Below are 72,089 nucleotides of genomic sequence, written 5' to 3'. Positions count from 1 at the left end.
ATCACAATGATGATATGCACCCCGAAAAATTAATTTCTGGGTATACCACTGCCCTTGAGCAACAACAACAAGTAATGTCAGATTTTGATCAAATTAAATTTATGACAGAAATCTGTCCACGAAACAGTAAACTATTCAATGCAACAACGTACAATGTGTTGCAGAGCCCTAGTATTGAATTATATAATAGTCAAATGTACCTGAATCTTTAAATGAAAAATTATCATATAAGCTATGTGGTACAATATGATTAAAGTGAAAAACCAACGTAAATAAAGCACACATTTTGAAGAAAATACTACATATAGCTATTTCAAGGTTGCAATGGAGCCACTTCATCAATGCAAAAAGCTCACCAACACAACCGAAAGTCGCGAGAGAACAGTTCTCTTTCGATTGTGTTGGAGAGCTTTTTACACTGATGAAGAGGCTCCATTGTAGCCTTGAAATAGCTATATGCTGTATTTTCCTCGAAATTTTTGCTTTATTTACGTTGGTTTTTTACTTTAATCATACCTGAATTTTTGCTTTTTCAACCAGCAATATTTTATTTAGAGTTAACAAAAGCAGTGCCACTTGTAATTCAAAATATAATTACAATAATTTAAAATGCACATTCCTAATGTAATATGAGACAATAATTACTTGAAGTGTTCAAAATTTTTCTGGCTCTGGCGTTTAAAGCTAGAGCCAAAAAAAAAAAAAAAAAACACATTTACGACTACTTTTCGTAAACTGATATTTTTGACATTGATTGTCATTGCTATGCCAAAGCATTGATTCATAGAGCGTCGAGTATAAAAAATGTCGCATCGTAAAATTTCACACTTTTTCAGATTCTACTGATATTTGCAAGCATTGCGGCGGCAGCCAATAGCGCGTCAATGCGTTATGAAATGAATTTGATTGACAACAACCAAAATGCTGCTGAACTAAAGGTAAGTTTGACTTGACAAATGCATTTGCTTTTGCTGCTTAACCACTGGATTAAACTTCTAAGTACTCAGTTGCAAAATCTAAACCACAAATTCTCTACCACGTTTTCTTAAATAACAGTATTTGTGGGTGTGGATTATATTTTGTTTATTAGTTTTATTATAAAACTTATGTCAGGACTGCCTATAGTAAATACTCATATTATACAGGATATATAAGTACAGCGTTTACAGACTTTCAGGGCAAATAGAGTACACCTAGACGATGGGAAATCACATAGCAGCGCATGGTCGGAAACGCTTTCCTGCCGCGATAGTGACGACACAAATACAAGACAAGACACGAATAAGATAAGAAAACATGTTTATATTTTTTAAATACAGCAAAAACGCTGGTAAGTTTTTTTTCTGATGCACACGAAAGATGTCGTTACGTAAACCGAAGCATTAGATGACGGTGCATGCGCACAGGCGGTTTTTGTTGCCGCACTCGCTTTGACGTTCGATTTTCAATGCCAAAAATTCAAATTAATATAATTTTTTTTTCTTTTTTATTTATTTATTTCATTTATTACTATTATTTTTTTTAATCAGATAATTTATGCACCACTTTAAAAGAAATTGTTCCAAGAAAATTTTGAAACCTTTTGAGTCCAACCTTGGATTCTGAGAAAAAAATCCCGTGGGCCTCCCTGGTTATATTTACTGGCCTAGTGGATCAAATTTACTGTCACGAATTTTACCGTATGTAATGTGATAATCAATGCATGACATATGTTTATTTTTTCAACTGTTGCGGAATCAAAACTAAAAATTAGCTTTTTAAAGCTAATATTTTTTTAATTCAAAAAAATTGAGGCTAATACTTAAAACTTAGAAGTTTTCAGTTTTGGCCCACAATTATGAAATTATATTTATTTTCAGGTAATGCCTTCAACTACGGAAGGATCAGTAGGACGCAATATGCAAGAAGAAGCTGCCCAAATGAGTTTCCAGTCCAACCGCATGGACAGCATGGAAAATCCCACTGAAACCACCAAACAAAGTCAGTTCCCAACAGCGTATCCGATGGAAGACCGATATGTGACAGGTTCTCCTACAAGTCAGGATCAAACCTTTACCCCAGATGATGGTCTTTTCCAGTCCCAACAGAGAATGACGCCTTCCACTGTTTCGTCAACAAATATCCAAGCTCAAAGTCATATGAACAGTTTTGCTGCGCAACAGCAAATGTTTACTGAAAGTCATCCCCAACCAGAACAACACGGATTTTCTGCTTCAAGCCATCAATCCAATAATGTTCAGCAGCAATTCTTTTCTGAAGACAAATCCAACAACCAGGGACAAGGTCGAATGCTTGCTGGTGGCGATTACATGAGAAACCAACAAGGATATTACGCTGACAGACAACATGCCCAAGAAAACCGTCAGTTTTCTGAAAACAGACCACAAGATTTCCACGGTGCACCAGCTGAAAACAAACAAGTGTTCGGTAATGTTCAACTCTCTGCGTTCGATAACAGGGAACATCCCCTTGTTATCCCAAGATTAAGTCATCCTGGATCAGCTGTTTTCGTGTCAGGTAAGTGCAACTTTTTAAGCTGAGGAAACTTTGCTTGTTAAAAAACTCCTAATTATCTTTCTTCTTCTTCTACGCACAACACCCCCTAACTGATCTTGTCTGCTTCAACAACTCTCTCCTTGCAGTGCTTTCCATCAAAAGCGACACTTCACCAAACTTAAATTTTTAAAGTTTGGAAGTCTTTTTCAGTGACCGGCCTTCTATACTACGCTCACGGAAAAGATACAGTGCAGCTCTAGTTAGATGAGCATAACTTTGACAATGTTTACCTCTTTTTGGAGAGTTTAGGAGAAAGAGCGGCGGTTTTGAGTTAGAGTACTTTTGCAAAACTAATACGAAAATAACTCAACTCAATTCAGCGCTAATTACCCTTCCCTATTTCCCGAAAAAGAGGTAAACATTGCCAATGTAGTAGCTCAACATATCAGTGCCGTACTGTTGACCAGAAGTAGACGAACAGGTTAGAAGAAGGTTTGTCACTATACCACGTTTGGGGGGTTTTACTGGAGTTTTTTTTTTTAAAAGGGAAACCTATAGTGCTAACGTTCGACGTCTGCTTGGCACCAACTTTTTCTTGTCCAAACCAAACATGACGTCACCAAATGGCACATGGTGGTCTTCCTTTAGCTCGGGACTTCTCCGGTTTTTTGAATGGCAAGGCTGTGCTTAGTTGTTCATCATTACCGGTACTTTCGCTCAAACCCATGGCTGGTCTAGATATTTTACTGGTGGTACATAGTAATGATCAAAATCCTTAAGGAGAACACAAATTTCATCAGGAAATCAGTGGTTTAGATATCTATCCATTTTGACATCCACCGATCCAGCTTCTGTCGTATGATCCACAAGTATTTCTTTGCACTAAATCCATAATTGATTCGGATATGTTACTGGTGGTACATTACATTAATTGAAAAGCACGGAGCTGGATTGATGCAAATTTCTTCGGGCAATGGGCGGTTTGGATATCCAGTCATTTTGATATAAAGCTCTTTTCCCATGTTTTTAACAATAAGCAAATTTCAGAAGATGTTCCTTGTAATCCTGAAACGCGTGCCTGTTATTTGTGTTGTTATTTGTGCATTTTAAACATTGTTTTAATGCTTTTTACGTTTTTGCCCTACGGTAAAATGTTTCATTGTATCCAGTCATTATATGCTATTGAAACAATATTTTGATTTTCAATATTACAACTCTGAAATAATTTTGATGGTTTTACTTCTAGGTCTTAAGAATTTGCCATCCCTGCCAGCACTCGTGTACAATTCTGGAAGCTTCTCTGCTGCGCAGTCAGGGACACCTGTAACATCTTTAACTCCAGCTTATGCATTTGGCTCCAACACTTTTGCTCCAGTTCGTGCTGTGACGTCATCAGCAACTGTGTCTTCAGCTGCTTTGACTCCAGTTCATACTGCCCCATACGGATACAGTACCCTGTACCACGATGGATCTGCTTCGGGACATCATTTGTCAACTCAATATGCCTCTGTGAAGCAACACGTGCAGACCCCGTACGCATCCGTGCAGCAACATCTGAAAACCCCGTACGCATCTATCAAGCAACACTTTCAGACACCACATGTGAGATACGTGTACAGTCACTTACTGTAAGAGCCAGTCAATGACGTTTAAAGACACTCAAGGGAATTTATTCTGCATGGTATTATTAAAGGTTTCGGGCATTTAACTGATAGGTTTATGCTTTTTAAAATTTCATTAGCATATCTTTATCTAAATTAGAGAAAATGGAAAAGGACAATAGTGCTCTTTTCTATTTTCTCTGTAGAATGTGGAAAAGGTAGATTGGGTGTGTTAGGTTGCATACTAGCTCAGTTGAGGTGAATAAAGTGATAGCTTTGAAGTTTGTTTTTTTCTCTTTGCTTTTATTTATAATTTTTTTTTAATGAATCTGACATATCCCATGTGCCAGGTTGCCCAGGCGACGAAAAACTATATCTTAGTGACCAGAATATTTCAGAAAACAGAACCTTTCAAAAAGCAATGCTACACTGAATTTTCGTAACTCCAAGAAATTTGACTGGCACGCTTAAAGTTTTTTCCTTACTCTTAAGATTTTTGAAATTTTGTCGGTCTCTCTCTATACAGAATATATCATTAAAATTATAACTTTAATATGATAGAAAAAATTTACCCTTTATTGACAAAAAGAGAAAATGAAGAGGAGACCAAGATTGAAATTTTAGCAGTAATAAAAATTCCTACAGCGAAATATCTCTCATTCTAAAAAAAAAAAAAAAAAAGAAAAGTATTGTGTGTCATTGCCAATTCATTGTGTCAACAAGTCTTAGTTTCCAAGGCGTGTAATTAGACAAATAACAATATTCAAAAATACAGAATATTATTTTACACCAAAAAAGCGATAATTAATCTAGTTCCAGCTGAGAAAACTGAAGATTTATGCACAAAAGAATATTTTGCGAGAGAACGGTGACTTGCAAAGAATGATAATTACTAATCAGTCATATCAGATGAAGGACAGTAACCTTGGCAAATGTTTTTAAATATTAAAATATGGCTCTATTTTTTGGATTGAATATTTATTTATTTACAAAAATGCCTGGATTTAACACTAAGTCACTTGCTTTCTGGCTTCCTAATATTTAAATACAATAGATATGGTTAAAATTGTTATGCAGAGCGCGTGTCTGAACGGCAACTGTTGATTGCGAGTCTAGAATTGCATAGGCTGTAAGCCGGTGATTCCTTCTATCCTACTTTTAAAAGGTGGACATTGAGGCAATTGTTTTCGGTTAAAAACTGAAATAGGCAACAGCAGAATTTCCTTGAAGATCTACTACTGTGACAGACTATGTAACCCAGGGTGTGTTAGAGAAAGGTCTGGCGCACTACGCCCCATGGTGACTTAAACTAAACGGAAGAAATTTCCGATACGTCAAAAAAATCGCATTTAAATTTGACAATGGCATACAATTCAAATAAAATTAATTACATATAGTATGAATAAAAAAATAATCGTTACAATAATAAAAGAGAAACTGCTTGAAATAGATTAAGTTGTTTACGTGATAAAATAGGATGATCCACAATTGAGTTTAAGGAAATAAAGTTTGGATAAATATAAATTAACTAGTTCGGTAATGGAAGTTTTTGATGCGATTATTTTACGTCACCATTTTCAGTTATGTTTTTTTTTTTAATTATTATGTGGAGTTTTCAAATCTCTGTTTGGTATTTACTAATGGTAAATGTCAAATTAGAATTTACATTTTATAGTGGAAAAAGCTTTTCGGGATAAAATTTGAATGGTTCTTTTTCTTTCTAATTAGAATGGATTTTAGTAAATATAGAATGCCAAGATTTTACATTATTATTATCGCTTTCGAAAAAATTTCGCTCCTGTTTGATGCTAGTTACTAAACTTAAAATGCTATAAATAAAAAAAAAAATGCTGTGATAATTTTATTCTTCATGGTGTTGTGTTATTATAACTTCTTAAATAAAGAAACAATAAAAATGGTTGTTTGTGTCAATTAGAAAATAAATTAGCAAAAATAATCTGCTGTTTTGAGAGTTTATTTTGGTTCTCTAGGTTAGGAAAGATGTGGGTGACGTCACATTCAACCAAATGATAGCCGTTTTGTAAAAGCTGGTTATTTTTCAGCGGAAGACACTTTTTTTTTCTTTTTCAAAACCTGTCATGGCAGTAAATAATCTAAGAAAGAAAGGAAGAAAAAAAAAATTAATTTGAACTTTGACATATTGAATTCAAATTATGTTTTTCGCAATCACGAATGTGCGTGTGTATGTAGGCATGTGTGTTTGTGTGTGGGGGATATGTGTATGTGTGTAGGCTTGTGTTTGTGTGTAGGTAGTTGTGTGTATGTGTGTGGGGGTGTGGGGGGTATGTATGTGTGTGTAGGCATGTGTGTTTGTGTCTGTGTGCAGGCATGAGTGTTTGGGTAATTTTGTGTATGTGTAGGTGTTTGTATGTATGCGTGTGTGTGTGTGTGTGTATGTGGGTGTGTGTGTATGGACGCAACCTGGAGAGAGTTTCAGCTAGAGGAGCGTCATCGTGAGGCCGGCCGACGGTGGTGCTGAAGAGGGAGGCAGAGGGAAAATAAAATCATAGGAATTCAAAACCGTCAAGTGAGAACAATAAGCAATATGATTGTTCAAAAAAAAAAAAAAAAAAAGACATCTCAACTGGATGATTTTATCATTCTTAACTCCACCAAGAAAGAATACTGTAAGCTTAGAATGAAGACAAAATGTTTGAAACTTCAAATTGTAATTAATTTTTCTATAATACTATAAGTTAACATTTTAAAACTAAAGCCTTGCTATTCTGAACATGTTACGGGATAGATAAATACCTTTGTGCTGAAAAGTAAAGTAAGGAATAACAACATCAAAAAGCACAAATTGCAGATTACTGCAGACACGTGTTTCGGCGTTTCAAGGAACGCGTTTTTCAATGCAAAATAAATGAGCCCCAAAATACGTGTCTGCAGTAATCTGCATTTTTTTTTCTTTTTGACGTTGTTATTCCTTACTTTATGTTACGGGAGTTCAAACTCAAGTTGTCCCAACTTTTACGGTATTCTACACTACGATATCTAACTAAATACTCATTCTGCCGCCAGCAGCAAACGTAACGGATATCTTATAAAAAGACGGAATTCAACTCAATTCACTCATACTTCGTCATTAAACGCCACCTGCCACATAAAGTTGAAAACACGAACAAAAATACTCAAAAATTACTTATAACAAAACATTAAATGAGCAAACATTTACGTAATGAACAAGAAAAATTAATACGGATTTATTTTTTACTCAGCTTCACAACAGATATTAGAAATAAGACTAAGGGCTTTATACCTCTGAATAAACTGCAAAAAGGTTAATAAAATGGTGCATAGATCTCAATCTTGCAAAAATTGAATTAGTGCCCTTTACCTCATAGATAGTCACACTAATATACACTAGTGTACAAAATTAAGAGATTTTTTCACACACAAATTCTGTCACTCAATTATCTTCAGAACCACTAGATTGATTTTAATGAAATTTGATCTATACATACATTGATACAATACAAAACAAATAACCATTCAATATTTAAAATTAACTCGCATGGTTATATTTGTGTAAGGAAACCAATAGATAAATGCATCGAAATAAAGTGTAAGAAAAAAATGTTTTCCTTTGCAAATTTGGATATGAGGCAGTGAGAAGCAAAGGGATGCAAGTGAATTATTTTAAGTTTCGAGTAAAACGCGTTTAAAGATCAGATCTTAGGTAGGCTTTCATTGATTTTTTTTTCTAAATCATGCTGTATAGCAGCAACTACCAGGGCTACTAGTACCATCTCTTGCCCCAACACAGAGGAGAGGTTCACCTACCATTTGTACTGGTTATCTCCAAATTTTTAATATTCCCACTTGCATCCCTTTGCTTCTCACTGCCACACTTGAGGCAGTGAGAAGCAAAGGGATGCAAGTGGACTATTTGAAGTTTCGAGCAAAACGCGTTTAAAGATCCTAGGTAGGCTTTCATTGAATTTTTTTCCAAATCATGCTGTACCGCAGCTCTTACCAGGTCTGCTAGTTTCATCTGTTACACCAAGACAGAGGAGAGGTTCACCTATCATCTGTCTTGGTTATCTCCAAATTTTTAATTTTGCCACTTGCATCCCTTTGCTTATCACTACCTCATATATAACCACAATAAAGCATATGCGCTGCACATTGTTATTCTCTCCAAATTTAAGACTATTTAGTTACTACATGATTGATAGGGGTTACTATAAAATCATTAACGCGGTTAGTATGAAGTGATAAAAAGCTTATCCAGTAAAAAAGTAAAATCTGAAAATTAAAACAGCACTAAAGCAGCTATATATTAGCATTTTCGGGTAATCATCTTCAAATCCGGACATTAATCCGAGCGGTAGCTTCAAAACCAGATAGTCTGGACGCTTGGTAACCCTTCACCACTTTTGAGGAAAAATACCGCCCACGTTGTGAACCGCTGCTTTAAGCTTTGATCTAAATTTATTGTACCAAATGAAAAACGAGCTGATGTGTGCATCAAATGACTTCCTTTTACTCCAATTTAATGTCATTTCCAAATCTCTGGCAATTTTAATGTGATTCAATAGTCTACTCTCTAAATATCACAAACAGTGGCCAAATTGAAACAGATTTTTAAAAAAAAAGCCAAATTTATCGCCAAGTTGGCAACAAAATTTGACGACCAAAAAACTGGCGATATATCGCCAAGTGTCCGTCAAATTTTAACACCACTTGAGTTTACATCGAAATGAACAATGATTTCCCCCCAAAAAGGAGCAAAAGACCCCTTTAGAAACCCAAATGCAACCAAAACGGGAGGTGCACAATTAGACCCCGCTAGGAGTCTACGTACCAAATTTCAACTTTCTAGGACATTCCGTTCTTGAGTTATGCGACATACATACGCACATGCATACGTACATACAGAGTACAGAGGTCACGAGAAAATTCGTTGTAATTAACTCAGGAATCGTCATTGTGGATATTTCACGTGTCTATACGTTCTTAGGTACTTATCCACGTGTGGTCGAGTCGAAAAAAAGAAACTCAATATTCATTCGGGGGTGAGTAAAATGGAAATCAAGGTCGATATTTGAGTGATTTTTTTTTTTTTGCGCGAATACAATACTTCCTTTTTTGTAAAAGGAAGTAATAGAGATATAAACAAGATGAGGAGACGTGCATTAACCAGCATAAGAGGAACCAGCTTTAGTATTTTCCTCGGATCGGCGACATTTTTTTTTTTTTTTTTGCAACTTTTGTCGTTGATAACTCGCCAACAGAGTTGCCTTGTGCTATGTTTTGCCTTCACAGCTGTAAGGGATGTAAACTTTAAACGCTTTAGCACGGCTTGGCGTCACAAAATGTCGCCTAAGCTGCTCCGTTGGCGATAGTCATTCTGTAGAGAGTAGACAAGATTTTGAGTGAGGAACTTGGCGCAGGAAAACAGTGTGGTCAGGAAGATTTCGAACAAAGATTCTTCTATGTCATCGCGAAGAAAATTTGACTGTTTATCCTTGATGTGGTCACCAAACTCATTTGATTGTGATCTTTACTTATTGCATAGTTGACAACGTGGTCAAAAGAAAAAGCGATAAGACTCTCTGGAGACAATACCTGAACACAACAAGAAAAAATTCCTGTCAGTTCAGGATCTATTTTTTGAAACAATCGTTTCTCTCGTTGCGTCGGCTATAAAGGACAAACGATTCATGCTAAAAGTAGCTTCAATGAATAATTAGTATTCATAAAAAGTAATCCTACTGTTATGTTGTTTCTGAACCTGGAAGATAAAGGACACTATGTCCACTTGATTTTTAAAAAACGTAATAACTAAAAAAGCATAAAATAAAAAAAAAACTCCTATCATAACATGTTAAAAGTTAAAAGTCTAATGATTGTTTCATTTTTAACCATATAAACAATCCAGAGAACAGATAATCATGGGGGGGGGGAGTTAAACTCATTTCCTGGAGAGTTTTGTTTTTGTGACACAATGCTTACAAATTTGAAAGTTAGAACTTTATTTTAAGATTTTGCTTAACATTTTTTCACGTCCATTGTGTTAGTTGTCTGTACACAATGTTTTCATCAATAAAATACAGGGCTAATACAGGGCTGCGAAGTTGGAGGGAAAAGGACCGACTACGACTCATAGTATTTTACATACATCGACTCCGACTCCTTCACCTCAAAATCGGTTCAACTCCGCAGCCCTGGCAGAATTGTGGACTTGAACGGAAAGTGACCGATTTCAAAAATATAAAAATTCCAGGGTGGTGGAGGGGGCAAAAGGTATATATTCAATATATTTTTAGTGAAAAAAAGCAACAAAATTCGTTCAAAAATGTAAATGCATTGTTACGTTATGTTTGTGAAATTCAGGGGGAGATCGACCAAGTGAAGGGCTTGCTCCCAGCGCGCGATATTTTCTGGTGCTGCCATCTATTGCCAAGTTCGTCAGCAACCAAGTTATGCTTCATTCTGAGATTCTCGAAAGGTTCAACCATATCATAACAGAATAACAAAACAAACCAAGTCTATTTTGTTTTTTTAAGGATCATTAACTCGAAATTAAGCAATTTTTCTATTTACTGATGCATATTTTTAAATTTTAAAAGGCTCCGTGGTACGTGTTGAATAGCACAAAAACTTTGATCTCATCTTACTATGTCATCCAATAGAAGATTATAAATATAATCTTAACACTCACTAGATCAGCATTTCCCCCAAACTTTATAGTCAACGGACCCCTTCAGGGACCAATGGTCATTGCGGACTCCTGCCAATAAAGTGTTAGATATTTGTTGTTTTCAGTTAATTGAACTTAATTATGTTAATCAGTGCCAATTAGAGGAGAACAGCACTATTTAAAAACAGCAATAGATAGGTGGTTTACGATTGCTTAACTTTATTTGCAAATTCAAGATTACAAAAATCAAATTGAACAGGCAGATTAATCAACACAGGAACTAAAATTCTAAATTGAACTTCGAATTATTGAGATTAGTTAAGTAGTTATAGCTGTCACAATTTTAATTTATTGGGTTTATTTTTTATAGCAGGAGTCGAATATCGGGTTCAGCACATCTACTCTACTTAAATATTTCACTTTAAAGTAGCTGTATAGATTGAAAATACAGATTTTAATAGGTAGGGTGTGGCAAATGGGAAAACACGCTTTGCTTTTGAAGCGAACGGTTGATATTTTTTGTGTTCCAGACGAAACCAAAATGAGGATAAGTATCCTGGAAGGTTATGAGTGAGCCTGGTTTTTGTTGTTTTAAAAATTGTATTTAGTTTACTCCCGTTTCTCCACCCCCACGGAAATTTCGAAATGACAGACCTAGTTCAAATGAAAACCCCATACTTTGAATGTGAAAACTTTGGTTTTCAAATGCATTATTTAAACATGATTTAACGTTGTTCAAATTTGTTTAATTCGAAGTTTTTTTGCGAACCCCTACTAAGGGCCGGCAGACCCTCAAGGGGTCTACAGCTTGAGAAGCCTTGCACTAGATCAACATTTATTAATGAACTAGCTACGTCGCCCGGCTTTGCACGGTCCGCCTCGAAAATAAAATTTATGTCAGGTGATGCGTGTTCAACAATCAGGCTTTAAAATTTTCCGGAAGATTTCGGAAAAATAACCAAAAAGTAGACATTTTAAATCCCCCGATTACAGGAGAAGCCTTTAAAACAAAACCCATAATTTGTTTTGCTCATATTCGAGACAAAAAATGGCAACAGATTTTTCTTCTCAATGACTATCTTCACGCAACAAATTTTAATAAAAGCATTGTTGTGGAAAGTTAAGATGAAGCACTGAATAATAGTTTGAATGGAGGAAAGTCTTCGAAAAATAGGGATTTTATGTCGAAATCTAAGTGTCATAATTAATATAGTTTTTAATTGATATCTCCGCTAATTATTATCGGTGGATTATGTTAAATAGCCAAACATAAAGATAGGAAGATTACGAATCCATCGATTCCTGGTTCTATGGTCAGTTTACTGTCGTTCGGGAGAAGAAATTTGAACATAGATACATAGGTACACATATAGATACATACGCTCAGTTTTTAATTATATAAGATATCTTCATGATTTTATAGCGAGTGAAGGCAGCAGCGTAACTGCTAATTAATTAACACATTTTATTGTTATTCTTTTTTAAACTAAGACGTAGTCCATGTTACTTCCAATCGGTCCTGTGAAGGATGTCCCCTACTTTTGCCGACACCAAATTTCCATCTCCCTTGTTTTTCAATTTCAACCTTACCTTTTGATACGTTTAAAGGGGTCCGGGAGGAAATTTCGAAATTCGGCGAAAAGAAGGGTAAACTTTGTGAAGATTATTGCTGTTAAAAGAATTAAACTCCGTTAACTCGTTATAGTTGTAATTTTATGCCTGACTGTTTTTGACAGTAAATTCAACCACTAAAATATTTTATGTTATAATCTGATCATGAAATTGGACGCAGCTGTCAATCAATTATTTTGCATAAAATTAAACTACGGTCTTGAAGTTTAAAAATTTGTCAGCATGTTAGATGGATTATAATTGGACAATTGATATTTAAATGAAGAAAATAGATTATAAACAAGCTATACTCACACAGTCAACGAACGACACGTCACCCGAACACAGTACACGCAACCACGAACAACGAGAGAGAAAGAAAGCGAGAAGAGCACATGTTAGACTTTCCGTCACACAAAAAAATGGCAAATCAGAATTTCAAAGCCCTCGCATGAAGTGTTTTACATACAAATTAAAAAAAAAATAATAATCTGTAAAGCAGAATTAGTCTCAAAGAACAATCAATGTTGTGCAGATCATTTCACTGTATTAAGTTTAGGATTTTGTTACACAAAGCCTTAGGTATATAAGTTTTGTATATTTAGGATGACATTATCCTAAAATCCGTGAAATAAAATGAGAATTTCTAAAAGATAATTTCGAGAAACATATTAGAAAATAAAAAAAGTTCTCCGATTTTATATTCTTGTGAAAATCATAACTTTCGACATTAAGTGTCGCATAAAATCAAAGTACGTATCCCTACTTACACAACCGTGTGGGAAGGTAAAGCGCCGTATTTGCAATTTTTTCACTTTTATTTATTTTATTATTTTTATTTTGTTTATTTATTTATTTATTTATTTATTTATTTATTTATTTTTGCATTTTTGCCACTATTTGTTCTTTAACTTTGCTGTGAAAACTCGCTTATTTGGTTTTCCGAAGAAAACTAAGCACTAAGAAAAACATCAAATTCAAACATTTAACTATTGTTAGTACGTAATTCAAAACGGTTTTTTTTTTTTTTTTTTACAAATATCTCAAAATTTTTTATTTCTGCAGAAAAGCGCTCTACCCTCCCACGCCAGTACGGATGAGCACCTAGACGATTGCTTACTACCCGTAAAATTGTCCTACTCGACGAATTACGAAACCAAGACTAACAAAATGTAGTTCCGAAAATCATGTTGGCTTTGAAAATTTTATATTTCGGACTTTGTATAGTTTGCTTTCGTTATTTAGTATTTTCTTATTTTATATGTAAGAATGTTTTTAAAATTACCTTAAAATCATTTTTTTATACATTGTGTGTATGTATTATTAGTCCACCTTTTTAATAACTTCTCGAAAATAAATAATGGTGCCCGCCGTGCGAGCGACCAGTATTCTAGTACGTGCTTTTAGTACAAAAAGGTTGTAGACTGCTGACCTAAGCTTTTACTCTCAACTGGGTTGTTTCTGAAACTTTAAAAGTATTTTTTTCTGAAAGAGCATGCTTAAAAACGTAGGATTTTACGATTCTTGAACTCGTTTGACAAAGTTTGATATTTTTTAGCAATTATTTTAATCGGTGCACAGATTGAAGTTCATTTCTTACGCTTCTATACATGACATCACAAGAGATGAAATGCTATTCACTGACGCCACATTTAGTGCACCAATGGAGTAGCGCGCCAAAGTACATCACTTGTGACGGCATAAAGACCACGCCTTTTTTTTTTTTCTAAAATCGGGCCTTTAAAAAATTAAATAAAAAAAATAACTGTTGGAAAAATAAAAAAAAAATTAAACTCCATTTTTTTTTTTTAAATTTATTCGATCAATTTCATTGACTAAAAGTAGTACTTTCGACTGATGGAAACAACCCAATTTTGAGTTGAGCCGCACCACTGCTTGAACGTACACGGTGGGTCGCGAGTGTGCGAAATGAACTGCCTTTAAAAAATTGAAGTCATTATTCACGAAACTAATCACATCCAACATTGATTGAATGTCGGATATCTCTCGATCAATAAGTTCATTCCTTTTGCTTTCCTTGTAACGCCGAAGCAGGTGTCTGTAGTAATCTGCAAGTTGTGCTTTTTGACGTTGTTATTTCTTACTTTACTTTTCAGCACAAAGGTATTTATTTATCTTACTTATGCATTTTGTCGTATCAAAAATAAATAAATTAAAAAAAAATTAATTTGAACTTTGACATCTTGATTTCAATTTATGTTTTTCGCAATCACGAGTGTGTGTGTGGGCGTGTGTGTTTGTGTGTGTGTGTGGGGGGGTATGTTTGTTTGTGTGTGGGGGGGGGTATGTGTATGTGTGTGGGGGTATGTGTATGTGTGTGTAGGCATGTGTGTGGGTAATTTTGTGTATGTGTGGGTAGTTGTGTGTATATATGTGTAGGTGTCTGTATGCATGCATCTGTGTGTATGTGTTCGTGTGTGTAGGTGTATGTGGATGTGTAAGTGTAGGCAAGTAAGTGATGCAACCTAGAGACGGATTTCGCTATAGGAGCAGGATCGTGAGGCGGCCAACCGACGGTGGTGCTGCAGAGGGAGGCGGGGGAAAATAAAATCACATAGGAATTCAAAACTGTCAAGTGAGAACAATAAGCAATCGTAATCGCTCAGTAAATACAAAAATTATGAAAATAATTTAAATACTTAAAAAAATATTTAATTGGGAAATAGAGTTCTTAGATCAGGAAAGTGTGTGTCTATCGGTCTGTCCGTCTCCTCAAATAACCTTTTAGGTAATAGTCCGATTCGAACAAACTTTGGTTGTCTCGATAAGGACATTTATTCCCATGCTCCATTTTTTTTAATAGAACACTTTTTGTTCAATTTTGAGCAATTCAAAAAAAAAAAAGAAAAAAAAAACTTGACATTAGTGCTAACGGGGAAATTTATTGCTACAGATCCCGAAATTAAAGGCGGATTCGCTTCAAACAAACTTAGTTTAAAAAACTTTTGATAAAGAACATGAATAAAAAGGACATTTTTGTTTTGGGTATATTAATGGTAGCTTTTGAACAATTCAAAAAATTTTACCAATACGGTCTTTTAAAGTATTTAACTGAAGAAATCAAAAATACAAAAAACATTTTTTGTACCGAAAAATTGAGAAAAATGTCCAGATTCGAAATATATTCTTAATTTTTGATTGCAAGAAATGGGAAAACAGTTATTTAATAATAACAATTGAAATGCTATTTCTCGTTGGCTGAACATTGACTCAAGACAGGGATATATATTGATTGAATAAGCATGACGTGAATTCAAAGTACCGATGTTTTACTGTGAAATAACGATTGCTGATGTGATTTGTTTTTTTTTTCATTCTGATGTTTGAATGGATTTTTTTTTTACTTTTTTTTTGCAACAGAAATATAAAAGAAATGGAGTGTTATATTTTATTATGCAAATTATTTTATTTTTGATAAAAATTTCATGGTTAGAATTTATTTTGTTTTCTAGACTTTAAACTGTGTGATTTTAATTTCTGGCAACGGTCAAATAGACATCCGAGGCGTTTTATTTTTACTGGAAGAAAAGAACGGGAAACGATATTGCTTTTGAAAAAAAAAAAAAAAAAAAAAAAACGACTTCTTTAATGTTATAATTTTAACTCCTTTTTTTTCCGCAAACAACGAATTTTTTTTTTTTTTTTTTTTTTTTACAGAATAACTACTTTTGTACTGTTTAAAATTGTATTGCTGCTTTATTTGTTAGTTTGTTTATGTTTTACCTATTCCGATTCAAAATAGTACGACAATAGGGTATTTTATTATTATTATTATTATTATTATTATTAGTAGTAGTAGTAGTAGTAGTAGTAATTTTTGTCTTCCGTTGCCTTTCATGAAATTGCACGATTAAATATTGTACAAAATTGCTAAATTTAAGTGGTCCTAATGGTACCGTCTTTAACGGTTGAAATTCACTGAAAACAGAAGACTAAGGTTTTACGAAACTGAATTTGCCCTAATTTATATGTCATCAAATAGTTTTTTCTTTCATATTAAAACGCTATATTTGATATAGTTTTCAACCTTAGCTAATTGAGAGACTATTGATCTGACACTAGAAAATCAATGTTTATATACCGAAAAGTAGGCTTGTTTAGTTCTAGACGAAACTTTTGAGTTTTTATGAAATCTTTCGCTGCTTTAATAACTATTGCTCTTTATGTATCTCATTGTTACACGCCCATCTCACTCATATTCAAATTATCTAAAATGATGTTGTATTACTCGTCTCCACAAATTAACACAGCTCCATCAAACCGAACACCTTCACTCAACTCCTCAAATTTCACTAGCGCTTCGATTTCATTTTCTACGATCTCAATTACCCTTTCGAACAGACAGAGACATGATATTCGAACATATTTCAAGGTTCGTTCTACTTATTGAAAAAAGTTCAAGGACCAGTATCGAATCATCAGTCGAGAAAGTAAAGTGATTCTGTGACCGATCCTGGAAACACAATGGAGCTGATGAAGCGATAGATAATTTGTTCAGAATCTCAAGAAGAAGAAGACCTGAATTTTTTAATTATTTTTTTTCGTTTAAATATTGCTCTATATAAAGTCACAGCGTGCATTGAGCTTCGTTAAACGAAGGAAGATTTCCTCAAAGAAACACCACCATGAAAGAGATTTCGGTAAGTTCGACAAAATGTTGCCCAAACGCAGCGTTTCTTAGTTTGTTTGATGAGAGGAACCTATTTTAATGTCTATTTTTCTTTCCCCGGAGCCCTGGCTTGTCTTCAATTGTGTAGTTAGAATGCAACTCTCAAAAATATCTTACCTGCAATAGAAACGAAAGTAAAGTACTCAGAAATTAATTAAAAAGTAGCACAAAATTACTTAAAATATTCAAGTAGTGTTTCAAAGAGTTGTACTGACGTAGTGACAGATCTTAGATTGATAATAAACGGGTTTTTAATCCACATTTCATTTTAATGTTTTCTCTGCAGTTCATTCGGAAAATATTGACTAAAAGCTTATACCTTGTTTTATCGCATTTTAAATGACTAATTTGAATTAAAAGAAAAAATGTGTAAGCTTTTTGAGCAATTTCCGTGTAAATTTCTGTTTCAATGAGACTTCCATACTCTTGTACTGACATGTCGTATATTCAAAAGAAATTTAATTTCAATCCACGGTTCATTTTAATGTTTTCTCTGTCGTTCAATTGTAAAATACTGATTAAAAGCTTCACTTATACCTTATTTTTATCGGTTTTTAAGTGACTAATTTGAATTAAAAGAAAGAACACAAGCTTAACGGAACCCTTGAACGATCTCCGTGAAACCCCTAGCGTTCATGGAAGCAAAATTTAAGAAGCGCTGTCCCTAATGCATTCCACGAAAATTGTTATTTTACTTTTTCTTTTATTTAATTTCTTCCTCAAAATTCATTAAAATTGTTGACTTTTAATTATTGGTAGTTATTTAGAGTAGCTTTGAACAGTTCCCGTTAACTGGAAAGAATTTAGGAATTTTATTTTGCTGCATTAAACTTACACTATACTATTACTATACTATTGTTAAAATTCTTTCGTTTGCATCCCATTTATGGCGTGGTTCAAAGTGTCCTTAAATGGCAGGACGGTTTAAAAATCAAATAAAAAATTCCTTTTATATGTGTTTGATAAATACTATTTTTAAATTTTGGATAACCGTACTGTAGTTCAAGAGCATTTCTTCCGTTTTATAATCTTTACTAATAATAAAGCTGAAAGTCTCTCTGTCAGGATCTCTGTGATGCGCATAGCGCCTAGACCGTTCTGCCGATTTTCATGAAATTTGGCACAGAATTAGTGTGCACCTTGAAGCGATTTTTTGAAAATTCTATTTTTTTCTTTTTCTTTTCCAATTTTAAGAACATTTTTCCGAGCAAAATTATCATAAGATGAACGAGTAAATTACAAAGTTATCATAACGTGGAACCGTAACATGGGCAAGCCAATTGGCGAGAAATTTGTCATACATTATTTGTAAATATACAGGCGAACCAAAAGACTTTTTAATTTTCTACTACGGGCAAAGCCGTGCGGGTGCCACTAGTAACAAAAACAGTAAAACTGCTAACTTTTGAATGACAGTTTAAAATAGAGAAATTGCAGGTCTAAGTTACCAAGAATGACTCACTTGTGTTATGAACTATTGAAATTGAGAGGAATATTTATTTCGAATAATTACCTATTTACTGCGAATATCGAATGTAAGATGGAAAAGGTAATATAGTCATACAAGCAACTAGTAGCATATTTTCAAGAGTTGATCTACTTTATTTCAAGTAGTTGCTGCAAGAAAAAGAAAAAAAAATCAAGATTAAAAATTAAAATTTAATTTAAAAATTGATTTCGTTCTGTGCAAATGAATGCGATTTATCAGATATCAGCACCAATGTTGCAACTGAAGTTCTCTATTCACTCTTAATTGTAAATTAATGATTTTAGAACCAAAAGTAGCCCTTTAAAAATATATATTCAGCTTTATGCATACAATATCTTATATGTATTAGTAAAGCCAAGATTATGTAAACAGTAAAATTATCAAAATACGCATGCGAATTCGTCCTAAAATATCCTAAAATATGCATTAAAATCCAAAAAAATATGCACTAAAAATTTTTATGCTCGCAAATGAAAATTTTCAGATCTGTATAAAAATAAGCCTTTTAATTCTTGCATTTTTTATATTTTATACGATAAATTTCATTTTTTTGGAATAACACAAGAAATAGTATTCACATTAATAGTATGGAACAAAATTGTTTTTTGTAATACTTATTTTTGGTGGGAAAAAATTCTAAGGGGGGAAAAATCTAAAAAAAGTAAGTGAAAAACGCAGTAACATGCTGTTATTTTGAAATTTTGCAGTTTATATGCATTAACGTGAAAAGAAGTAAAAATATGCAACTTGATATGTGTTTGCCTATAATCTGAGTTCTATTTTTTAGTTCCAAATTTCGGCCAAACTGATTCCTAAGATTAGTTTTCATTATAGAGAATATGTATATGCAGTAAAACCAGTAATTTTGACCACCCTTGTAATTTGGCCGCCTAAGTTGACCGCTATTTTCAGGCACAGAATAAGATTTTATCATAGAATTCAACAACTATAAGTTGACCACCTGTTTAAGTTGACCACTAAAGTAGTGCACCGCAAGTGGTCAACTTACACAGGTTTCTCTGTATTCCAATTTTTGTTGCCTTCCAACAAATGAAAATCATCACAATTATTGTGATGATTTTCATTTGAATGTTTTGAACACTTTTTTACAAAACAAAAATGTGTCTTACATAAGGGAAAAAAAATGTACTTTCACTTTTTATTTGTAAACCGTTCAATTGTTTCTCAGAGAAGTAATGAGAGGGGCTCGTTATCTTTTAATCACTTTCAACTTTTGAAATTATGTCACCAATTTAAAGGGTTCAATTTATTTATTTACCAAGTTTTTGGTAATAGTTTATTTCCAAGTAGACAAAAAAAATCAACGTTGTTTCGTAAAGGTTACTTTAAGTAGGACTCAAGAAAAAAAAATGCATTTGAGTCATTCCATGTCAAGTGACCTAGGGGTCCCCACTCGACCATCTCCGATTTGGATGAAATTTTATAGAGGAGTAGAGATGCCTTTGAAACTAATCGATGCATATTTTCAGCTTCCTAGATCCAAATCCTGAGGATCTAGGATCTCCGAAAAATGTGATCCAAGATGGCGGATCAGCTTTTTGTGTCGAATTGCCAAGTTTACACCAATTTTACAGGAAATTTTATTTCACTGGAAGCCTGAAATTTTAGGCGCCTAAAGTATGGCTGACCGTTAGTATATTCAAGTATTTTTGTGAATTTGAACTCGTTAGATTTTGTGTAGAATGCGCGTGAACATGTGAAAAAGCGCGATGGGAGATTGTTTTCCTAGATTTTAGGTTATCATAAAATCTGAACAAAATTAATTCAAAAGCTCGTACTGCGTGATTCCATTGTAAAAATGCTTGTTTTTAATGGGTTACAGTTACAGAGCTAAAATATCTATTTTCTGGAAGATATTGTGATTCAAAGTGGCTATCAAAACCATTCAAGTGAAAAATAGCCTATTTTCAAAGCGCTATAGCTCAAGTTTGTCACCTCGCATCTTCTTTTCGTTTATACCATTAGAAAGAACACACTTTTTCCTTTCGAAATAAGTTTTTTCTTTGATGGTGTTCTTTCGAATAAGGATAAAAATCGAGCTTGAAATTATGTCAGTCGTAACGAATTGCCATGTTCAATATCATTACGGGACATTTTATAGCACTGGAAGCGTGACATTTTAGGAGCTTAAAGTACTTTTGGTTGTCAACACGTTCTAGTATTTTTGTGAGATTGAGTTCATTAACTTTTGTGTAGCACGTATGCAAAGTCTTAACAAAACGCAGCAGAGAAACTTTTTCCTGGATTTTACAATGTCATAAATTCTGAACGAAAATTATTCAAATGCTTCAACTTTGTAATTCTATTGTCGATATGCATGTTTTTAATGGGTTATAGTTGCAGAGCGTAAATATTGATTTTCTAAGAGATATTGGCATCCACAAAGTGGCTGTCAAAATAGTTCACATGAAGAATAGCCTATTTTTAATGCCCTGTAGCTCAAGTTTGTCACCTTGCATCTTCCTTTTGTTGGTACAATGAGAAAGAACATATTTTTTCCTATAAAAATAGGTTTTCTTTTAGATGGTGTTCTTTCAGATAAACGGGAAAAAATGAGCCTGATATACTATTTGTCGTTAGCGAGAAAATCTCGTTCTTAAATAAATAAAGAATGGTGAATGCCGTGACAACCGACTTATAGGGATTTTGCAACTGTTATAAGTCAGAAATATTTTTTTATTAGTCATTTAAAAAGATACTTTGCAAATGAAATATGATGAAAAAAAGAAAATTACCTTGTTCTTTCTGGTGTATCAGTCCGCTTCCTGAACAAAATACTTTTCTGATTCTAACATATTTCATTTACAAAAGAACTTTTTAAATGATTAGTAAAAAACTATTTCTGACTTATAACAGTTGCAAAATTCCTATAAGTCAGTTGTCACGTCATTCACCATTCTTTATTTATTTAAGAACGAGAATTTCTCGCTAACGACAAATAGTATATCAGGCTCATTTTTTTCCGCTTATCTGAAAGAACACCATCGAAAAGAAAACTTATTTTTATAGGAAAAAATATTTTCTTTCTCATGATACCAACGAAAGGAAGATGCAAGGTGACAAACTTGAGCTACAGGGCATTGAAAACAGGCTATTTTTCATGTGAACTATTTTGATAGCCATTTTGGATGCCAATATCTCTTAGAAAATTAATATTTACGCTCTGCAACTATAACCCATTAAAAACATGCATATTGACAATAGAATTACAAAGTTCGAGCATTTGAATCATTTTTGTTCAGAATTTATGACATTTTAAAATCCAGGAAAAAGTTTCTCTGCTGCGTTTTGTCAAGACTTTGCATACGTGCTACACAAAAGTTAATGAACTCAAACTCACAAAAATACTAGAACGTGTTGACAACCAAAAGTACTTTAAGCTCCTAAAATTTCAGGCTTCCAGTGTTATTAAATGTCCCGTGATCTGAGATTGAACATGGCAATTCGTTACGATTGACATAATTTCAAGCTCTTTTTTTATCCTTATTCGAAAGAACACCATCGAAGAAAAAACTTATTTCGAAAGGAAAAAGTGTGTTCTTTCTAATGGTATAAACAAAAAGAAGATGCGAGGTGACAAACTTGAGCTATAGCGCTTTGAAAATAGGCTATTTTTCACTTGAATGGTTTTAAGAGCCAATTTGAATCACAATATCTTCCAGAAAATACATATTTAAGCTCTGTAACTGTAACCCATTTAAAACAAGCATTTTTTATAATGGAATCACGCAGTACGAGCTTTTGAATTATTTTTGTTAAGATTTTATGACAACTCAAAATCCAGGAAATGTTTTTCCCATCGCGCTTTTTCACGAAGTTCACGCGCATGCAACACAAAATCTAAAGAGCTCAAATTCACAAAAATACTTGAATTTACTAACGGTCAACTATACTTTAAGCGCCTAAAATTTCGAGCTTCCAGTGTAATAAAATTTCCTTTAAAATTGGTGTAACCTTGGCACTTTGACACAAAAAGTTGATCCGATATCTTGGATCACATTTTTCGGAGATTCTAGATCCTCAGGATTTGGATCTAGGAAGCTGAAAATTTGTATAGATTAGTTTCAAAGGCATCTCTACTCCTCTATAAAATTTCATCCAAATCGGAGATGGTCGAGTGGGGACGATTTGAAAAATTAGGTCAGTTGACGTGGAATGACTCATTTACATAATGGGAGTGGTTATCATTTTAGGCGTTAACAGCTTCGCGATCAATACTTAATTTTTTTTTTTATGAATTTGTTCTCTAGCAATTATGTTTCATTTACTACATATCATTTGTCTCGTGTCAAAGCTGAAATAACAATATTTATTTTCGTATTTGTATGTAATAAAGGCCCTTTAGTATCAGAAAGCAGTTTCGATAACAGCATACTTCTAAATTGCTTTTATTAAATGTGCAAGCCTTTAAGTTCTGATGTTTCGAGCTTGAAATGGCAAATTTGTGAGAAATTTTAATTTAGATAAGAAAAAATTAATAAATTAATAAAATAAAAATCATTTTGAAGTACAGAACTTTTTGTATGACTTAAGTAGCAAATTCCGGCCGGAATATATCAAATGATTCATTGGATGTACATACGGACAAACACTTCAGTGAAATGTGGATGATTCGTATTTTTACCAGCAATGTAATAAGTCCTTATTTTCAGGTATTTTTCATAGCCATGTGCTTTGTCATTGCCTGCTGCTCCGCAGCAGAGAGCGACAAAGATCAAAAGAAGGAAAAATTCACCCCATCCCCTTCTGATTTTCAAGTAAGTGATTTTGCTTAAAGTGTCATAAATTGTTTGTATGACGATGACCTCATAACAGAAATAAATATTTTTATCTTGTGAGCTGTAACCTTGAATATTGCATTATCTTGAATATTGCATTGAGTCCTAGTGACCTAACAAAAATTTCCTTATTCGGGAAATTTTGTCCGACTACTCGGCAAAAATTATCACTAGATGTATTTTGATTTCGTTTAAACATTACCATTTTGTAAGTTTTTGGGTTATTTTCCATGAGAGATTTTTTTATGCGGTCCCTATCCACCGCATTAAAAAAAAAAAAAAATTAAAACTGTGTAGCGGAAACAACTTTTTAAAGCTACTCGTGAAGTTTCGAACATTTCTTTAAGCGATTTTTTTATGCGGTCCTATTCACCGCATTAAAAAAAAAAATATTTTTTAACTGTGTAGTGAAAACAACTTTTTAAAGCTACTCGTGAAGTTTCGAAAAAAAAATTTTAAGCGATTTTTTTATGCGGTCCCTATCTACCACATAAAAACAGGTTTGGGTATATGAATTAATGCCAGTTGTATTTATTTTAATGATTAGGCTCAATTTGTAACGTAATATAATACCATACCTATGAAAAATTACAAATGCATGAACAGCAAAGAATTTCACTCATATGAGTATAAGTATATTAAATGAGTAGTATATTTGTGTTTAATTTATACGTTCTTCAAGTTCATAATTTAATTAAAAACATTGTATTTTTAAAAAATATTATGACTGGAGTGATCCGTTTGATTGAAGCACTTTTGATGGGAAATGGTATTTAATGTGTATTTTTAGATGAAATAAAAGGACAGTTTTTGAGTAAAAATTCACTGTGTTTCAAAATTTCAGCGCTTAATGGCCTCATGAGACATGAACACTTAAATAACAGGAATCCTTTTTTAGCTTAAAATTTGTAAATAAAATCTATAGAATAGTGCAGAATTTCTTTTCTTTCGTTAAAATTTATTTCGTCAAAAATGCAAAAACACAGCAACGTTTTTATTTTATTTTAAAATAACAGAATTTTAAAAAATATACTAAGCACTTTTCATAATGCGCTCAAAAGGGCAAAATATTTTTTCTGGGTTAGATAGTACAATTTAAGTATTCCTCTAGTTTCCAGTTATTCCAAGAAAATGACACCGCAAATGAAGAAAAATGCGTCTCAAGTCATGAAGAAAATTTTGTGCCATTATCTAGCTTTCAATCATAACTTTGAGTGTTGTAACATGCATATTTTTCTCATTGGAAAAGTTTGGTATGAAATGACTAGAACCGCACTTTTTGTTTATGGTGTCATGTTCTTGGAACTTTCGAAGATTATATGAATACTAGAATTGTCCTTTCTCACCCAGAAAATTTATTTTGTCCTTTTGAGTTCATTATGAAAAGTGCTTAGTATTTTTTTTAGTTCTGTTTTTTTATTCTTTTTAGTGTAAATGTATTTCAGAAATCGAATAATGTTACTATCACGAAATTTCACCTTATTTGTTCATATAAATGCTCCGCACTAAAAGGGGGAAAAAACCTATATATATGTGTCTAAAACTTTAAGCAGTTAGAACTAAAAATTATTAATCTTTGTTCCTCTCTAAGATTTATTTGTTTGCTAATTTAATTAAAACCATTTAAATATTAAAGGATTCTCAAACTAACTTATGTTTCAAAAAATATAAGTTACTCGTGATAAAGATCCTAATATCTCTCTTTACTTAGCCCCGTTATCGATTATTGGTACAGATGAGAACAATGATGGGGAATACATTTCATTCTTGCTCCGGAGAAGCCATCATTCAATTTTCATTATGATTAGTATTAATTACTGTTGTAAGGCAACGAATATTTTAAACAGTGGGTTTTATATTTAATCATTTAATGGGAAAATTAAATGAAATTTGCTGTTTTCCATCCTAACCAAAATAATAATTTTATTTTAGAATTTTAATTTTTCAACGTCAAGTTGTATCTTAATATTAAGCAAATCATTTAATGAAATCCCGAAGTCTCTAATTGGTCTAGTTGCTGAGGTATAAGCAAAAACAGGACTCAGATTTTTCCGTGACAAACATGCAAATTATAACAAAAGTGCCGAAGAAAAATACAAAACAAGATGTTAAACACGAATATGCAATGGTAGAACTAAAGGCAAAAAACTACCCTTTCAGCTCATGATTATGGGGTTAATTTAAAATTTAAATGTATTTCATGCCTTTTTGCATAGACATCATATATGTGCTCTGCAGGAGTATCTCTTGAAATATGAAAATGTGTCTATACGACTTTAATTTGTCCCAAGTCACTTGTTTTTGAATAACCCAAAAGTGTACATAAAATCATCAATCAAATTTCCTATGTGAAGGATATTTAAAAATTATCCTCAAAATTTTGTTGAGATTTTTTTTTTCGTTTTATTTACTGCTTTTATTTTCAGACGCAGAGGTCTTCAACAGTAGAAAGCACAACTACAGAAGCAATGCAAAAAGACTTACAAGCGGCTCAGCAAAAACGTCAAAGCACTCAGATGAAAGCAAACTTCAACAATCAGAGGGATAATACATTTTTATACGAAAATAGTCGTAGGAGGCCGGACTTTGCTAATCAGAACCGAGTTGCATCTAATTCACCTGTTTCTCCACGACAAAGATATCCTTCCCAACGTGTTACAACGGAGGCAGCCATAACTACTCTTTTCCCTCAAGCAAATGCAGATCAGAAAGAATTTCCAAAAAATATGCAACCTCGATTTCAATCAGATTACAAGGGAAGAATCCCCCCAAACCCAGAACAAACTTTTCCAGTGGAAGAACGAAGACAGCAAAACAGCTACAGGCAGCAAAACAGGAACGTCATGCCCGTAGAACATCAGCTTGGAATGAAGGATCAATTTTACCCCATGGCTAATCTGCCTGTTTATCCCGAAATTCAACCACTGAGGGATGAAATGTCTGTTTTTGGTAGAAGAGGTGTTTTAAATGATGGGAAAGGTAGTGAGGGCAAAATGGTAAAAGGACAAGATCAGTTCCATTTTGGAAACCAACAATTTGGAGCACACATGCCTCATTATGGAAGACAGCAAGTAGAATTGCGTCATCAATTCAATCCTTACAGACAAGATGCAAATAATCAAGAGCAGTATTATCGTGAAGAGCAACAAGTGAAGAGACCAGAACAATCTTACTACAAAGGAACTGATTTAGCAAGAAATCAACAGCAAAATTTAAACCAACAACAGCAAAGAAGGCGTACCGAGTTCAATTACGGAGGACAAGAAGAATTTAACAGACAACAAGCATTCTTAACAGGATCAGGTCCAACACAATCCTTTGATCAATTCTACAATCCACAGCAAGAAGTACGAGTACAAGGACTAAACAAACAGCAAACGTTTTCGACAGAATATGATCAACAACAACCTCAGGCCCAATACTTTAATCAACAACAGCAAATGAGAGGACAACACTTTTATTCCCAGGATCAAACCCGGTTCCCAAACGAAGAAAGATATTTGAACAGGAAAGAGAATGTTCCCGTTCAAAATTATCAGCCTGGTAGAGATGAATTCGTCCATGGTTTGGATTACAAATCAAATCAACAAAATAGTGACTCGAACAGGTTTCAAGAGGCTGGTAAAGAACAATTTCCCATTCAGCCAATTAGTCGAAGAGCATTTTTGGGTGACAATTCCCAAGATGGAACACAGCAACTATCCTCGACTAATCCTATGAGAGACGAGAGAGATATGTCCTCCATAACAGAAGAGAGTGATAAAAGGCATCAAATGCCGACAATTAAGGAGCAGGTACAAACACATCCACAATCATTTCAAGAAAACTCTCCAGAAAGCATACCAATCGACAATCAGAAAGGAAGCAATGTTTTGCCAGACAGTAGAAGTCTGTCAGAAAGTGTCTTAGTGACAGGTAAGAAAAGATTATCATAATTAATTATTAAGCCCCAAAATTATTTATCATATTAGTTTATGATTCTCTTGGAAATCAACTCAGCGCATGATTCGTATAGAAACAAACTTCATTCAAAGTTATCCTGAAAATCTACTTAGCGTTTGGTTCTTCTAAGAACCAACTTAGCATGTAAATCTCCTAAAAACCAACTTAGCTGGTGAATCTCCTGAAAACCAACAAAACTCTTCTTTCAGAAAACTAACTTAATTTCATTACATTGAAAACCAACTGGGTTTATGGTTTTGAAAACCAACTTAGTGTATGATCCTCATGAAAATGAACTTGATTTAACGTTCTCCTGAAAAAAAACAAAAAAACTTAGCTATCGATTCTCTTGAAAACCAACTCAGTTCATGAATCTCTGCATAACTTAATGGTGCAGTTCATACGTTCATGTGTTTGAGCTGTCTATTTACGGATACGTGTCAAGCACACATGCAATTTATACGTTTAAAAATAGGCTCGAGACCAGTTAATCTCCTTTCATCTTTTCCTTCCTTTGTACATTTTGTAAAACAAAACAAAAAGTACATAACTGTACATGAAGGTCTTAGAATGTACCTTCATGTGCACTTTGTTTCCGCTAAGTACTTAAAAATTATACGTTTTAGCATTATAATAAAATGTTCAAATTGTTTTAATGTATTTAAACTTTTTATGACGATGATTTAAACTCAGTTACTTCCTTTAAATTTAAAATAATTATTACTTTATTTTTTCCTTTTTCAGGAATAATTTTATTTTATTTTTGCTTATGTTTTCGTTTAGGAATTCAAAGTTTGCCTGTACATCCTGCTTTGATTTACAATACGGGAGAAATGCCATCATTGCATGCAGTAGTTGTGAGCAGTGACTCTGTCTCGTCACAAGAGGGCGCATCGGTCAGACATCATTTACAGACACCTCACATTCAGTATATTTATAGACATCCTTTGTAATTGAATACTTTTATTTAGTGATGATGAATCTCCATACCAATTGCTGGATGATGAATCTCTGTGAACTACCGGAATTGTAAAGATAATCCAGTTTTATTCATACTTTTATGGGCGGAAAAACTTTTCGAGTTATTATTGCATGGGTGTGGGTGCCAAAATCATTGCTTGTAACTCAACACAGAGGTTGAATAGAAGTTATTTTTGCTTTTTAGGTTATTGAAAGTGCCAGTCTTAATAATTGTTTCTTATGATTAAATATTTGATTTTTGAAAGAACTATTCTTATTATTAGAATTAATTTTCTTGAATATTTTCTAGAAACGAGAATTGAAATGCTTTTAAGTGTTAGTTTTGTCATTGTTTTTGTAATTAACGTCATTCAGCGCATTGAATAATAAATATTTGTGAGCTATATTTTGTACTTCTTGAATCATTTCTGATTCCCTACGTGTTAAAAAGTAAAAAAGTTTTAAACAAAGTTTAATAAGTTTTTGCTACTTCGTAATACAGTCGGACCTCAATTTAACAAATTCAACGGGACCGAAACTTTTATACATCAAATCGGGGTTATTCGTTATATCGGGGTGTGAAAAATAATTTAAAAAACTGCACTTAGCTTATCTAAAACCCCTAATAAGCAACAGCGCAAAAATATCCATAACTAGAGAGTATACACTGTTTATTCCGCTTTCCACGACTTATTGCACACTAGTTATGTAAAATTTTTAACTATTGAGTGATAGATGTTTGATAATTACCTTAATACTTGATTCGAAATACAGTTGTTACACAGTCGTTAAACAGAGAGCCAACTGTAGTTCTCTTTCGATTTTATGGAGAGAAGAAAATATTGTGCCATTTTCAGCCAGCTGCGTGAGACATGTTTTTAGTTTCCGGACCATGTAAAGCTTTATAAAAAGTTAAGTTTTAATGGGAATTTCACTTTTTTGCTTTCTGCATCAGAATCAATATTCTTTGGTTGCCCACTCGCCCGTCAAAAATTGCTAATTCCAAGAAAAGTCTTTTTCTGCTTCGGGCAATATGAATATAACATTTGGAAAACAATTCAATATTTCCGAAATTGAATTTATAAAAAAAAATTCTTCGGCTGTTGAAATAATTCGTTAATTCGGGGTATATTATTCGGTAAATAGGGGTTTTTGCCTTCATTTTAGTCAGAAAAAAAGAAAAATTCGTTAAATCGTGAAATTCGTTATATAGAGATTCGTTGAATCGGGGTCCGACTGTACCTTTATTTGCTGAGGTAAAATATCGGTATTTTCTGTATTAACTGAAAATAATAAATATAGTTTCAATTAAAGAATTTTCAATTGATTTTATGTAATATCTACTTATATTTTAAATATATGTTTCTTTTTAAATGATACAGAACCAAAATCAATCAGATTGATGCAAAAACTTGACTTCAAAAGCACAAAATAATCGAATACCATTTAACAAAAGTAGCGGAAAGATTGCAAAATAATATTGTCATTACTAGATGGGGAGCTTAATACAAATACAAATGTGACGACCAGCAACAGGCTCTTGACCCAGCTAGCTGGTCCTAGTCAATTTATTAGTCCCCAATGAAGATCAATGGCCCTCTTAAAGCTATCCACCCCTTTGCTCATTACCACCTCTTCCGGTAAGCTGTTCCGAGTGCCCACAACCCTACTAAAGTAGTAGTTTTTCCTTATTTCCAGGTTGGCCTGAGATTTGAATAGCTAAAAACAATGACCCCTCGTCCTGCTTTCCGTGAAAAAATTTAATCCATTAACATCATTCATTTTGATAAATTTAAGCAACTGAATCATGTCCCCTCTGATCCTCCTTTGCTCCAGGCTATACATATTAAGCCTGTTAAATCTAGTATCATAATCTAAATCTGAAAGTCCCCTTACTATTCTAGTTACCCTTCTTTGAACGCTTTCTAATACAGAAATATCTTTCCTCAGATAAGGCGACCAAAACTGCACAGCATACTCCAAATGGGGTCTTACCATCTTACTAAACTCTTATACAAAGGCAGAACCTTAGATTAACCACATTTTCGTCCGCTTTTGTGTACTATGTTTTTATTTTTTCCATTTCCCTGATCACTCACTCACTGTCCCTTCTTGTCGCCTCAGAGCAACAGTAGGATATCTTATTGCTATTCCTGGGATTAGATGTCTTAATGTTGCTCTTAGGTGACGTTTTGTGAAAGCTAATTTCGAGTGTAATTTTGAATGTATTTGTCTTGTAAAAAAATTAATTCCAACCATCAACTGCATTTTTTTTTATATTCGTCTCAACTGTACTAAATTTTGACAAAAACTTATTCTTGTTAGCATAACAAATTGTAATTTGTTGTCACCAGTATTGGTTGTCGTCCTGTATCGCTATTTGGCTTCATACTTAGCAAGATAATTTTTAGAAATTATGTAATGCCTTGAAAATTTGCATAAAGGTAAAGCATAATCAATTGAAACATATTTTCAGATATTTACGTAGCTATAATAGCAAAGTATTGAAAAGAAAGCGGAAACAAATAAGAGAGACTAACAAGATCATATTTAGCCAAGTGTATCGTACATTTCAAACCAAAGGGCTAAAAAAAAAGCGAACACTAATCTCTTCTGTTCAATAGAAAATAATGTGAATATTGGAAAAGTAAGGTCACTCGGAAAGAAATTAGATCGGGCTATAAATTAAAAATAATAATAATAATACACACAATGCAAACGAAATACACACACACACACACAAAGGAATTTATCAAAAAAAAAAAAAAAAAAAGAACACGCAAGAGACCAAATTATTTGAAAATGAAGGACTTCTTGACAATTAGAGGAGGTGTATCGCGAATTGTTAACAGTACCACCGACCTGCGTGAATTCAGAAAGAGTATTTTCAACTGTAGGACAGTGTTGAACAATAAAATGAGTTCCAGACCTAGACACAATGCAATGGATGAATTATTATTTAAGAAATTTCAAACATCGGTATTAATACCGGTATTCCGGTGTCACGTTTTAAAAATACCGAATACCGGTATTGAATTTCCGGTCCGGTATTTCAATCCCTTTTTGAACGAGGCTGAACTGGATCTCGTACTTAACTGTTTTACTGGTAAGAATGTAATTTTAGAAGAGTGAAGAATCGAAAAAGTATTGGAAGATTGCTTCATTTATTATCCTGTCATGATATTACGACTAACAATTTTTAAAAATAATCTGATCAGTAGATACCTTGTTATAATTCATATTAATTATTAAAACATAAAATATATAATAATTCATTGTGGTAATGATAGCTTGGTGTGTTGAAATATGAGAGCTGGAGGACCCGCATGAACTCATGGACCCAGGTTCATCATGCTTTGATCGGCACTTTGATAGCATATTTGAGTTAAAATATGTAAAAAGCAATTTTTTTAAAATTTTAATTAAAAAAGAAAGCAAACAAAAATTTAAGTGAAAATTGGTCAAATAAATAAATAAATAAAATAAAATAAAATAAAATAAAAATAAAAATAAAAAAATAAATAAATAAAAAAAATAAATAATAAATAAATTTAAAAATATAAATAAATAAATAAATTCACCCGAATATCATGTGCTTGTTATAATTAAAAGAACTAAAACAAAAATTCTTTTGAATATGAAAAAAAAAAAAATACATGTGCCGTGACCAGGATTCGAACCTGGGTTATTGCGGCCACAACGCAATGTACTAACCACTATACGATCACGGCGACGATCTGTGGGGCCTATTTAAGAACGAGTTTCAGAAACTTCTCCTTTCTTATCTCGGTCGTCCCGTGCTCCACTTTACCTTTCAACCCGTCCAATCCCCCAGGCGATAGCGCTTCGCTGCTCCGTTACGATTCAATGCAGACGGATGAATGAATCTACGCGGGAGAACTTTCATCTTCGCCAAGATTCAAACAGCGCGCTTCTGCATTTGGGATTGAATCCATTATTCCGAGCAAAAAAGCACGATGATTACATTTTTCCGTAAGCCAGAAACTTTTTTTTCATAGAAACCATAAGCAGGCTCATCACCTACACCTTTCTTTCAGGTTCAACCTCGAACATATTTTTGTTCATCCTGGTATTGATAAAATGCATTGAAACTGTATATAAGGCTTATAGAACATTTCATGAAATACATGAAATACAGTCAACTCTCCCTACAACGCGATCCGACTTACGCGAAATGGCTATAACGCAATTTTTTCACCAGTAAAGAGTTTTAGACCTAACGCGAATTCCTCACCCGCAACGCGAAAATTTTCCGATGAGAATCGTGATGTGTAAGTATCGGCTTTGTTATTATAAACTATTTTTTTTTTGTGAATAAACCTTTATTCCTTTAGCATCACTGAGAGCGAAAGTTCCCACGCCGTACTAGAGTGAACATGGCTTACATAAATAACTACATACTCCTCATTTTCCATTTATTTTTGTCATTCTAAACGCGAAAGTTGATGAAATATAATGACACCTAAGCGCTCTATTTCATCTTAAGTTTCTGAAGATAGAAAGAAAAAGAGAAAGCTTCTGACAATTAAAGAAAAGCTAAAACTTTTTGAAAAACTGAAGCTCAACTAAAAATTGCGTCGAAGATAGAATGACAATTAGGTATGAATAAATCTTCCATACAAACAATTAAAAGTCAAGAAAAGGAAATCCGTAAAAGTTCACCGAGTAGTAACTCAGTAAAATGCAAAAAAATGTGAAAATAGAAGCTGCTGTTGTATTGTGAATTAAAGAATTCAGGAAAGGGGGGTGGGAGAGTGTTGCTATAGATGGAAACGTTATAAAATAACTAGTGAAGCAACCGTATTTAAAAATATATTAGAATAACGGTTTGATCACGCAGCATAAATCATCATCCTCTTCCCTTTTTGTTACAAATGAAAGAAATGGTTTTTAACAGTTTAAGGTGGTGTTTACAAGTGTCTAAAATGATTGGTTATGTTTATAAAAGTTTTTACACATACCCTTTTCTACAACGCAAAATTTCGACTTACGCGAGAGGTGGTCTTGGAACGCATAACTCGCGTAAGTCGGGACTCGACTGTACACCGCTCAGGCATTAGTTCAGGCATTACATCCAAGAACTGCAGTTTCTTGCTTATAAGCACTCGTCAGCCCGGAATAGGAAGTGACTGAGCTGGAGATGGAAAACCTCTTAAGGAAGCCAAGAGTGCCAAACTGGTACTAGCTAATATAGAATTAGCATTGGCTAGACGAGTGACCGAAGCAATGGTTCGGTTCAGCTCGAAGATTAAAGGCAAGGCATGGTATATGATTTTTCAGTAAGTTAAATAAATGGACTTCAAATTAACTGTTTCTTGTTACTTCTGTATTTTAGAGCTAATTAAAGAACGATTTTGTACATGATTTACAGGAAATTCGTTTTGTATAAAGAAGTTCAAAAACTTGGTTTACAAAAATTTAATTTCGTTACGAAGCAAAACATAACATTAAGATAGAAAAATAAAACAATAAAAAATATTCTTATCTTCTTTTTTTTCTGTCATATTTTAATTGTTAACAATTAAATCCAAAGAACCAATTCTACACATCGTCAGTTCTGTAATAGCAAGGTATTGAAGAGCGTATTCCCTCTCACTAGTAGACATATTACCATAAGAAATTTCGCCAGTCCTGATAGCGAAAAACAGGTATAATGATTGGCCCGCTCTCATCGTCAGGGAACTGAATGTGGTAATCATCCGGCAAAGTAGTCCGGAATTTTCTTCTTGGCAACGGATGGCAATGAGATTTGAAGAGCGTCAGCAGCAGGAAAATGAGCGTAATTGTTTCCTAAAATGACAAAAACTAATTTGAATTTTTACATCTTGAATTCAAATTATGTTTTTTGCAATCACGAGTGTATGTATGTAATCGTGTGCGTTTGTATGTGTGGGTGTGCATGTGTGTGGGTATATGTGTGCGTCTGTGTGGGTGTGTGTGTGTGTGCATGTGTGTGTTGGCGTGTGTGTTTTGTGTCTGTGTGCAGGCATGTATGTGTGTGTATGTATGCGTGTGTGCGTAGGATATGGACGCTACCTGGTGACGGTTTTCGTTAGAGGAGCAGCATCGGGAGGGGCCGGTCGACGGTGGGGCTGCAGAGGGAAGGGGGGAGGGGAATAAAATCATAGGACATCAAAACCATCAAATGAGAACAATAAGCAATTTGATTGTTCAAAAAGGCTAGTTAAAAGTTATTATTTCAAAAATGGAGAAAATACATCTGTTAAATCTCTATTGCTCGTGTATTTTCCGATGCAATATCAAAATAACGGAAATCGTTGAAGACATTATTAAGTCATGAAATTAAGAAAACTAAACTGTTCTTCGAAAAAGTTTTCACAGTTAATTTGTTTCTTCTCTCTGACGAATAAGAGCTTCCATGGTTTTAAGTAGAGCCCCTTGAAAAGGACGGGCTGACTTATCCGACATTTTGGTTTCAAGACAAAATTGGATCAAACCTTGTTTGTAGTATTTATGAATATGTTATCATATTCATTAGTTGCTATGTCATAAAAGAATTGATGATAAGTTGAGTAAAATGTCACTTAAGGTGAATCTAGAAAGATAACTTAGTTCACAAATTCAACAAAAATGTATCCAGAAATGTTTACTGTAATAAACCTCATTTTCGCACCTTATTTGTTTTTAAGTTGTGTTAATTAAATCGCCTTCATCTACAGAATAAAATAATCAAACATCAATCAGACAACACATCTAAAGCTTGGACACCAGTTTTCTGCAATTAAGCTTTTGTACAAATACAATTTTTTTCGCCCGACAATTTTGGAACCAAAATGTCGGATAAGTCAACTCCCCTTATATAGGAGTCCCCTTATATAGGAACCTTAGTTTTAAGCGCTCCGTGAGTTTCAACGTCCTCAGACCCAAAAGTAACTTTGAATGACAAACTTTTTTTTGTATTAATTGGTTCTAAATACATTGAGAAATAGAGAAATGTTTAAAAAAAACATCTTAATTTTTATTTTCGGGAAAATTAGTGTCTCCTGGAGGAGTAACACTAAAATAAATCAGAAGGAAAATTTGATAGGAAACTAATAATCTCACATGAAAAAACACAATATTTAATGAATTCAGAGGCATGTTTAATAATTTTCTACAGTAAAAATAATTAAACATTTTTACACTTTCCAATGTGCATGCATGCATTTGTTTTCCTTGAAAATGCTATTTTCATTTAACTGTAAACAAGCTACGAATGAAAATCTGTCTGAGTGAAATATCTCCTTTTCGATACTGTCACCTACCAACAAGAAAATCAACTAATACAGTTTGGAGCCTTGACATATTTTATATAACTTTTTTGAAAGTGTTGCTTAGTGTCTGCTACAGGCCAAGACGGAACTGAGGAGGGTTAGAAGAAAGGAGTTGTCCTTAAATAATGTCACACTTTTTTCATCATTTTTACAACCCCTCCCCCTTTTTCTTCTGTCAGACTTCCCCTTATCCCCCTTTATCTCATGTCATTCTATTTTTCACAAACGTATTCTTATAAATGATGCGCGATGTCAACCCCTTTCTTTCCCTTTGTTACCATCTGTTACAATATCACGATCCCTCAAGGGTGGCATCATTTGTAGATAGCCCCTAAGCAGAATTCAATGTTATGCTTCAATAAATCAACTTTTGACTTGTTTCTTTTTCTTTAACACACCAAAAACCTTTAAATTAAAAATAGTATATTTCTATATATTTTCTTTCTTTTTCTTTTAAAAGCATGGAAAAAAATTGAAACATCCGTTTTTATTTTTTGTACGAGTGAAATTCATGTCTAAAATTTGTAATTTACCTACCGAAATTTCAAGTGAAAGTTTGAAAAGCATTGAACGGGCATGAACACATTTCAGGTCATAAACTAAATTTAATTGTTCAATTAAAATGGACCATTTAAACGTTTAGCAAAATATTCATTTTTATACCCTGTTGAAGACTTATTGGGAGCAGGCTGTTAATTTAATCTCTCTTTTTCTATCTGAAGAATTGCTTTAATATGAAACTGAAGAGTAAACCATTATTATCGTAGCAACACTAAAGTTACAGTTAAAAAAATTCAGATAAATTATTTGTATACATATATTTTTTTACTATGTGAAGTGTCATTTTAGTTCCTATACTAAAATAATAAAATGATCAAAATCTGCTTATGATATAGTTCCAAGGAGATTTGAAATTTACGAAAATTTATATCGAGGCTACTGTGTCAGATATTTTTAAAATAATGCAGAATTTTTCGTTTAAAAGTTTACTTTTAAATATTTAATTTTGAAAGGAGTTTTGTAAGACAAAATAGGCTTACCGTGATATATCTTAAGGCACACATATTACTTACTGACGATAGATTTAAAACTAGAGAACTTCTATTTCCTTTTATAATCGGGACAGAAATACTTTACCCTTAATCAGGTTTTTCATTTGTAGATATAAAGTACTCTAGTAGATTAATGTCTAATGGATTGCAAAAGCATACTGCTTTTGCAGTAAGATTAGGAAGGCGAAATAAGAGGATTTTTCTTGATGAATTGCCTGGTTGAAAATATGCGTAAGACTTATTTATTTTCAAAACCGTCTGATTTATTGTACTGCTGAAGGGTGTTTCAATAAGTAATTTGACATATTTATTTTCAGCAAAAAGATGATTAAATAGCAACAAATATGATTCACTGAATTCAGTTGCTCCCTTAAGCATAAAGTTTCTATTTCCTTTATATCAACCAGCGTGACATAGGAATTGATGCCGTAGAAATAAAGCATGTGGAACACATCGATTTATCAGCATATAATTTGGTTTGTAAACAAACATATATGTGAAAACGCAAGTATTTATTTTATTTTTATATCCTAATTAAAAAAATTCAAATTTGTAAACCACTTTTTTTCGAAAGATTCCCTATATTTGTTAATAGAAAATATTGTAAATTAACGCAGGGATTCCCAAAGTTTTTAGATTCGCTGCACACTTTGGAAGAATTAAAAATTTCGCACGGCGCCTAACTTATCTCTATTAAATTATTATACACTCGAATTGATACAATCAACAATTTGCGGCACCCTTTGATTCTCCCCGTGGCACTTAATTTGGAAACTCCTGTATTAATCTGAAATTTGTATTTGAGAAACCATGCAATCGTAAATTAAGTCAAAAATTCTGACTTGCAACTTTAAATTATTTACTCTTTAAAAGTAAAACGTAAAACTCACTCTATGTAAATTTTTGTTTTAGCTATAAAATTAAATTTTACAGAAATCTGCACGTTTATCAATAAAGCAGATATTTCAAAATATTTTCGCGATTTAGAGTGAAGAATTTGCTGCAGACCCATAACTTTCCAATTAATAGGTAAAATATTTTTCGGAATGTTACTTAATTTGTGCTTAAATTTGGTCAGTTTCCTGTACTGTTTTGTAAGGTTTTAGAGATAGTGAGTAAATCTATGAGTATACCTGTATAATGAACCAATTTGTATGGAAATGGATTAAAGAAAGTGCTTTTAGATTGAAACTATTAGAATGAAATTCTTCAAGCATAAAATTCTTATTTAACCATGATTGGCTAAGAAGATTTTAATCAAATCATTCAATCTTTTATTTATTTATTTTTCAGTTCCAACTATTAGTTCACACTTTTCCTTTATAAGTTTATATATTTCATTCAAAATTTCAATCGTTTATGAAATACTTTTTATTCACCCACTAAAACTCAAGTACATTTTTAAAACTTGTAGTGGAAAACGCTTAACTTATGTTAATACAGTTTTTCATACATTAATTCATTAATTAAATTTATTAAATTAATTTTAGCTTTATTTTTAGGGAATTTTTTTTCTCTCATGTAAGATATTTATAAGGATATAAATTTGGGAATGAATAAAAGCAATTATGTAATAAAAATATCTTTTTTCTTTGTAGACTGAAGTAGGAGAATTAACTTATTTATTTTTTAAATTAATTTCTAAATTAACAAAATAATGAGCTTGAGTGTAAGTAATAATAATAATAATAATAATATACATGGCCATTCTGAAATATTTTATTATAATTATACAGCACAATGACAATTATTATTCAGCCTTAGACTTCATTTGGACATTAAATTACGAGTAACAGTGTCCGTAATTAATGAACTTTTGCTCATCCCTGCACAGGTTGGAAACCACCAAAGGGGGCACCGGGATATCTGCCCTGTTGCTGGAACTGCTGGTACTGAGGTTGAGCTTGGTACATCGGCTGAGGCTGGTACATTGGCTGGGGCTGGAAGATCTGTCCGAAAGTTGGCTGAGGTTGAGCAGCAGCTGCTGGTTGTGCCGGGGCTGCGAAGTTTTGAGCAGCAGCAGGGGCGGAACCTCCTCCAAGACCAGACGCACGAGCCCTCAGGGCGCGGAATTGAGGGTTGGCTTGGACAGCGACGAAGAGGACGCACAAGGCAATGATAACCTAAAAAAGTTTTGACCATTAGTGACAGCATTACCTTATTTGTCGTCTGAATCAGTTTTCACTTAAATTCTTATTTTTAGTCGTGATAAACCAAGTTGAAACTTGCACAATAATACAGTCCATGGATGAAAGCCCCTCCCAACCCTTCCCCCAGGATCCGGGATCTTTGCTCTGGGTTTTACATTAGGAGCAGGATTTTCCGACGGGCAAATTAAGTACAAAGGACTGGATCATCGTTCAGTAAAAACAAACTTATTAATAAAATCTTCTGTATCGAATTACTTCAGTGGCAGCCCTTAATGATTAGTAAAAAAAGTAGTTTGAGTATTAGAAAATTTTAGCTAATAAACGTGGATCACGACTCATGATTTTACCTGACGACACACTTATTACGACTCATGACGACACATTTATCACAGTGTGAATTTTCCGAAAGTGTATTTGATGATAAACAAACAATTAGAACTATGGGATGTCAAATGTCTCATTGATTACTACTTGATTCGGTAACAAATTTTTAAGTGTTATTTCTGATGTTAATTAAAATTAATTAACATCAGCAGTATTTATCTTCGTAGGTTAAGGAAAAAATGCAAACTCTTTTTTTTTTTTGACCTAAGTTTTGTGTGGGATTGCTCATCTATAAACCGCTTCACGGGTGATGACGTTGAAAAAGTTGTCCTAGAGATGTGATTTATATTATTTAGTATTAATCGTATTGGCGGCAGAGCCATCTTACTCAGTGTAAAATTCCACGAAATCGCCTGAGTAATTTCGGTTCAGCCACCAAGAAGCTTACTGCTTTATTAAATACCAATAAATCTTATTTGTTGTCTGAATCAGTTTTCGCTTAAATTCTTATTTTTAGTCATGATGAACCAAGGTTGAAACCAGGTTGAAAATTGTTTATCGGACAAGGGGAGGGGGAGCATTTAAAATTACACTCGAAATTAACTTTCCCATAAGGGAAAATGAGCGATCAGGGAACTGGAAAAAATAAATACTTGGTGCACAAAATACTTTTGTTTGATGATATTCTATTAGTTCATGCTTTTGAAACTGAATTTTTACATCAATAGGTTGATTTCGGTTCTGTATCATGGGAAAATATATGTACATTTAAAATATAAGTAAATATTTAATAAGTTAAATAGAAAATTCTTGAATTAAAACTATTTATTACTTTTAGCTAATACCGAAAATACCAGTATTTTCCTCAGCAAATACCGGTATTACGAAATTGCAAAATTGCTCGAAATACCGGTATTCGGGATACCGGTATACCGTTATTGCAATCCCTAAATGCACTAATAAACAGACAATTGCAATTTTTGAACTTACGTCAATCTAGCTCTGAGGTACAGAATTGTTAAGTTATATTATCTTCGAATTCTATTAGTCGCAGAATAAGTCAACGACTCTCAAGTTATATTTCAATTCATTATGACTTTATTTGATCAAATTCATTATTTGATCAAATTTTTATCTTTATTTTTATTCGTCTTGAAAAATACTTTTTAAGCTTAAAGAACACATTTAGAAAAAATATTTATGTAACAGTTTAGAGATTTGAATTTTTTTGCACTGATTCACCATCTATTTAATAAGCAAAATCATAACAGAAATATTTAAAAAAAAAAAATTATTTAAAATTATTTTTTTTTTAATGGGGATGTTTTAAATCGCTAAAACTCAGAATATTCTTGGTCAATTTTTAAATTTTTTCAAAAATGTATGCACAAATTACTATGCTAAAATTTTTATTCGGCTATTTAAAAAATATTAATTTTATAAAAAAAAATATGTTTTGAAGAAAAATTTCGAAAAATTCAAAAATACTTTTTCTTTAAAATATCATTTTTTTTCAAATTTGCCAAATAAAAATTAAAGTAAACTGTTTGAATAAGATATGCTCCAATTTTCATTAATTTATCTTTATTAGTTCTTGACTTATAAGTGTTTGCGAAAAATCGGGAAAAATTGCTTCATGAAGAAAAACGAGTTAAGTATAATATTTTAAATGCATGCAACAAAAATAATTATATCTTTCGTTCTAATAAAGTTAAAAACATTCAAAGGTATTTTTAAGCAGAAAGAAACGGTAATTTTTTTGAATGATAAAAAAGAATTGCAAAATTTGACGATTTTTGTGTCCCGCACCCTTTTTAGTAACAGAAAAGAAATTGTTTAGTACTTCTAAAAGATATAATTTTAACTACTTGGTTTGTGGTCTTATATCTTCGTTCTGTACTGTTTAAAATGTTCCTTTTTGAGTTATTTTCTGAATGAATGTTACCATCACGTATTAATTTGACTTTGGTATCTATTAAGCACAGATAATGTTTTTACCACGTGAATTTATGAGATAAAAAAATATTAGTACGATATAAATATTTCCTTCTATTTCAGAGCTCTGTTTTGTACTGTTGATACGTTTTACCCTTAAAACTTAAAATACGGAGCCTAAGTTTTCCGTTGCAATTATTATAATTGCTTGAAATGTTCTAAATAACCCATCTTAATTTTTATACGTATCAAAAATTATTTTAGATTGCATATAAATAAACTAGTAAAGAGTAATGAAACAAAAATCCGTTCTTAAGAGCACAAGTCAATAAGAGCACAAACCTTTATTTTTCCGTTGCAATTATTATAATTGCTTGAAATGTTCTAAAACCCATCTTAATTTTTCTACGCATCAAAAATTATTTTTAGATTGCATATAAATAAACTAGTAAAGTGTAATGAAACAAAAGTCAGCTCTTAAGAGCACAAGTCAATGAGAGCACAAGCCTTTCTTTTTCCGTTGCAATTATTATAACTGCTTGAAATGTTCTAAAACCCATCTTAATTTTTATACGTATTAAAAAATTATTTTTAGATTGCATATAAATAAACTAGTAAAGAATAATGTAACAAAAGTCCGCTCTTAAGAGCACAAGTCAATAAGAGCACAAGCCTTTCAAAATATTATTTAGTAAAACATTTTTAGTTTTGATGTTAACTAATGCGAAAAACTTGTAATTTAATTATTTTTTTCAAAGGTAGAAATCGACTTCCATTTTTTGTTAAAACGTTTATATTTTCCACGACAATTGATTAAAAAAATTTTTCTTTTTTACATGCGTTTTAATGAACTTCGTGAAGTATTTTCTTGATTTTAACCGTATTTATCAATATTATATTTATCATTTATTTGTATATATCCGAATGAAAATCAGCTAAACTATAAGTATTACAATTTTGCAGTGCAACAGTGCAATTAAATGCTTACATTGCAGCTCATTTCTAGTTCTCACATTCAAAATGCAAGTTTCTTGAACAAGTAAACCAACAGTTTCATTTATTATTATTATTCTGTAAAAAATTTGAAATTCAAATTAAATTATGAATCATTAAATTGAACTAAAGTGGTCTTTTTCTCTCTCTCTCTATCTCAATCGTTTTTGTGGACAAAGTAAAATAAAATTTAACTTAAACGTATCTAGGGAGCTATAAGAAAGTTTCACAAAGCCATTTTAATTGTTAAAGTAATTTTAACAAATACAAACAAGTTTTAAAGTTTAAAATAAATCAAAAATATACTGTGAAAAAATTCTCTCGTAATATTTCTTTACAATCAAACACCGTCCCTCTTTATAACGAAACGTCTTCTAATATTTTGTGTCGTTAAATGTAATACTAGCTATGTTACAATAGTTTCATTATAAGAAAATGCTAGTACGTTTGAATAGAAATTAAAAACATTAGGTGGGTGAAATGTTTCAAAAAGTTATTTTAAGTAATAACATCAACACTGATAAAAAGTTTTACACAATATCACGTTTATAATCAAAGTTTTGTATAGTAATAACAAATAATAAAGATAAAAGTTTTACACAGCAATGACAATAATGCTGATAAAAGTTTTACACAATATCGAATACAATACAATAAAAGAAGACAACAAATAAAGGATGTGATAAAAAAAAGGGCATTTTACTAAGTTCTTGACAAAGCTACTACTCGGTTTGCTGTTGAGAAGGAAGACGATTATATTTTATTTTGTTTTATTCTAATTTTTTTATTAATTAGTTTCTTTTTTTTACGGTATCCAATTGCTTCACGTTTTACGTTTTGTGATTAATAATCTGCTAGTTTGAGCAAAAATGATTTCAATACTGAGTTGCAAGGTAAAACGTTTTTCAGAAAGTTCATTTTTAAATTAGTTTCAGAGATAAATTATTTAGCTCCAAATTTTAGGAATTTTTTTTTAATTATAAAAAAACATTCCATTATTCATATGTTTAAAACCTTGCATGAATTTATTTTCTAATATTGTAGTTGATTGAATGGTGTCTTTTCCAAAATTTTAAAAGTATTTTTTTCTGAAAGAGCATGCTTAAAAACATAGGATCTGACCATTTTTGAAATAATTTGACTAAGTTTAATATTTTTAAAAATTTACTTTAATCGGTGCGCTTTCATTGTTTAACGCTTCTGCCGGTGACATCACAAATGATGAAATGCCATTCACTGTTGCCATTCATAAGAGCACAATATTTAATTCGCATCTTTACTCGCGTGTACAGGCAACTATAGGGTTGGTAGCAAGCGTAGAGACAATTTTTAATTCGTTGCTTGATTATCATAACGATGAAACGCAGTGCGGCAAAGGACATCATTTGTGACGTCATAAAGACCACGCCTTGTTTGAAAAGTCGGACATTTTAAAAATTAATTCAAAAATAACTGTTGGGAAAATGAAAGTATTTTCTGGGTCCATGTTATTTTTTTTGCTTATTCTATCAATTTCTGTGACTAAAAGTAGTTCTTTTGACTAAAAAAAAAAACAACGCCATTTGCTTGTTTATTCCAATCCCTTATGAATTTAACACAATGTTGGAAAAACTATTTATAGCAAGTAGTTAAGATAAGGGAAGAAGATTTAACTTAAGGAATCAACTATTTAAATATTTCAAAGAAGTTGCTAGAAATTAAAATTATTTCGAGTAAACAATGTTAGGTATTTTCGGTAACACTTGTAGTCGGCTAAGAATGTTGGGTACTCCGCAGAATTTATTTATAAATAAGGACAAAAAAATGTAAGAAAGGGAATAAATCATTCTTTTTATTTATTTATTTATTTATTTATTTTGAATTCGTTCAAAATTAAAATGGTTTCAAGCAAGCAATGTTTTATAACAATGCTGGGTAAAATGCAGCTTTTTTTTTTTTTTTTTAAAAGAATAAAGGAAATGCAAATGAAAGAATTAACTATTCGAAAATTTTAAAGAAACCGTCAGGATCAGTCTCAAACAAGCGATTTCTATACACTACAGCATTTATTTACAAAGAAGGAACATAAGTTAGAGTATCAAGTGTTCGAAGTTTTTTTAGAAGTCGTTTGAAATTTGAATGCTTTTAAGTAAACAAATGTTGGGTAAACTACAGCTTTATTTGCAGATAATGAAGAAAATGTAAATTAAAGATTTAACTATTCAAAGTTTTTAAAGAACACGTTAGAATCAGTTTCAAACAGTTTCGGTAAACTACAGCATTTATTTGCAAAGACGAAAGAAATGAAAGTTAAGGAATTAACCATTCGAATTTTGTTTAGAATTCGTTAGAAATTAAAATCACTTCGAACAAAAAATGTTGAGTACATTACAGCATAGTTACAATTAAGTAAGAAAGTAAGTTAGGAAAGCAACCTTCCGAAAATTTTAAAGAAACCGTTAGAACTCGGTATGGTTTCGAGCAACTTTTGAAGATTCAAACTTTTGTCTTACCTTCATGATTCTGCTTTGGATTGGAACAACGAAGCGTTCAATGAGAACTGAGGATCGAAAGAAGTTAGGAATGTGTTTTTCCCAAACTGAGTCCAGGTATTTATACTGAACCAGCTCCGAATTAAACTTCTCGAAAGTGCAAATACGTTACTCAAGAACTGTTGTTCTATTTATTCGTGGACATAATCTGAGTGATGAGGTCTTGTGGTTTTTCGGAATGTTTTACGACTCAGTTCATCATCAAATCGGATAAGAGGATTTAGTGTTTTAATCATTTGCGTTTTGGGGGAGGAAGGACACCCTAGTCAAGTTTTCGCGTGTTTCGGCCTTTTTCTTCTCTTGATTTTTTTTTCCTCTCAGCTCTCCCTATGGTGAGGACTGAAAGTCCTATCACATCATCTCAACTACGAAATGAAAGTTATTTAACTGTATACAGGGTGACCTGAAAAAGACTGAATGTTTTCAAAAATTTATAACAGGAGAAGGGTTAATGATAACACTATGTATATAAAAAATTCTTGCAGAAAATTCATGTGGTCTGCACTAAATTTTTTTCCCTCAGAGTTCCAAATTTTAGTTCAAAAATTCAAAAATCGCTGCACATAGCAAGTCGGTAAGTCAAAAAAGAAGAATTGAAATTCACGGATTTTTCCTCCGATTGCGATATGGGATTACAGCGAGGATTGTTTCAAAATATTGATTTGTTCTTTTGTTCATTATTTTCGAAAAAATTATGATGTCATTTTCTAATTTATATATATATATATATATATATATATATATATATATATATATATATATATATATATATATATATATATATATATATATATATATATATATATATATATATATATATATATATATATATATATATATATATATATATATATATATAATAACGTTTTAATTTACTTGCTTACTAACTGCAGCGCCGTCTGTTGCAAAAATTTTCAACTAAAATTCGGAACTCAGGGGGAAAAAAATTACTGCCCACCACGTGAATATTCTGGAAGAATTATTTTTTTTATCATTTACCGTTTTCCTGTGACAAATTTTTAAAAACAGTCAGCCTTTTTCAGGACACCCTGTAGCTAATGAGTAGTAAAGCTAGTGTTTTTCTAAAAAGTATAATTTAAATTGTTTGAGTACATTACATTCTAGTTTGGTGTCTTACATCTTCGTCCTCGACAATTTCAACTTATGCTTTCAGAGTCATTTTTCGAAGTAATGACGCTACTTTAAACCCTTCAGACCTGGTGTCCGGTATACCGGACATACACTTTAAACAGCTGCTAATCATTTAATAATTGATTTAATTAGTTGATTTTTTTGTAGTTGACTCTTTACATTCTGTTTATTATAATCTGTGAAATAATTTTTTTGCTTTGAGATTGACAACACTGACATATAAGGATTGAGAGATAGGGAGTAACTCATTTTTCCAACCATGGATTTTCATTTGAAAAGCGAGGTTTTTTCCTGATTTTTTTAAAAATATATAATCTTTAATTAATCGTTTCAAACGCTTATATTATGTTTTATAATTGTTTGTAGAACATTTTATAATGAAGTTTGTTCGGTATTTTATCGATTTTGTGTATGAAATATTGATTTCAAAAATATAAGTCCGGAATATTGGACGTGCCATAATTTTTTAATTTTTCTCCTACAAACTCAAAATTTTCTCTATAAGATACCCTTTACCATAGTACACTGTTTACCAAATATCAACATTTTTTGTCCAATATTTCATAATTCCGACTGAAGGGGTCAACTGTATAGCTTGCTCTATCCATTTGCATTGTTGTGACATTTCTGCAGATACTAACGGATGAAAATTGCTTCTACATTTGAACGATGCAATTCCCTGTTTGGGAATAGTTTGATGGTTGAAATTGGTATCCTTAACTCCAGTGGATTAACGCTCAACTCCAGTAGATAATGTATTCACCAGTTTTTCGTTTCTTCGTTCTCCTAAAATGACAGTCTTACCAGTAAAACAGTTTAGTTACCGGATCCAGCTCAGCCTTGTCAAAATAAAGCATTTCCCTGCATGTCAAAAATTGCTAAAAAATACTAACAAATTATAAATAACTTACTGAATTTTTAGTGCCTCAACAATGAAATAATACCGTCACGCATGTGCGAGTTTCATTGTTGGTTAAGTCAGAGCGGTACTCGATCAGTGATTTTGACTATTATATCTATACTAGAAAATCGCTCGCCAGGGTAGTCAGTATTAGTCAGTCCAGATTAATCCCCCTATACCGTCGATGTTAATTTGCACAGGTTCATGTACCTTTTTCTGAAAATCTATTTAAGATACATTTATGAAATTTTTTCTGTACCTTAAGTAGACTGTTTTCTCTATACTGAAGTAACATTTTACAGAAAGGAAGCTTAGTTTTTTTTAAAAAAATTCTAATGCGTAAGTCACTCTATTTTTTTTAAAAAAATGCCATTTTGTAACACGAAATCAGCTCTATAAAAAAAATATTTTTGGAACATGAGAAAGATTTTACTTCAGTATATGCATTTAGATGTATGGAATAGGTGATAAAAATTTCAAAGCCTAACACAATTTAGTTTCTGAGAGAAAGGAACATTTAGTTTCAAAAGTACCATTTCGAGATATTGCAATTTAAAAGGAAAAATCATACATTATCAAAATGCGTTTAAATTTATTTTAAGTTTATTTTAACTTACTTCTAATATGAGCACGATCAAGAAATTTGTATCATTAAAAAGGTATTGAAATGGAGTTTCAAAACATATAAAACTCAAGAAATCAAATTTTTGAAAGTATTTAGGGTACTGACTCCCTTTATGACGAGTGAAATTTGCTTCTAGATTTGAACGAAGTCATTGCCTGTTTGGTGATATTTTGATAGTTGAAATTTTAACCCTAACTCCAGTGGATGGTGGAGTGGATGTATCGCGAGTCTGCTTGGGTGGGTCGCTCTGTAGCGTCATACTGGCTAGGCACGCGAAAAATATCGTTGGTTTCATCGTAGGTAAACCCCTTGACTGGGGTGTGGTGTCGGCTCTGTAGCCGGGACCTGGCCTGCGAAACTAGAATTGGTAGAGACTAACCCCCAAAAGTATCGGATAAGCAGCTCCCATTGCAGTGTCGGGTGGCGGGTTAGGAGTTTCTGTTTCTATAACTCCGGTGGATGGACCCTAAACTCCAGCAGATAGTGTTCATTGTTGATCATTTTTTCGTTTCTTCATTCCCCTGAAATGACAGTCTTAGCAGTAAAACAATTAAGTGACTGGATCCAGTTCAGCCTTGTCACAATAAAGCATTTCCCTGCATGTCAAAAAATTGTTAAAAAATACTATCAAATTATAATAACTTATTGAATTTTTGGTGCCTCAACAATGAAACAATACCGTCCCGCATATGCGAATTTCATTGTTGGTTAAAACAGAGCGGTACTCGATCAGTGCTTTTGACTATTATACCTATACTAGAAAGTCAACCGTCAAGGTATGAGGGATGAAATTTGCTTCTAGATTTGAACGAAGTCATTGCCTGTTTGGTGATATTTTGATAGTTGAAATTTTAACCCTAACTCCAGTGGATGGTGGAGTGGACGTATCGCGAGTCTGCTTAGGTGGGTCGCTCTGTAGCGTCACACTGGCCAAGCACGTGAAAAATATCGTTGGTTTCATCGTAGGTAAACCCCTTGGCTGGGGTGTGGTGTCGGCTCTGTAGCCGGGACCCGGCCTGCGAAACTAGAATTGGTAGAGACTAACCTCCACCAGTATAGGATAAGCAGCTCAAATTGCAGTTCCGGGTGGCGGGTCAGGAGTTTCTGTCCCTAACTCCAGTGGATGAACCGTTAACTCCAGCAGATAATGTTCATTGTTGAACATTTTTTAGTTTTTTCACTCCCCTGAAATGACACAGTCTTAAGTCTTAGCAGTAAAACAGTTAAGTGATTGGATCCAGTATCGGATAAGCAGCTCCCATTGCAGGGCCGGGTGGCGGGTTAGGAGTTTCTGCCCCTAACTCTAGTGGATGAACCCTAAACTCCAGCAGATAGTGTTCATTGTTGACCATTTTTTCAATTCTTCATTCCCCTGAAATGACACAGTCTTATCAGTAAAAGAGTTAAGTGACCGGCTCTAGTTCAGCCTTTTCACAATAAAGCCTTTCCCTGCATGTTAAACGTTACCAAAACATATTATCAAATTATCATACCGTGGCGCGAATTTCATTGTTGAATCATGCAGGTTACTCGATCATCGGCTATTTATATGAGGACGAGGATGTTTGCACTTTGTTCCCGGAATTTTTAACTTTGGCTTTTAATTGTTATGTATTTGAATATAAGGATAACCATCGTGTATCATAATACAAATTATCAACTTCCTAACCAGATTTTTCCACTTCAAAAACAATGATTTGTACGTGGTACGGGTGTCATCGCCTGATCCATCCCCCCTCCCCCCTCTGGCTCAAGTCAGGCGAAGTAAAATGAATAGATAGGGAAAAAGAACGGTCTACGACAGGGCTGTCCAACTGCAGAAAGCTCACGGGCCAGAATTCCGCTCACTGATCACCCGGCGGGCCACCGTTTGAAAAAATTGAACAATAACCTCTTACTTCTTTTACAATAACTATTAATAGTTTAATTGTTAATTATAAAACAATGAAACAGAAGGATTATAAAACAATTTGCTTACATTTTAATGTGAAAACTGAGGCCGATCCGCATTCTTTACAAGGGCAGGAATGTCAAAATCGTTGCTTGTCGATGAAGAAATATCCTAAATAAGAGGTAGGTGGTCCACATGAGGCCCGCAGGCCGCCTTTTGGACGTCCCTGGTCTACGAAGAACGGGCAGCACTAGACAAACTTATTCTTTGATTGGCATGCTGATTTTGGATTATTTTACATGTTATTTACATTGTAAGCAATATGTTTAAAATACCATTTTTATTTAGAAATATTTTTTTAGTAAAAAGTGACAAGAATTCTGATTCTGCTTAAAAAACCATGACGCTTACTTTTCCACGTTTCTCATTCCAAATTTCAACTAATTTTAACGTACACATTCCTCTTTTATTCATTAAGAATATCGTCACCTCAGAGCAACAGTAAGATATCTAATCCCAGAAATAACACTATGATATCTTACTGTTGCTCTGAGGCAACGATATATTACTGTATGTACATAAGTTTTGTTCGTTTTTTTTTTTTTTTTTTGTTTCACAGCGCTTTACTTAAAGTGGTGTTCAGTGATCATAGTGTTAGGCTGATTATTTGGGCATTCCAAAGCAGCATTGATTGTTTTAGAATTTCTTTCTATCTTTCTTTCTTTTTCTTTTTTTTGAGCAATCACGATTGATTATTGTTTTTATTTGACAGTTTTGATGTTCCAATGATTTTATTTCCCCCCCGCCTCCCTCTGCAGCACCACCGTCGACCGGCCTCACGATGCTGCTCCTCTAGCGAAAACCGTCTCCAGGTTGCATCCATAACTTACACGCATACATGCACACACCTATACACACACACACACTCACACATGCACACATACCCACACACTCATGCCTGCACATAGACACAAACACACACTCACACACACATGCCTGCACACAAACACACACATACACACACACATGGGTACACAAAAAAAAAAAAAAAACACGTGATTGCGAAAAACATAATTTGAATTCAAGATGTCAAAATTCAAATTAATTATTATTATTATTATTATTATCATTATTTTTTGAAAAACATACCATATACAAGTCAAAATGTCTTTTCTAGCCACAAGTATCCAGTGAAACAAAAACTGTCTTGAGCAATCAGAAGGCAAAACAAAAAGGTCTACAGCAAAGTACTGGTCTGCTGTAAATCTTCAAGAAGACTATGAAATACGGCAAAACGAAAAAGCATGTTATTCTTTGATTAGAGGCCAAATAATTGCTGCAAATCAGAACACGATCTAAGAAAAATTCAATCTGAAAAATCCATGAAGCCTTCTTGAGACAAATTATCTGTTGGTTGTTAGACACAGGTCAAAAACAATGAAAGAAAGTTGATTGGAACAGGCCAGTTTTACTGAGGGTGACCGAATTATTATACTCAGACAAATTTTTCTGTATTTTTATTGTTTTTTACTGTTGTTACATAGTTTTATTAATTGAACACATTTTACAGTTAATTTAAAAGTTTGAAGTTTATTTCAACAACACTTTACTTTTTTTTACAAATGTTTTAAATGTAATAGGCATCAGTGTCAGTGTTCGTTAAAATTTTAAGTTTAAAGCTTTTTTTTTGTGAGTGCGGTTTTTGGAAAAAAAATTAATGATTTTATAAATAATATATTAAGTAACTCAAGTAGCTATATCATGCATTGAAAGAATGCCACGCCGCATCCGTGCCGTGATTGGCGGAGTTACTAGATATAAGTTAAGTATTTTGTTTACCACTTGAAGTACCGATTAGAAGGTACTTTTCGTTTAATATGTTTAATTCATATCCTCATACAAATAACAGCCGATGATCGAGTAACGCGCGGTTTCAACAATGAAACTCGTGCCACGGCATGATAATTTTATAATATGTTTTGGTAATGTTTGACATGCAGAGAAAGGCTTTATTGTGACAAGGCTGACTTAACTGTTTTACTGTTAAGACTGTGTCATTTCAGGGGGGAGAAGAAACGAAAATATGGCCAACTATGAACGCTATCTACTGGAGTTAGGGTTAAAATTTCAACTATCAAAATATCACCAAACAGGCAATGACTTCGTTCAAATGTAGAAGCAATTTTCACCCGTCATACCTTGACGGGCGACTTTCTAGTTTTGAATAAACTTTAAAGTGTGTTCAAGTACGTAATAAAACTATGTAACGACAATAAAAATAGAGAAAAGTTTGTTTGAGCATAATAACTTGGCCATCCTCTGCATTTTGTCAGCAAAAAAAGCAGATTTCTCTTCAAAATCTGATGAAATGTTGGTAGATAGAAAAAATGCTGTTCAAGAAAATGTAGATGGGGATGAAGTTGTAAGTAACGTCGTCTAAATACTGGATGAGTCAATATTCAAACGTAGAGTACATTGCAAATTGTTTATACAGTTAAATCCCGTTGAAACGAACTCCAAGGGACCTCAAATTTTGCTCGTTATAACGAGACTTTTATTGTTATGGTATTCAAACAATGTAATGGCAACTAAAACGGGACTCAATATTTTTTTCGTTGAAGCGAATATTTCGTTGTATTGGTATTTGCTGCAGTGAGACTTTACTGTATTCAAATTAAACGAGCTGATGTGTGCATCACATGACTTCCTTTTACTCCAATTTAATGTCATTTTCCCATTATTGGCAATTTTAATGTGATTCAATAGTTTACTCTCCAAATATCACCAACAGTGGCCAAATCGAAACCAAATTTAAAAAAATAATAAAAAAAATCGCCAAATTTGTCACCAAGTTGGCGACAAAACTTGGCGACTAAAAGACTGGCGATATATCGCCAAGTGTCCGCCAAATTATAACACCACTAGAGTTTACATCGAAACAAACAATGATTTCCCCCATTAAAAAGGGGCAAAAGACCCCTTTAGAAAGACCCTAATGCAACCAAGAGGGAAGGTGCACAATTAGACCCCACTAGGAGTCTACGTACCGAATTTTAACTTTCTAGGACTTTCCGTTCTTGAGTTATGCGACATACATACGCACATACATATACACGTACAAGTACATACAGACGTCACGAGAAAATACGTTGTAATTAACTCGGAAATCGTCATTATGGATATTTCGCGTGTCTATACGTTCTTCGGCACTTATCCACGTGTGGTCGAGTGAAAAAAAACCCGACATTCATTCGGGGGTCAGCAAAATAGAAAATGTCGAATTTTGAGTGAAAATATTTTTTCGCGAATACAATACTTCCTTTTTTGTAAAAAGAAGTAATTATAAAATTAAACGTAAGAACAGGGTAATATATTTGTTATTTCTTTTACAATTGATTTGTCCAATTCCCAATGTTTCTATATTTACCACGGATATGTGTACCAAAATATTCGTTTCAATGATTATCATGAGTCATTTTGCATTGAAACTATGTGCATATAGGGCCTTCTTTCATAATAAACGTAATTTAATTGCATATCTTTGTTTGAAATCCTGCTTAAGGTCAATTAGTTTACAGTTTTCAAATTCCCAGAGAAAAATATATCGTCATACAAAATCGTAACGAGTCGGGAAAACCTAATGTTGCAAGCCATGATCATTATTAATTACCTGGCTATCAATCGAGCCATCTTAACTTGGACACTAATCCTAAGCCGAGCAAACAATTCACTTGGTTTTAGCCGGACATCCTAAAAATAATTACTTTCCCTTTCTGAGACGAAGATTGCTCCATTTTATCGAAACATCCTGTTTTGGGATATAATGCACTGGAAATTTCGTTGAATACTTTTTTCAGCTGTTTTGCCATTTCTTTGGGCGTAGAAACAAAATCAAGGTAAGTGGTTTCTAAACTGCAACTGCTTTCTTACTCATAATCTGGGAAAAAAAGTAACTGAAATTATATTTTGCGCTGAGAAATATTGATTAAACTCTTTTTCTAGTTTTAGACCCTTAAAAACCACGAGACATATGTCCCCCAAGTTAAAAATTTATTTTATGAACTTTTTTAAAAAAATATTTTCTAAAGTATATTGTTTCGAAAATTCGATGTGATTCTTATTCTATCCCAATTTTAAGAACAAAATTATCATAAGATGGACGAATAAATTACGAAATTATCATAACGTGGAACCGTAACATGGGCACAAGCCAATTGGCGAGAAAATTCACCATACATTATTTGTAAATATACAGGCGAACCAAAAGACCTTTTAATTTTCTATTACGGGTAAAGCCATGCGGATACCACTAGTTTGAATATAAAATGTAGATACTTTCATTAATTATAATAATAGTTCGGAGTTGAGTCATAAACAAATCAAATTTTTTTAAAATTTTTGCATTTTTTCACCTCAAGTGAACCACATATTAGACACATATAACTTATCCATTTACACAAAATCTGCTGAATTTATGCGCAACTTGGCATCTATACTGCGTCGCCATTTTATAGTTTGATGTGTGAAATGTTTCCATTTACACAAAATTTGCTGAACCAATTTACACGCACTTTCACATATATATTGCGTCGCCATTTGAATAGTTTTATGTGTGAAACATTTCCATTACGTATCGCAAAGCTTTTTATCCTTAAAGTGTTAGATACATATTTTAAACTTCAACTCTTTTGTTACTTATTTTTCAGCAATTGTAATAATAAAAGTGCCTTGATTGACAAAAGAATAAAATTTGATGCACATATTCATGTATTATGTACGTTTGGCGTTATACTTCTTCGTCCATTCTTTCTTTTAATGATTTTTTTTTATCGGGATGAAGTTTTAAATAAGATAAAAACGAAATTTCAATATATATCACGCCCCGAGGGTTTCTGTTCCTGTCACCGAGGTAACTTGCCCATGTATACAGCCCTCGGAGTGGTTAATTTCAACATACAGTGGAAGGTGTGCTAACACTGTAAGATTCTATAATCTTTTTCAAAACACCGTGCGAAAAATTAAAACGAAACTTTTAAATGTTTGATTCTTTCAACTCCCTTTTTTTTTTGCAAATACATTAATTTAGGGGATATTTCGATACTTGGGAATCTGGCGATCTTTCTTCATTGGCGTCAATTTTTGTCTCCAGCGCCTGCGCTAGACTTTTTTTCTTTGCAGATCAAAACAAAGAGATCGGAAACATCTATTCGCATAGGGTTACTATAAATCAGCAAGGTTACCAAAATAAAATTATTTGCATCAAAAAGGAGACAACCGCACCAGATTCCGAATTATCGAAATATCCCCTTAATTGATATGACCTTGGAATACACCGATGACTTAGATCAGTGATTCTCAACCTATGACCCAAGGGTCATATGTGACCCTCGAAGTTGATCCATGGGGCCCGTTGATTTGTTGAATGTTACGACTCGAAAACTATGTTCTTGGAACTTTCGAAACAACCGATCCATTGTCATTCGTATTAAGAATGAATGCTGCTAATTTGTAGCAAAATGGGCAGAAATTGGTTTGAAAAAGATATATTGAAACTTCGCATTGCTAAAATAAGCATGTAGTAATGATAACAACTATTCTCGGTTTGTAAAATCCTTCCTATTCCGTGTTCCCCCATGTTATCTGTGAAAAAAAAATCCAAAAATAATTAAAATTTCATACATATTCTAGCTAATTGTTCTAAAACGTTTTTACCTCATCCCACTTTTAAAACAAGGAGTCAAAACAAGCTTTGGCTTTAAAGTTGCTTTTAACCGCAAACTACATTGTTAGGGCATTTTGTCATAACAGCCAATGCTTTTGAAATAATAATACATACCTGTTTTCTAAAATGAGAAATAGGGAAAAAAGTAATGTTTTCAAATTCAATTTTTCCTTTAAATACACTTGGAGTGGATAATATGTGTTAAAAATCGAGCTTTTTTTTATCATACAGGAAGAAATAGCACATAAAAAATGATTTTTTTTTTAAATTTTTGAATTTATTTACTCGTTTCGCTGAGGGTCCAGACCTCATAAACCCCCTTCTTGGCTACGCTATTAGCACCACTGTAAGAGAAACTGAGAGACCTTAATACTGTTCCCGCAGTTAAATCCTATTTTTAAACGAAACAAAATAATAATAATAATTTTATTATTATCTTTTTCCTTTTTAATGACTTTTGACTGGATAAGTAACTTCACGTTTGCTCTTTTATTATTTATAAATTTATGTATTACGATTTTATATGATTTATTTTCTTATAACAAATTTATGCATTCAATTTTTCTCCAGATGCTTTACTACTTAATTTGTTTGGCAGTCAGTGTTACTACAGTTAAGTTGCAGGAAATAACTATACCTGTTGGAATAGATGGTCGGGATACACTCACACAAATCAGAGTTCAAGATGTAAGTTGTTATATAATTATTCTTACGTAAGAGCAAAGTGTTTATTTTGATTTTAATCTAGTATAATTTTAAATCATGTGCTTTATTTGTGCATTACTTCACAATTTTTTAGTATTTTTCACTTAAAAAAAAAAGAAGATCCATTGTTACATTCTGCGAGCAAGGTTATAACATCAGTATTTCAATTTTTTGTTACGCAATAGGTTGGCAATACTGAATACCGGGCAAGGTGTATAATTCAACAATTATATAGTATATTTCATCTTTAAGAAAAGCAGAAGATCCAATACTTTATCTTACGCAATAAGTTAGCAACACCAAAAACAGTGATTGTGTATAATCCAATAATTCTATTGCATATTTCACTATCAAAAAATTACAGACGATCCGCAGACTTTGCAGGCAAGGTTATATTAGTTTTTCATATTTCAATTTCCACATATTGTTGGAAAAGGTGAATTAAGTGTTTTGCATATATTCCAGCAAATTCCATTGCATATTTCACTTTTAAAAACACAGGAGATTCAACGAGCCACTATGATATCAAAGTTATAATATTAATATCGCACTTTTCATTTAACTTGGAGCACATGTGAACACGATTGAAAAATGCAGGACGGGCATCATATTTCAACGAAAAACTCGTTATAATGGAGCATATATGTATATACTAATTACATTCAAGAGTTTGTAACCTATATTGTGTCAGTTTGAATTGTATGGTAACTCTTAACTAGAAAATGTGTTTTCCGCGCTGTATAACCCAGCTCACTGTCAAATTTTAAAGTTTCATAGCATGTTCTAATCAATGGATCGACAAGAAAAAATCCTATGAGACTAAACAATGTAAAGAATATTTTATTATGTAAAGTATGTATATTCTTGTTATATAGTGCGGTTAAGCTTCATACAGAATATGATGATGAATTTTAATAGTTTTCTAAACTTCAGTTTTTAATTGAAGGAAAATATTTTGTCTTTATTTACCTTGCAAATATTATATAGCACTAAATTCTTAGCCAACTATTTAGTAATTAACGAATTAAAAAATAATTAAATAAATAAGTAGTAATTATTTAATAATAATTAACAATAAATTTACAAACTGATTGCAGCAAAATAACTCTCTACTTCTCTTTTAACACTTATAATAAGCCAGCACTAATATTTATATTTGCGGAGAGGATATGGGAGCTGTTTACATGTGGCCCAACATGTTGCGTTTACAAGTGGCCCGGCATCTACCTTAGAACTAATTTTCAAAAATAAAGAATTTTTAATTTAATTACAAAATTTAAACATTGGCATTAATTTACGTGAATGTTCATATAATGGTTTGCAATAATTAAATTTAGTTTATTCATTAGTTTAAAATATGTTTTTACACAAAGAAGACAGTGATAAAAGTACATCAGCAGCTGCTAAAAACAAATAAGCTTTCACCGCAGGAACATGAACTGGCTCCTTGCTCTGAAAGTTTGGTTAAAAAGCAGAGTTGGTACTATTATTACTTGAGAATTTTTTAAGGCTTTTTCCTTGACGTTATATTAGTAAAACATACCATGTTCACATGTGCCCCGTGCTCACATGTACCTATGCTCACATGCCCCTATATACTAATAGTTTATATCATTATTTGTCGCCAGGAGTTGGGCAACTATGACGTAGGCTACAACGAGAACCAACTGACTGGAGGAGCCTCCTTCTACAGAGAAAAAGGTTACTCGAATGGCACTCGCGAAGGATCTTACGGATATACCACCCGAAACGGACTCATCAGGATCGTCACGTATGTTGCTGATCGGGATGGCTACCGAGCAGAGGTCTTGACGAACGAACCGGGAATCGGTGCTGGCAATCCATCGAACGTCACTGTCACCAAAGAGAAGGAACCGGATCCAGAAGCCTTGGCACAAGGTCCGACCGGATCAACGAACGCACCAAGTACTGCGCAAGGTTCCTCTATGTCTGCAGCAGGGTCGAATGTTGTAAAAAATTATGTAACTTCTACCGGAATGCAGAATCTTCGATCTGGGAGTGCTCAAGTTATGTCATCGTCCCCGTATGCACAATATCAATATGTAATTTGATTTAATTTTGAAGAGGAATGTTACTAAGTCTTTGCAATCAGCAATTTTTCAGCAATATTTTTGAAATATAGGTTTGAACCTCAAATAATTCCAAAAATGCTGAATGTATTTTCAGTAAGTTACCGCCTTATTGCCAGGACTACCACAGAAATGCATGAAATACACCGCCAGCTCGGTCATTCCAGCCGAGGACTGCAGTTTCGTGCTTATTAGCACTCATCAGCCCGGCATAAGAAGTGACTGAGCTGGAGGTGGAAAACCTCTTAAGGAAGCCAAGAGTGCCAAACAAACTGGTAGCTAATATAAAATTAGCGCCGAAAAGACGAGTGACCGAAACAATGGTTCGGTTCAACTCAAAGATTGACTAATTTTTTGACGCTAATTTTATATTAGTTACCAGTTTGTTTTGGCACTCTTGGCTTCCTTAAGAGGTTTTCCACCTCCAGCTTCTTATGCCGGGCTGATGAGTGCTAATAAGCACGAAACTGCAGTCCTCGGCTGGAATAACTGAGCTGGCGGAGTATTTCATGTATACTGAATGTAGTTTCCTGTTTTTATTTTTTATTTTTGTAATTCATTGACTTTGTGATTGCAGTGTTGTGCAAGTTCCTCATAAGTTGCTTACATCGTTAATGTTGTAACAATTTAATACATTAACGAACAAAGTGGATTTAACTAGCCATGCACATAATTAAATATGTACTATGTAACTTGTATAAAAATATTTATAAAAATCTTGTGTTGTTTTTAAAAATAGATTGCATCAGAAGAAACGCAACTTTGAGCATCTTCTGTTTATGTTTATTATTGCGCTATTTATCTTGACAGCTTCAATGTTGCCATTGAACAATTGCAGAAGTATATGGATGGTTGATTTTTATAAGATTCTTCAAATCGTATTGAGTTCTTTAGAACTCAAGGACTAGATAAGGCAATTAATACAAAGTCAGCTACAAATGAATTTTTTGCAATTAATCGGCCTCTTTTTTTCTTCATAAAAAACAGAAGAAGTTCAAGTGGACAATACTGCCCTGCTACTGTTGAGCAATAAAGTCATATCTGCAGCTGAGCTCAAAATGAGAAATACCTCTTTAGAGTTGTACGCTTCCATACATTTGATTCAGCTTTCACTTATTTAGATTTAAAAAATATATTTCCCATTCACAAAAGGCCATAAAACATTGCATATAGATAAAATATGTTACAAAGAAGCACCTCTTGACAATAACTCAATTTTGAAAAGAAGTGCAGACACGACTTTTGTGCTTAGAACGGTAGAATACACCAAACGTTCAATGCATCTATTAATATACATGACAACGCACCGAGCGATTTAAGGTGTTATTATATTACACTGAATTCTAATACAATCCTTCATGAAAAGCACTTAATAGTTCAGTAGTCTCTTAATATCTAAACTTACGTAAAAATTAGTTGAAGCTACAGGGTGTGTATAAAATCTTGCGCTGATAATGAAAATTGATTAAAAATATTAGAGAAAACCTATTTAAGATCCAGGATTCTTTTTTTTTTTATTTATTGATCTTTATCTCTTCAAGTCTTTTCCCCTATTCGTGTAACATTAACTTAAGTGATCCGGAATCACATTCATCTGAATGCATTGGATTGAGCAGGAAAAAAAATAATGAAGTAATAATAGTACAAAGAAATAATGTAAAAAAAAAATCCAATGTCTTCATCAAAAACATTAAAAAAAAAGGTACTTCATGCTTGAAAATGGGGCTTAATCCCGGAAAGAATCGGAGTTACTAATGTGAAAGTTCGGGAACCAGAATTTTATGGTCTGAGCTTTTTTTTAAGTGTCTTGAACTTGGTATTCCTTAGATGAAAATACACCTCCGAATTCGCTTTTAAAATAAAAAAATAAATAAAGAAACAAACAAAATTTCAAATATAAAAGTAAATGAAAAATAAAAAGCTAGTAAAAGGTTTTTTTCATTGGTTGCACACCTCTGCATTCTGGCGGCGCCCATTTCTCAGATTAGTTTTAAACTTTTATCAGAAGGATCTCTTCAGTTCGTTCCTTGAATCTTTAATTTTGTATGTGCGTAAATCTGTGAAATGAAGGAACTTAACAGTTTTTGGATGAAGTACTCAGTAAACGCGTCTTCTGAGACCATGCCCATCATTTAGGAGGGTCAGGAAGGGGCAATGTACCCGCCTGGCTTTCAAAAATCAATGTATTTTGAATAATGAGGGGGCGTTTTTTGTTGTTTCTTGATACAATATGCATTTAGTATGACCCCCCCCCCCCCCCCCACCCTCCCGAAAAAAAAATAACACACCTGTCTGTGACTTTTTCGATCCTACATCTACACTGGAAAATTCAAGCAACAAGGCTAAGATCATACGTTCTCGTGACTTAAGCCTTGTTCCATACATTTTATACAACGGACTTCTGTCAAACATAATGACAGGCGCGGATCCAGAGAGGGAGTCATGATTCATGAACCCCCTTTAAGCGACCAAATATAATCCAAATCGGCGTTTTGCGCTTATATTCCGAAAAATTGGCCCAAAAATATTTTTGCCCAAAAATTCCAGTTTGACCCCCCCCCCCCCCCTATCCCTTTTTTGATGATGACTTTCTCGAAAACTAGAAGCTGGATCAGCCCTTGCATGATGACTCGGTCAGTCGGTCGGTCGTACTATCACGAGAACCTAGATTTGCTTTGCAGCTTGTTCACTGCTAAATTTCTTTACAACCGTGCCCATAGATGGCAGCAGCATATCCTCAACACTTGAATTATGAAATCCGTAATCGGCACAAAACTGCAGTTAAACATCGTTTGAACGTCTTCCAATGGACTGAAATGACATGAAACGACGTGAAAACGACGTATAATCGAAACATTGTCAAATCACCTTGAAGTTAAAACTGTTCAATGCAAATCATGCAGGCATTTAATTAATTTAAAAAAAAAATCACAGTCATGCTGAATTCCCTTTCACAATGATTATGGCATTATGAATTGAGTTAAATTCATGAACAATTTTTCCAGTAGTGCTTTGACAAACGAAATAAGTTCTCCCACCCCTTTTACAGACCCGCATCTACGTGCCCGCAGACCACGCAGCGTGAGAGGTGGGGAGGGGGGGGGGGCAGGGCCTGATTAATAACGCACGGTTCGGCGGGTCCACGGACCTGGGCACCACAAATTTAGGGGCACTAAAATAGCCTAAATTAACTTACTTAGTTTTTTTCTGTTCCCGTGAATGTTCCTTTTCAGCATTGAAAAGAATCAAAAATCGTTTGAGAAGCTGCGTTTCTCAGGATAATTTACAGGCGTTTTCCTTATTGACCACTGAAAATTCTGTGACATCAAAATTAGATTTCGATGATGTGATCGACACATTTGCCTCTGTTAAAGACAGAAAGAAGCCTTTTTAAAGCTTGATGTCCGAATTAGTTAGATTTTTTTTTTTGCTATTTTTGCAGTTTTGAAGTGTTTTTTTAACTCATTTTCACCTCAAGGTAAGACAATTTTAACTATGTGACTATCAAGTGTTTGGTATTCAAATCCTAGGTTTCTGTAGTAATGTGCAGGATTCTAGTATATATTAGGTTTCTAGTATAAAACATTGACTTTAAAACTGGGATGATTTTCTCATGGAGGGGGGGGGGGCATCATCTTCTTTCCAGGACCTGGACACCAGTTTGTCTTGATCGGACCCTGGGGGGGGGGCACAGAACTAAAGAGGCACGTGGCTCTTATGTGGCGTAGAAATCCAGTAGGTACTTAGGGGCCTGCTGATTTTTTGCATGGGGTCCCAAAATTTATAGATCCGGGTCTGCCCTTTTATTTGACCTTCCATGCCTACCCTTCCTCAATAGAAACGAAGGATAGGCAGGAAGAAATATTTAGCTGGCTACGAAGATATTGTAGAGCAATATATTTTTGTTTAGCACCGTACGGTTTGAATTTCTGGGCCGCGGAACATGGCGTATAACGGATATTTTGTATTAAAATTAATAGGAATGAATAAGACTTTATACAAAAAAGATTTATACATGTAAAAGACGTATAAGCGAGAGACGTATAAAACGAAATTATACTGCACTCAACAATTATGCAAGTAATTTTAATTTCAAACAATTATTTTTTTTAAATGAGACAAAAAATATCATCTCATTTTTTCAGGAACAAAAGCGACATTCTAAACCGTATTGTCTTCCCAAAGGTCACTTATTATAGTATTTTCGTTGCTCAATAAACCATTTATAATGATTTAAGTAAAATTTCATTTTTGCATTAAATGTAAAATAAGAAATAACAACGCCGAACAAAACAAATTGCAGATTGTTGCAGACACGTGCTTTGGAGTTGCAAGGAACGCCTTTTCCAATGCTAAAGAAATGAGCTTATGGCTTTTGTCGGATGTCTTTTGATCCATAAGCTCATTTCTTTTGTATTGAAAAGGGCATTCCTTTTAAAACCGAAACGCGTTTCTGCAGTAATCTACAATTTGTGATGTTTAACGTTGTTATTTCTTATATTACATTTACAATTGCTTGAATGTGAGTAAAAATTATTTTTTAAGGACAGCGTTATAGTTTATTTAATGTAAAATACGTACTCTTCTACAGGATTGTTTGGTTTAAACCACATTGCTTTAAACTAAAGCTTTTTTTTTTAAAAAAAACCGTGTTTTTTTTTTTTTTTTTTTTCAAAAATGGATTTTTTTGAGAAATTTCATCGTATCTCCCCTAAATGTGTTCATAAATTATACATATTGTAGCGAAGAGTAAAATCTAATTAATGCAAAGTAACTAGCAAAGTTTTATAGATAAATTACAGATTTATTAAATTCAGAACCTTTTATTTTTTTAAGTAATTCAAGCAGAGTAGGCCTTAAATTACGCGTATGCCTGCCTGCACACTTTTTGCATCCCCGATAGACGATGCAGTCAGTGCAAAGAAAAAAAATATATAAAATTATTAAAACAAAATATTTATGTAAGTCAGTGCTCTTATATATTATATACATATAAAAAAAAGTCAAATTTTCACCTTTCAAAGAACTTTTTTGATCCCAGTAGAAAAGAAGTCTCATGTATGAATGGCGGAAGAATCAATAAACATTAATCTTTATCACTGTCTTCATTATTAAAGTATGTTAAAATAGTATTTCCATTTAAGTTTGTACTGGGGCTTTTAATTAAAATGATTTTTTTTTCTCTGATTAAAAATTTGTATTCCTAAATGCATTAAACCAGGAGAAATAATATCTGCAATGAAAAATATAATGATTTTCTTAAAACCTACTTGTCCTGTCTCTATAATTGTTGCCACTGATACATTAGGTAAATAAATTACATGATTTGTAATTTTTTAAAATCTTTTAACAAAATATTCGTTCATCTTTTAATTTTTAAAGTTGTGTAATGAACATCATACTTAAGATTCATTTGTTGATACTGCAAAATGCTTTTCAGACACACACACATGCTTAAGAATGTGTGATTATATTTTTATTTTTATTATTTTATTTATAGTCTTTGATTACTATAATTATGAGAAAATTAATTTGCAAGAATTTATTCCTGGTTATTTGTAATTAATAATGTCTGAACTATCACAGTAAATTATTTTTATGATTATTTATGCCAAGACCCATTTACGAATTGTATTTTTTTTTTTTTTTATTGTTACAGATTTTCAAGCAATATTCTCCTATAGAAACCTCTAAGTTTGAGGAAATGAAATTACCAAGATTTTAATCTTAATTGTTTTATTAATAACAATGAAATTCGGTACAGATATGAATATTAAACATTCCTTAACAATTAATTCATAAAATCTTCATGATTTTCTAAAAATATTTTTTTTTTCTAACAAATAATGTTTAGACCAAAAAAAAAAAAACCTGGTTTAAACAAAAGAAACCGTTTTTTTTCGGTTAAAAAAACGGTTTTTATACCAACCCTGCTCTTCTACGTGATATGGAATCAAACCCATCATAATATTTTCCTTTTTCTATAATGTGGTGTGCTTTAGAGAAAAATTATTTCCTTATTTTTTATAAATGCAAACTGAATTACGGAACTATCTAATATCTTTGATTATCCTAAAATATCTTACCAATCTATCCTAACTTTCTATAATATACTCACCAGGGACCCACATGAATAATGAAATAAAGAAAAATAAATAAAATTAAAAAGAGCTTATTGTACCATTTTTTGACACTAAAATTTTTTTCCTTTGTACCCCCGTTATCGAGATATAAAGTCTGAAAATCCATAGAATTTTTTTAAAAAAGCGCCAAATTTTAAGACTTGACCAGAGACTGAAGGCATCAATTTCTCGCCGACGATTTCCACGCATGCATGTAACAGCAACGTACATCTATCTGCAAAACATATGGAAGATGTCTTCCAGCACTCGTCGAAACTCGCAAAATTTAGCGACTTTTCTTAAAATTTCGGTATATTTTAAGACCATTTCAATAAATAATTTATGTGACCAGAAGCATGTTCTTTTGATAGCTAATTATCTAATTTTTTTTCATTATTACTCTATATTATGGTTTCCTGGTCCGAGAGACTTATAAAATGTGACATTCAAGGAAACTTTTATTCATGTGAATAAAAGCTGATATGATTAAAAGATATGAAATGAAGAAGCATGTCTCACTAAATACTCTTTTGATAGCTAATTATTTAATTATTTTTCATCATTACACTATATTATGATTTCCTGGTCGGAGAGACTTATAAAATGTGACATTCAAGGAAACTTTTATTCGTATAGATATCTTTCAAATCAAAAAAAAAAAAAAAAATCCGATTGAAAATTTTATCCTAATACTGGAAATTACTCAGTTCAACAAGCTTTTCTTGCCTTGGAAGCAGTAATTTAATTAGAAATGAGGGAATAAAAAAAAAACATAGTTTTCTGTTGTACAGTTATGTTGAAGGAAATTAGAACTGAACTAGTTCAAGAAAATGCTTCTCTGCAAACCGATGTGTCTTTTTTTACCCTAGTAACGCAGCAATACTGAATTCACGGGGAAGACAGATTAGATGTAAACAGAAAAGTTCGGCTGGGACAAGAACAAATTAGTGCCAAACAGACGGTGAATGAGAATACTATATTGATTTTTATTCCAGAGAAAATCCCCAAAAGTAGGGTAGTGGCGATTCTTCTGATAACCTGTTTGTTCAATTTCGGTCTATCTTATCCTTGAACAGAGTATAGTCAATATATCAGGCGTTTAGTAACAAAAGCAGATCAATGCATGAGTTTTCAAAAGTTGTTTTATTTCATGATTTGGTGCTTTTTAATGGATGCTATCATGCTATAAAGTAATGTAAAGTGCACTTAACCCAATCAGATCGAAAACTGTTGTAAATAACCGTTTTTTTTCTTTATAAAAAAAACTGCTTAATCTGTGGTTGTCTTTTGTCTCGTCTGCAAAAGTTTCAAAAAGATTTTGATACTAAAAAGCATAGTTTTAATACTAAACGCCTCAACGAATGGAATTTCTTTTAACATTTTGTTGAAGAAAAGTTCAACTAGATATCTTCAAAAAGTTGAAAAGAAAAACAATTCAAACATGATATGAAGTAGTTCAGAAGATTTTTATTAAATACAGTTTTTGAAAGACCCACACTTAGTACGAATAAGAATATCCACCGAACGGCGCATTGACCATCACTCTGACCATACCAGGTTGCTGGACATTACTGGCGACTGGCATAGCGTAAGGAATTGGAGCTGAAGACGCTGCTGCATAAGGAACATTAGAATACTGCATTGGAGCTGCGTATTGTGGCTGAGTAGGTGGCATTCCGGGGATGTTGCCGTTGGCATCGGGGACAGATGCGGCCTCCGGGCCGGGGTAAGTCATCAGGGTGGGGGTGTCCTCCTTGAAGACGATGACCGAGGCTGGCTCTTTCTCGTCCACTCCGGGTTCGGTGGATTTCAGTTCTGCACGGAATCCGTTCTCGTCTGCGACGTAGTTGACGATTCGAATCAGGCCCTCGTTGTTCGTGTAGCCATAGGTGCCCACCTTGCGGCCTGATGCGTCTCCCCTCTCCCGCCTGAAAGTGCCGCCTTCGTTGTGTCCCTCGTTGTAGCCGAAGTCGTAGTTGCCTTGGTTCTGGAAAAACACGGAACTATTATACACTGTAAAAAAAATTCCGAAACGTTACTGAATATATCATGTAACCTTACGGGATTTCTATGGTTTTTATCCACTTCCTGGAAGAAACAAGTATAATTGTCAAAAAGTTTCCTGAATTGCTACAAGTCGCACGAATGCCGACTTTTCACTGTTGCAAAAAATATATTCAGCTCCCAGTTGAAAGATTAACTGAGTGTATTTATAAAGTGTATCCGCTGCAGTTCGATTGCGGCCCGTCCGGACTGATAAGGCGTCCAAAGGGTGCAAATCAGTCTATGGCCTACGAAGCTTTGGAAGAATTGCAGGCGAGTAAAATTCTTGATACTTACTTGCAATTCTTTCGTAGCTGTGGCCATGTTTGCAATACCGCTTTTGGAGCTTTCTTCAAAACGCAGTATGGTGCCAAACTATTGTAGTATGCCCACCTAAGTTTACTCTAAAATTCCAAAGAGACGACTGGCTTTAAACGGTAAGAGTTCTGAACATTTTAGGAAGCTTCCAGGATAATTTCAGTAAGGTTACTGAATTTTAACGGAAAAGGTTCCTGGTTTTTGTAAGATATGTTACTGGAAGAAGCTGGGCACATCAGCTGCCCACTATTTTTCAGGAACGTTTCTGAATTGTTTTTACAGTGTAGAGCAATATATTTTTTTGCTAGCCCAATATGAATTTGTGAGAAGCGAAGGGATGTAAGTAGACATTTTAAAGTGTTGAGTAAAACGCGTTTGAAATTAAGATCCAATGCAGGGTTTCATTCCTCAATCATTATTCATAGCAGGACTACTTGCACTATCTCTTGTTCTAAAACAGGAGATAGTTTCTCTTACCGTTTGCACTTGTTAACTCCAAATTTTTAATTTTATCACTTACCTCCCTTTGCTTCTAACTGCCTTATATGGTCTTTTAAATAGGGACTTTTAAACTACCAGGACTACTTGCACTATCTCTTGTCCTAAAACAGGAGATTGTTTCTCTTGCAGATTGCACTGGTTAACTATAAATTTTCAATTTCAGCCCTTACCTCCCTTTGTTTCTAACTGCCTTATATGGTCTTTTAAATGGGGACTTTTAAATTACCAGGACTACTTGCACTATCTCTTGTCCTAAAACAGGAGATTGTTTCTCTTGTCGTTTGCACTGGTTAACTCCAAATTTTCAATTTCAGCCCTTACCTCCCTTTGTTTCTAAATGCCTTATATGGTCTCTTGAAGAGTTTGACTTTTAAGGGCCAAGTAAAGATTAGTTTTTAGAAATACGTGCTTTTTTTGAAAATTTTAGTCGTATTCCGGGTTTTGATTTGGGGGTATGTAAGTACTAGTAAACCGTATATCTATTGCATTTTATTTCATTCGAGGAGCATGAAAATGTTCAAGTCATATTATTGTGGTTATGGCAAATTTGAGTAAATGTCAGATTTAATGTGTTTAAGTAATTTTTACAGTAATTTTTTTATTAGGTTCATTTAAAACTATTGCAACAAACACAGAACAAATCTGTAACCTTATCTTCGAGTAACCTTTCATCTAACTACCAAACTGAACGTGGTCTCTCAGCGAAAAAACGTTCACCGCCCCTGGAATATTCTATTAATCTAATGAAAATGTTATATGTTCACTCAAAAAGAAAGAAAGTTCGGGGGAGTTGGCATCATAAAACTTTTTAAAAAATTAATTTTTCAGTTTTTTTATATTCAAAATATTCAAATTAAGACCTTTCAAGCATCTCCGAATTCATATTTTACATAGATTAAAAATAATTCAATTTAAATATTGATAAGACTGGAATGTATTACAATGTACGTACAATTTTACTTTGAAAAACTAATGTTCATTTTTATAAAAAAAACTACTTTACATAATTATTGCTTTCGGATTTTCACCACATTTTGTTTACTTGTTCATAAGTATACTGGAGTGAAATTGTTTCTTAAAGATTCACACTTTTTCCTAAACTGCTGCTTGTATGTTCTAAAACTTTTTTTTTTACTTCCTTTTACAGAAAAGGAAGTATTGTATTCGCAAAAAAAGTTTCACTCAAAAATCGGCCTTAATTTCCATTTTGCTCACCCCCAAATGAATGTTGAGTTTTTTTTTTTTTCGACCCGGCCACACGTGCATACACACATGAGAACATATAGACTCCCGAAATATTCATTCTGACGATTCCCGAGTTAATTACAACGAGTTTTCTCGCGACGTTTGTATGTACGTATGTATGTGCGTATGTACGTCGCATAACTCAAGAACGGTATGTCCTAGAAAGTTGAAATTTGGTACGTAGACTCCTTGTGGGATTTAGTTAAGCACCTACACCTTTTGTTTGCTTTGAATGTTTCTAAAGGGGTCTTTTGCACCTTTTTTGGGGGAAATCATTGTTAATTTCGATGCAAATTCAAGTGGTGTTATAATTTGGCGGACACTTGGCGATATATCACCAGTCTTTTGGTCGCCAAGTTTTATCTCCAACTTGGAGACAAATTTGGCGATTTTTTTTCTTTCTAAATCTGGTTTTACTTTGGTCATTGTTGGTGATATTTAGAATGTTAACTATTGAATCACATTAAAATTGTCAATAATGAGAAAATGACATTGAATTGGTGTAAAAGGAAGTCATGTGATGCACACATCAGCTCGTTTTTCATTTAAAAAGAGACTATTAGTTTACATTTTATACATTCTGAAATAAACGGAATTGTCTTAAAATTGTGCACTTCAGTAATTTCTTAGATATGTCTTGAAAACACTTAAAGGTGCAAGTTTCTATCATTAAAAACTTTTAAGAAGGTGCATACATTTTAGCAATTTAATATTAAGTGTATACGGGGTACCGACTCCCCTTAAGAGAAACGCATTATCTAAAATATAAATGATAGTTTTCTCAAAGAACTGTCATTGCATTTGATTATCACTGATTAAAATATAAAAATATATCAAGGAAATTTTACAAATTGTTGAACTCAGGAATTTGTTCAAAATAACTCGTAACAGTTGTGAAAAAAGTCACGATTTTCTTCATAAGTTTAAATTTAGGAATCTGAAAGAGTATAAAATAACTGAAAATGTTTTGCAAGGAAGTGCATCAGTGCAAAATATTTACTGATAAACATCCTTTTTTATTGAAAAGATAAACTTTGTTACTGTAGCTGCAAAAATAAAAATTGCTGATTTGATAATTGGGTCGTTTTTATATGATTATATTATTATCGATTTTATAAAAGCAATACTGTCGAGCCCACGTTTTGGAATGTTGGCTAAAAGAATTGGGGAAAGGTTGGTAAAAGTATGTCCCTTTCATTAGAGTAATATTTCGTGGCAAATTGGTTATTTCATTGGCAGGCTCAACTGTACTTTAAGCAATCTATTTCATGCTTGGTAACATAACATTAGGTGGTATAACTGAGAGTTTTCGATTTCTCTTACTTGGTTTTATGAATAACTTTTTATGATGAATGGAAATCACTTTAATGGGTTACACATCTTGAACAACTTTTTATTATTTTCGGAAAGAGGTATATGTGCGGAAAATTAGAGCACGAATTTAGATTTTTAGTATATCACATATGAATACAATCGTTGTAAAGTACTTTTTTTCAAAAAAAAATTTTTCATCAAAGTAGAAACAGTTAGTTGTGTTGATTTTTCATATCAATAGAGCCTGGGTTATATGCGCAAGAAAAAGAACCACAATTTAACGTGAAGCACATATTTTCCATGCATCTCTCTCTCTATCTCTATTCCATGCACACCATACATGTATTCATTCCATACATACCGCTTATGTTTTGGGGTTGAAAAGGGGGTTTCTCGTACACGTGTGTGCATTTTTTTTTTCTTTTTTTGTACCCGTTTTGCGCCTTTCAAACGTTAGATAGTTATATACCTTTATCAAATAAATAAATAAATAAGTAAATAAATAAATAAATAAATAAATAAATAAATATATATATATATATATATATATATATATATATATATATATATATATATATATATATATATATATATATATATATATATATATATATATATATATATATATATTGGTGTTTTAAAAATATTGTTTTTTTTTATACTTTCTCAAATATAAAAATATTCGAAAAACTTTAATAAATTATGAAAATATGAATATCACAGTCATATATAATTTTATAAGCAGCATTCATATTTTTATTTACTTAGAACAATCGTTGAAAAACGGATGAAAAAGTCTAAAGTATGGTAACGATGCTCAATAACTTCTATTGTAGAAAAAGAAAGAGCATTGAACTTATACGAGTATATATATAAATCTATATAAATAAAACAAAGAATAAATGTGTGTGCAGGTATGTTTCTATGTATGTTCTGTATACAAATTCATAGTTTACGTCGGATCTCGATCAAATTTGGCAGGGAGGTACTTGAGCACCCGAGAAGGAACACACAGGTGTTTTCGAACGTCAAACAAGTACCAAACCGTTCGAATTTTAGGGTAAAAAATGTCGTTTTTCTATAATATGAGGGCAAAAAATGCTCGCAAAAACTAGAATAAAATATCCATTGAAACCCCTGATTTTTTTGCATCAAATAAAATGTGTTCCAATGTTCCAAGCTAATTATAAAGTGAATTATAACTGTTTTTAATTCATTTTATGTAAAACGTATGTAAGTCTTTAATTAGAAAGTCATTTTTTCCCAAATATGAACAAACACTTGAAGCTTTTCTTGTAATCGAGGGATTGAATTTTTTTCTTTTTCGGTTATTTTTCCATAATCTGTCTGAAAATTTTACAGGTTTTTTGTTTTTTTGTTCAAGCCTGATTGTTGAGCACGCGTCACTTGACATACCTTTTATTTTCAAGTTAGAGCGTGAAAAGCCGGGCAACGCAGCTAGTTAATAATGATATTTAATTACTGAAAGCATAGTGTAGTATTAATGTAAACTTATTATTAAATAAACAGAAAAGCTAAGCAATTAACTTAACTCATGTTCAACTTTAAGATTGCATTTTTAATTTCTTTAAAAAATTTTCATTGGAAAAAAATACTGAACTTTCAGGGCAGTATTTAAAAATTAACATTAAGCTAATTTCAAATACAACTCCTAACGCATGGATTTAAAATTAAAATATTATTATTATTATGTTAAATGAATAACTTACAATTACGTATAACTCGAGCTCTTATGCTATTTTTTGGCTAGTATATTGCTACTAACTATTTACAGTGTATGAGCTGAATTAAGTGAAACATTATTCCTTTTATGAAAATGTCTTGAGGTTTTGTTGCTATAACGCAACAACAGTAAACGTGATTTATTATCAATGCTGCATTATGTCAGTTTCATAATGAATATTGCAAAATAGTTCTTTCCAAGAAAGAAGTGTTTCAGTTTTAGTTTCTATGTGTTTTCTTTCGAACTTTTCAAAAGAGGAATACTCTAAAATAGAATGTACTTACGTCGTCTCTATGGTACTGAGTAATCGACGAAGTTCCATCATCTCCAAGTCTCGTTGTGGCCATAGGTATATCGAACTGCAGTTGGGCATAACTGGAAGCAGCCAGCATCAAAAGCACAATCACCTGGGGAAAAAAACATTTTAAGGTTATACAGTTGGCTCTCTGTTTAAGGACTTTCTCTATTTAACGAAGGCTTTTCACAGTCCCAGATAGTCCACTATAATATTAAAAGCATTCTATTTAAGGACGCTTTCTACTTAAGGACGATTTTTTGTGATCCCTTGAAAGTCGTTAAACAGAGAGCCAACTGTATTACTTTCTCTATTTAACGACGGTTTTTCACGGTCCCAGATGGTCCATCATAGTGTTAAAAGCATATTTAAGGACGCTTTCTGCTTAAGGACGATTTTTTGTGGTCCCTTGAAAGTCGTTAAACAGAGAGCCAACTGTATTTTCGTTATTATTACTTTTCTACATATTAAATTTCAAAAAGGGATCCTCAACTAAAAAAGGGAACGTATAATCAATAAAAAAAAAAAATCACGTAATGAGCCCTTAGCAGTAGTCCATGTTGTGTTAAGAGTTCTCATCTATGGAAAAGTAATTTTTGAAATTAAAAATAAATTCGTTTTATGTAAATTTTTCATCATAATAATTACCGGTAATGTGATCATAACAATAAGGAATCTGGATTAATCTTTTGCAAACTTATCTTCTCTTAGACACACCAGCTGTCAATAGCTTTCTGATCAGGTATCTCTAACAGCATCAATAATAATAACTGCAAGCTACGATTTTAAATAACAAAATAATGCTGGAAATCATGGGGTAGGTATCTTCATTCTTGCTATAATTTTAGCAATTGCAGATTTTAAATTTAAAAAAATTACTAAA

At 32.9% G+C, this 72,089-nt stretch overlaps 4 protein-coding genes and 1 non-coding gene across 6 annotated transcripts in view; 2 read left to right on the top strand and 3 right to left on the bottom strand.

The window, feature by feature from the left end:
* Positions 1–1,872: 1,872 nt before the first annotated feature.
* Positions 1,873–6,009, top strand: LOC129226769 (uncharacterized). The gene is made up of 2 exons (XM_054861402.1): positions 1,873–2,517; positions 3,743–6,009. Exons 1-2 carry the CDS (start codon positions 1,899–1,901, stop codon positions 4,126–4,128), a joined length of 1,005 nt encoding a protein of 334 aa, XP_054717377.1. The 5' UTR covers positions 1,873–1,898; the 3' UTR covers positions 4,129–6,009.
* Positions 6,010–17,008: 10,999 nt separating this feature from the next.
* Positions 17,009–28,680, top strand: LOC129226760 (uncharacterized). Its single transcript, XM_054861393.1, has 4 exons — positions 17,009–17,039; positions 23,231–23,335; positions 25,783–27,271; positions 28,082–28,680. Exons 1-4 carry the CDS (start codon positions 17,025–17,027, stop codon positions 28,249–28,251), a joined length of 1,779 nt encoding a protein of 592 aa, XP_054717368.1. The 5' UTR covers positions 17,009–17,024; the 3' UTR covers positions 28,252–28,680.
* A 3,237-nt stretch (positions 28,681–31,917) lies between these two features.
* Trnah-gug (transfer RNA histidin (anticodon GUG)) lies at positions 31,918–31,989 on the bottom strand. The gene has a single exon. It is a non-coding gene; the product is annotated as a tRNA-His (tRNA).
* A 6,325-nt stretch (positions 31,990–38,314) lies between these two features.
* Positions 38,315–44,557, bottom strand: LOC129226751 (uncharacterized). Its single transcript, XM_054861384.1, has 2 exons — positions 44,500–44,557; positions 38,315–38,728 (listed from the first exon to the last, which is right to left on the bottom strand). Exons 1-2 carry the CDS (start codon positions 44,503–44,505, stop codon positions 38,426–38,428), a joined length of 309 nt encoding a protein of 102 aa, XP_054717359.1. The 5' UTR covers positions 44,506–44,557; the 3' UTR covers positions 38,315–38,425.
* Positions 44,558–65,211: 20,654 nt separating this feature from the next.
* Positions 65,212–72,089, bottom strand: part of LOC129226736 (adult-specific rigid cuticular protein 15.7-like) — an 8,500-nt gene continuing 1,622 nt past the window's right edge. For both annotated transcript variants that reach the window (XM_054861369.1, XM_054861376.1), the window contains exons 2-3: positions 71,196–71,318; positions 65,212–65,733 (exon numbers count right to left, since the gene is read on the bottom strand). In XM_054861369.1, coding sequence (XP_054717344.1) covers positions 65,245–65,733; positions 71,196–71,318 — 612 coding nt within the window. In that variant the 3' untranslated portion in view covers positions 65,212–65,244. The remainder of the gene's footprint in view (positions 65,734–71,195; positions 71,319–72,089) is intronic.

This window comes from Uloborus diversus, chromosome 1 (assembly GCF_026930045.1).
Source record: "Uloborus diversus isolate 005 chromosome 1, Udiv.v.3.1, whole genome shotgun sequence".
Taxonomy (NCBI): Eukaryota; Metazoa; Arthropoda; class Arachnida; order Araneae; family Uloboridae; genus Uloborus; species Uloborus diversus.
The sequence above is the reverse complement of the archived record's forward strand: the minus strand, read 5'-3'. Positions and strand labels throughout refer to the sequence as shown.

Bases quoted from the DNA above. Each gene is read 5' to 3' on its own strand.
- LOC129226769 (XM_054861402.1), top strand. From the start codon at position 1,899: ATGCAAGAAGAAGCTGCCCAAATGAGTTTCCAGTCCAACCGCATGGAC. The intron at 2,518-3,742 runs GTAAGTGCAACT...TTTTACTTCTAG, and splicing joins ATCAGCTGTTTTCGTGTCAG to GTCTTAAGAATTTGCCATCC.
- LOC129226760 (XM_054861393.1), top strand. The intron at 23,336-25,782 runs GTAAGTGATTTT...TTTTATTTTCAG, and splicing joins CATCCCCTTCTGATTTTCAA to ACGCAGAGGTCTTCAACAGT. The intron at 27,272-28,081 runs GTAAGAAAAGAT...GTTTTCGTTTAG, and splicing joins AGAAAGTGTCTTAGTGACAG to GAATTCAAAGTTTGCCTGTA.